This window comes from Myotis yumanensis, unplaced genomic scaffold (assembly GCF_028538775.1).
Source record: "Myotis yumanensis isolate MYYU_CA2020_CCGP unplaced genomic scaffold, mMyoYum1.0.hap1 SCAF_12, whole genome shotgun sequence".
Taxonomy (NCBI): Eukaryota; Metazoa; Chordata; class Mammalia; order Chiroptera; family Vespertilionidae; genus Myotis; species Myotis yumanensis.
Window position 1 is genome coordinate 24,010,335 of NW_027223763.1, and position 62,056 is coordinate 24,072,390.

At 43.0% G+C, this 62,056-nt stretch overlaps 5 protein-coding genes and 2 long non-coding RNA genes across 15 annotated transcripts in view; 4 read left to right on the top strand and 3 right to left on the bottom strand.

Annotated features, from left to right (window-relative positions):
• Positions 1 to 479: 479 nt before the first annotated feature.
• On the bottom strand, positions 480 to 13,225 carry ZNF189 (zinc finger protein 189). Of its 3 annotated transcripts, none has more exons than XM_070431030.1 (3): positions 13,010 to 13,225; positions 12,198 to 12,323; positions 480 to 3,224 (listed from the first exon to the last, which is right to left on the bottom strand). In XM_070431030.1, exons 2-3 carry the CDS (start codon positions 12,229 to 12,231, stop codon positions 1,504 to 1,506), a joined length of 1,755 nt encoding a protein of 584 aa, XP_070287131.1. In that variant the 5' UTR covers positions 12,232 to 12,323; positions 13,010 to 13,225; the 3' UTR covers positions 480 to 1,503. The 3 variants fall into 3 exon arrangements, with proteins under 3 accessions (XP_070287131.1, XP_070287130.1, XP_070287129.1); XM_070431029.1 differs by having other exon boundaries at positions 12,198 to 12,279; positions 13,010 to 13,123; XM_070431028.1 differs by having other exon boundaries at positions 12,198 to 12,282; positions 13,010 to 13,123.
• A 324-nt stretch (positions 13,226 to 13,549) lies between these two features.
• Positions 13,550 to 14,891, top strand: MRPL50 (mitochondrial ribosomal protein L50). Its single transcript, XM_070431031.1, has 2 exons — positions 13,550 to 13,674; positions 13,932 to 14,891. Exons 1-2 carry the CDS (start codon positions 13,583 to 13,585, stop codon positions 14,317 to 14,319), a joined length of 480 nt encoding a protein of 159 aa, XP_070287132.1. The 5' UTR covers positions 13,550 to 13,582; the 3' UTR covers positions 14,320 to 14,891.
• Positions 14,892 to 17,767: 2,876 nt separating this feature from the next.
• LOC139020948 (acyl-coenzyme A amino acid N-acyltransferase 2-like) lies at positions 17,768 to 30,453 on the top strand. Of its 4 annotated transcripts, XM_070431039.1 has the most exons (6): positions 17,871 to 17,957; positions 24,216 to 24,304; positions 24,483 to 24,567; positions 25,269 to 25,739; positions 25,968 to 26,170; positions 27,469 to 30,453. In XM_070431039.1, exons 4-6 carry the CDS (start codon positions 25,280 to 25,282, stop codon positions 28,108 to 28,110), a joined length of 1,305 nt encoding a protein of 434 aa, XP_070287140.1. In that variant the 5' UTR covers positions 17,871 to 17,957; positions 24,216 to 24,304; positions 24,483 to 24,567; positions 25,269 to 25,279; the 3' UTR covers positions 28,111 to 30,453. The 4 variants fall into 4 exon arrangements, with proteins under 4 accessions (XP_070287138.1, XP_070287139.1, XP_070287141.1 ...); XM_070431037.1 differs by lacking the exon at positions 24,216 to 24,304 and having other exon boundaries at positions 17,768 to 17,957; positions 25,180 to 25,739; XM_070431038.1 differs by lacking the exons at positions 24,216 to 24,304; positions 24,483 to 24,567 and having other exon boundaries at positions 17,768 to 17,957.
• A 5,270-nt stretch (positions 30,454 to 35,723) lies between these two features.
• On the bottom strand, positions 35,724 to 41,185 carry LOC139020947 (uncharacterized). The gene is made up of 2 exons (XR_011473385.1): positions 40,807 to 41,185; positions 35,724 to 36,758 (listed from the first exon to the last, which is right to left on the bottom strand). It is a non-coding gene; the product is annotated as an uncharacterized lncRNA (long non-coding RNA).
• On the top strand, positions 40,455 to 48,723 carry LOC139020946 (acyl-coenzyme A amino acid N-acyltransferase 2-like). Of its 3 annotated transcripts, XM_070431034.1 has the most exons (5): positions 40,455 to 40,489; positions 42,747 to 42,834; positions 43,537 to 44,007; positions 44,236 to 44,438; positions 45,740 to 48,723. In XM_070431034.1, the coding sequence occupies exons 3-5, from the start codon at positions 43,548 to 43,550 to the stop codon at positions 46,379 to 46,381; spliced, it is 1,305 nt and encodes a 434-aa protein (XP_070287135.1). In that variant the 5' UTR covers positions 40,455 to 40,489; positions 42,747 to 42,834; positions 43,537 to 43,547; the 3' UTR covers positions 46,382 to 48,723. The 3 variants fall into 3 exon arrangements, with proteins under 3 accessions (XP_070287135.1, XP_070287136.1, XP_070287137.1); XM_070431035.1 differs by lacking the exon at positions 42,747 to 42,834 and having other exon boundaries at positions 40,463 to 40,489; XM_070431036.1 differs by lacking the exons at positions 40,455 to 40,489; positions 42,747 to 42,834 and adding an exon at positions 40,891 to 40,966.
• Positions 48,724 to 53,997: 5,274 nt separating this feature from the next.
• On the bottom strand, positions 53,998 to 59,454 carry LOC139020951 (uncharacterized). Its single transcript, XR_011473386.1, has 2 exons — positions 59,076 to 59,454; positions 53,998 to 54,974 (listed from the first exon to the last, which is right to left on the bottom strand). It is a non-coding gene; the product is annotated as an uncharacterized lncRNA (long non-coding RNA).
• LOC139020949 (acyl-coenzyme A amino acid N-acyltransferase 2-like) overlaps positions 58,728 to 62,056 on the top strand; it is an 8,260-nt gene continuing 4,931 nt past the window's right edge. Inside the window, exons 1-3 of one of the 2 annotated variants that reach the window (XM_070431041.1) lie at positions 58,729 to 58,758; positions 61,017 to 61,104; positions 61,807 to 62,056. The exon at positions 61,807 to 62,056 is cut by the window's right edge and continues 221 nt beyond it. In XM_070431041.1, the coding sequence (XP_070287142.1) occupies positions 61,818 to 62,056 (239 nt within the window). In that variant the 5' untranslated portion in view covers positions 58,729 to 58,758; positions 61,017 to 61,104; positions 61,807 to 61,817. Of the gene's footprint in view, positions 58,759 to 61,016; positions 61,105 to 61,806 lie in introns of both variants that reach the window. The other variant, XM_070431042.1, reaches the window with a different exon arrangement.

Genomic DNA, 62,056 nt, shown 5'->3' on the forward strand with positions numbered 1-62,056 from the left:
CTGCTCTTATAGAACTCATTGACATTCTAATTATCTAAAGGATACTCTTCAATCCCTCACTGATATCTCCTCAGTATCCTTCTAGGCCATTTTCCTATAGCAACTATCACTACATATTGGGTTTTCCATACTTCTGGAAACTCCCTCAGTTTCTTTCACATCTTGCCCACCCAATAAACAAGAGTGAGCCTTGGGATTCCATTTTTTGATTCATTCATTCATTTTGTTTTATTTACTTTCCTCTTGTTAAATCTTAATTCATTTCTGTGTCTAAACACTTGGGAATCCTAAGTAAATTTATAGCCCAGATATCTTCCCTGTGTATCACGTCCACAACTCCAATGACCTCTGGATATCTCTATTATCTCACAGGTAGAGCAATTTCCTTTAAATCTTGATTCTAATTTTTAAACATAGTAATATATTTGACAGGATAGATGTTACACTATAGTAACAAAGAACTCTTACACAAAGCAAAAAACAAAACAAAACAGGTTTAATGATTAGAACAGATGAATTTATAGGTTTATAGTAACCTTTAACTAAGGGAAGCCCTAGAACCAGAAATAAGAATTTTAAAACTGCATGCAAAGTCTAGTTACTATAAAAACCAAAGCAATACCAAAATATCTCAGCTTCCTAACATAGACTCCAGGTCTCTTTATTTTCAATTCTTGGCAATCAAAATATGTACACTTTCACATGCTACTGGTAGTGAAGGAATACGATTATTTGTATAGGATTACAAATATCTTTCACAGATGGGAGGACACAAAAAGAATAGTGTCTTCCTCCAACTTTTTGGGCCCATTTTTTGGGGGAAAAAAAGGCACTGCCAAAGATTCCTTGGTAACACCTTTGCTAGGTTTGTTACATAATCTTAACATGTAAAATTAATGGTCCACTCATTTCACATTTCTGAGAACCATGAGGCATTGGAACTGCTTTCTTGTAACTCACATGCCAAATAACTGGCTTAATCAATGACAAAAAATTGTTTCAAAAAAAAAAAAAAACAATTTCAAAAAACAAATCAGTTTCAAAAAATCTGGGCTATTTCCTTGAAAACTTCATCATATGCTCAATTACTGGACTTTGGCATGCATAGCCAAACATATCATAGAACCGAAAGAACTACCATATAAGATGTGGGAGAGGTCTCTGAAGAATTATTCTAGTTTTCTAACATGAGTGGTTCTAGCTCCCTTGTATCAATGCAACTTTGTCATTCTCCCTTCATTATTATAACCAAATGCTCTGAGCCCAGGTTTAACCTGAAAGATTTGTTTAAAAAAGATGCATAAATTACTGAGTCATCAAAACAAAGAGTAATGAAAAATGCCTGTGGGCAGCTGGTTGTCCACTATTCACAGAATCTCTAGAAACCATTTGCCTAAGGCCAAAGATACTTTCCTACTAAATCTGACTCATATTGAGCAATGTTGAAACTGCACTTGGGTAAGCTAGTCTCAAGTCCAACTAAGCTTAAATATTTCTCTACATTTACTGCATCCATGTAGTGTGCAATTTTTGATGCTGAATAAGAGATATGCGGCAATTGAAGGCTTCGCCGCAAGCATCACATTCATGGGTTTCTTGGGTTTTCATTTCTGCATGGATCTTCTGATGGTTGACGAGGCTGCGCTGTTGACTAAAACTTTTGTCGCACTTCTCACACTTATAAGGTTTCTCTCCTGTGTGTATTCTCTGGTGCTGAATAAGGCCTGAGTTCCGGCTAAAGGCTTTTCCACATTCATCACATTTATGAGGTTTATTACCTGTGTGAACACCCTGATGTCGAATAAGATTACAAAGTTGGCTAAAGCTTTTGCCACACTGTCTACATCGATAGGGTCTCTCACCAGTGTGGATTCTCTGATGTTCGATAAGAAATGAGCTCCGACTGAAGCTTTTCCCACACACAGTACATAAGTAGGGCTTTTCACCAGTGTGGATTCTTTGATGTTGTACAAGATGAGCACTGACACTAAAAGTTTTCCCACATTCATCACATTTATAAGATTTTTCCTTAGGGAAGACTTCCTGCTGTAAAACAAGACTGCAATTTGGATCAAAACTTTCCTTAGTTTCATTGTATGAATATGTCTTCTCTCTGGTGTGAATTCTCTGATGCTGAATGAGACCTGAGCTTCTACTAAAGGCTTTTCCACATTCCTTACACTTATGGGGTTTATCTCCTGTGTGGATTCTCTGATGACGAGTAAGGTTGCAAAGTTGACTGAAGCTTTTCCCGCACTCTTTGCACTGATAAGGTCTTTCACCTGTATGGATCCTCTGATGTTCAATAAGGAATGAGCTCCGACTGAAGCTTTTTCCACATTCAATACAAAGAAAAGGCTTCTCACCAGTGTGGATTTTTTGGTGTTGTATAAGGTATGTACTTAATCTAAAGGCTTTCCCACATTCACCACATTTATGGGGTCTTTCTCCAGTGTGAATTCTCTGATGTTCAACTAGTAATGAATTTCGGCTAAAGCTTTTTTTACATTTGGTACAGTGATAAGGTTTTTCACCAGTGTGAGTTCTTTGATGCTCAATAAGGTGTGACTTCCAACTAAAGGCTTTCCCACAGTCACTACACTTATGGGGTTTTTCACCTGTGTGAATCCTCTGATGTTTAACAAGGCTCCTTCTCTGGCTGAAGCTCTGTTTACACTGATTACACTGATAGGGTCTCTCTCCAGTGTGGATTCTCTGATGTCTAATAAGGGTTGAGCTCACACTAAAGGTTTTTCCACAGTAGTTACACTCATAGGGCCTTTCTCCAGTGTGAATTCTCTGATGTTCAATAACAAATGAACTGCGACTAAAACTTTTCCCACATTCATTGCATTGAAAAGGTTTCTCACCAGTATGGACCCGTTGATGTTGAATGAAATGGGCCTTGCGGACAAAACCCTTTCCACATTCTTCACATTTATGGCATTTCTCTTCTGAGTTAGGTCTCTTACGAATAATGTTAGTGTTTCCTCTGAACATTCTTTGTTCCTGGGTCAAAGACTCCCTTGGTATTTCCCATAAGAAGATTCCTCTCTGTTTATCTAACCTACCAACAAGTTCAAAGGTTTCTCTACACATGGGATCCTGGTCAGTTTCACTTTTGATTCTTGTAACTATTATACCCTTTGATTCCATTTCTTCCTCAATTTCCTCAATTTCTTGTTTCACAGTTGGTTCCTCATCCTTATCTCTGTTTAAAACATCTAGAATAATAAATAGAAAACAGAAACATCAGCCAAGTTCTTTTCTATTAAGAAGAAACTGTCAGAAAAATTAGATAATTCAGATAAATCAAATTAAGATAAATTAATCTACTATATCAAATGTAGTTTACTACCTCACAATATTGTATGAGGATTACATTAGTTCATATACACAAAGCTTTTAGAACAGTACCCATTACTTGATAAAGAGTATAAACTACATAATTACTATTATTGAGTATTAGCTATCTGATGCAATGAAATGTTTTTCTTTTTTTTTTTTAATATAGTTTATTGATTTTTTACAGAGAGGAAGGGAGAGGGATAGAGAGTTAGAAACATCGATGAGAGAGAAACATCGATCAGCTGCCTCCTGCACACTCCCCACTGGGGATGTGCCCGCAACCAAGGTACGTGCCCTTGACTGGAATCGAACCTGGGACCCTTGAGTTCGCAGGCCGACGCTCTATCCACTGAGCCAAACCGGTTAGGGCATGAAATGTTTTTCTTGGAGAACAGGTATGAAAAGAGTGTTTATGAGACCAAGAATGAGTCTGCAGGAGCAAGAAGAGTTAAGAGAAAGGGCTGGTAAATCAATAGTAAATTATGCAAAGTAAGGTGAATAAACAAAGAATTAAAACAAGTAGTGGTGGGATGAGCTGGTCTACCAAGGAAGAAAGAATAAAATGGGAAAAAACAGTAGGTTCAGGAAAATTTAGAATGAGATAGCATTATTATAAAGTGAGTAGACCAAATAACTGACAGAAAGGAACCATAAAATGATACTGAAAAAGATAAAAGACAAAAACAAGGGAAAGCAAAAATTCATTCATTAATAAGAATTTATTTATTACAATAAAGAGTATTCCAGGTATTGTGTAATGAGCCAGGATTCAGAGATAAGATATGAAGCCTCCTACTAAATGGAATGGACAATAAATATAAATGGAGAAAGAAAATAATATGATAAAAGAAAATATTAAATAAAAAGCAGTTCCTGTATCAAGACAGAAAATGGCTTTTAACAAAAATAATGATAGATTGAAGTGACATGAAGTCCATAATATAGAAAGACAGAATAAAATAAATATAAAGGGACATGGTCAGAACTAATAGAACAAAGAAAAAGAGTAGTCTGTGATAGCTTATGACTTCACCAACAACAAATCACACCACATTCTTCAAGTATATATGATTCTCACTCTAAAGATATTAAGACGCAAGTTGGAACCCTTTAGTTTCAAATGATAAGCTGCATGACAACTGAGAGATGAAAATCTCACATGTGTTAGAGCAGTGGTCGGCAAACTGCGGCTCGCGAGCCACACGCGGCTCTTTGGCCCCTTGAGTGTGGCTCTTCCACAAAATACCGACTTCTGCGCATGGGCCACGAAGTTTCAATCACACTGTACATGTGCACCCGCATGTGGTATTTTGTGGAAGAGCCACACTCAAGGGGCCAAAGAGCCGCACGTGGCTCGTGAGCCACAGTTTGCCGACCACTGTGTTAGAGGAAAGATAACATAATGGTCTATGATATAACTGAGTATCATATTGACTTCTTTCCTGATTTCTATCTCTTGCTGCCTATTGTATAACTTTACTAGAAGTTTCAGTCACTACTAAGTATAAATTTGGCTTAAACAATTTCCTTTTTAGAGTTCCCCTTTTCTCTCAACTTTTTAGTCTTCTAACTGTGAATTCATCTTTGAATTTTTTCACTTAATCCAAATAAGTCATTAAGTTATTTTATTCTAAAAAAAAACCCACACAACACTTTATTCCCTATACAAATTCCTAGAAACTTTACTTTTACTTAGGCTACTTACAGTGTTCTCTCTCAAATTCAATGGACTGTTTTTCCTTCACACAATTAAAAAGGATAGGAGAACTCCTTCAACTTTCTGCCCCCTATCTATAAAATTATCTGCAATTGTACATTAATATATACCCCATTCCTATCCAAGGCTAATCCATCTACCCTCTCTTGATTCCACTTGCCTCTGGGAACTTGTTTAATTAGTAGCATTTTTTCCTCTTTCTTCAATTTGTATTCTCCTTTGACACCTTCTTACCAACATACAAATATGACCATTTAGCTTGAATCTGAAATCCTTCTCTGATGAAAGCCAATCTTTGGGGAAAAAAATCTTAGGTGTAGCTCTTCATTTCCTAACTGTGTTTTCCATGCCCAACCTGTTCCCATTCAATCTATTCTACAACCTACTGTTAGATCTGGTTTCAGCTTCCAGCATCTAGAGAAACTTATTCAGTCATCAATAACTTTTGAGTAAAAATACAATGGATGTTTTTCAGTCCTTATTTCCTATAGCAGCATTTGACACTGGTGACCACTCCCATTTCTTGACACTATCTGTTTTAGGTTTCTGTATCATTATGTTCTTTTAGTTGTCTCCCTACTTCTTCTTAGACCTTTTATAATACAATTCCTTCATGGATTTCTCTTCCTTTGTCAACTGTTTAAGGTTATTGTTACCCATGTTTCCACCATCTCACTCTATACGCACTACATTTACTTCACTGAATCCAGAGAAATCATCACAAAATGGAATTCTATTCATGTTACCATCTGTAGATTCACCAGCACTCTACTTCTAAGATCAAATCAAAGCTCTATGCACTATGATACTCACCACTTCTACACTGTAATTCATCCTGCTAATTACTCTACTATAATTTAAGTGGACAAACTGCTTGTGTTATGATCTTTCATGCCATTTCACTGCATATCTTGTTTACTAAATGTCCCCCAACATTATTTACCTGGAAAACTCTTGATTACTATTTTTATTTATTCATTTATGTTAAAATATGTTTTTATTGATTTTTAGAGAGAGGAAGGGAGAGGGACAGATAGAAACATCGATGAGTAAGAGAAACATGATCAATTGGCTGCCTCCTGCACACCGCCTACTGGGGATCCAGCCGCATGTGCCCTGACTGGGAATGGAACCCACAACCTCTTGGTTCCTGGGTCAGGGCTCAACTGCTGAGCCACACCAGCTGGGCTACTCTTGATTACTCTTTAAGATTCAATTCAAAGCAATAGTTCTTCAACAAAGCCTTCACTCTTTCTACTAGACATATTTGGGTGTTCTGTTTTTTATCACTAGCCCTTGTCCATAACTCCATTAAAGCTATTATTACACTGAACTTTTAACAATTTATTTTTGTCTGTTTCACTAGATTATAAATTTCTTGTAAGAAGGGAAAGTCTCTTCATGTTTACCCAATAGATATTATTCCAGAGGATGTTTTAAAAGGAATAAGAAAAAATTATTATTTATTTGCAAATGATATATCTACCTAAAATAATTAATTAGGATATAATAGCGATAACAAGACTAACATATAAAATAGATACTGTTTCTTACTACCAAGAAAAGCCATTTTATAGAAATGTAGAAAATTAAAATATGCTCTTCACGGTAATAACAAAAATCACAAATAAACTAGAAATAAATCTAATAAGAAAAATGTAAGATCCATGAAAATCATCCACAAAATTTTTCTGAGGGACATAAAAGACAGTTAAAGAGAGAGATTGAGAGATTCAATATTATAAAGATCTTCATTTTTCCCAAACCAATCTCTGCACCTAACTGCATTCCAATCAAAATCCTATAAAACAACAAAAAAAACCCCCAACGAATCTAGATTCCAACCAGAAGAATGCAGAAAATTAGTTATCCTGAAAAGGAATGTAAAAGAAGGAATTATCTTAACAGACATAAAATGTAAAATATTGTTCAAGTAAATAAAATAGAGGCACTGGCATAAAAATATATAGGTCAAGCAGATAGAGAAATTAGTGAGTCTAGGCTTCTACATGGAGCAGCCTAGAAATGACTACCCAAATGATCTGCATTTGGTAGCTATAATCACCTTCTGGGTTATCTGCCATACTTGCAATAGAGGTTCCCGTCTTGTGAGCATAGCTAATTCTAGAGTAAGATAGCTCACTCAAAGTGCATCTTTCCCAGGAATTTGGAATTGAAACTGAAATAGCCTAAATGTGACTAGAATTGTAACCTATCAAGACAGAAACTAAAAACTAAAGGAACAAAAGCATGTGAACATAGGAGGAAAGACTATTCTGCCAAGGAGAAAGAAACAGTACACAAAGACAGAGTTAATTCTCAACTTCTGACAATGATCCAATTTCTGGTTTTAGTTCTTTTCTGATGTCCAGTTGCAATCCTGCTCATATATGCCACTAGAGCAGCAGTTCTCAACCTGTGGGTCACGACCCCTTTGGGGGTCGAATGACCCTTTCACAGGGGTCGCCTAAGACCATCGGAAAACACATATATAATTACATATTGTTTTTGTGATTAATCACTATGCTTTAATTATGTTCAATTTGTAACAATGAAATTGGGCGTCACCACAACATGAGGAACTGTATTAAAGGGTCGCGGCATTAGGAAGGTTGAGAACCACTGCACTAGAGGCTTGATGCACGGATTTGTGCACTGGTAGGGTCCCTCGGTTTGGCCTGTAGGGATCGGGCTGAAACCAGCTCTCCAACATCCCCTGAGGGTTCCTGGATTGTGAGAGGGCACAGGCCAGGCCAAGAGACCCCACCGGTGCACAATTGGGGCCAGGGATGGACTGTGGGAGGGCTCCAGGGCGTGTCCAGCCCATCTCACCCAGTCCATATCGGTTGGACCCCAGGAGTAAGCTAACCTACTGTCAGAGCATCTGCCCCCTAGTGGTCAGTGAGCGTCATAGCGACTGGTCAAATAGTCGGAGGGACAATTAGCATATTAGGCTAGCCATCTATGTCCCTATGATAACATCTCTTATTGGCTTAAGCTAGTTTAAGTAGTTGATTTCTATAATCTTTAACCAGTTTTATAATATAGTAGCTGAGGTGAGAGAGGAAAAGCAAGGAAATGGCAAAGTGGAAGTGGCTGAACTTTAGGACAGAACAGGAGTTGATACTCTTTCTGTAAAAGGCCAGATGTAAACATTTTTGGCTTTGTGAGTCATGTGGTCTTTGTTGCAACTACTCAACTCTGCTACTATAGCATGAAAGATAATACATAAAAGATTGGGCAGTCCATGTTCCAATAAAACTGTGTACAAAAACAGGTAGTGGGCCACATTTGTCTTGTGGACAACAGCTGCCAACCCTACTATCCAATGGAGTATAAAGACAACAATTTTCTGGTAAAAGAATGGGAGGATGGGGAAGAACTTGTATTCTTAGAACTAGCATAGTGCTTGAAAACTATTTATTAAATGAATGAGTAGTGGAACAAATAAGCACAAAGAGATTATAATCAAAGAAGGAAACAATGAGTTTACAGTCTTGTAAGTACAGCAATTCCCATTTCTGTCAAAGGCTAATATGGTCAAGTAGACTGGAGAAAAATCATTAAAACTGAAGAAGTCGATTTCATAGAAAGGACTAAAAGACCAAGAACTGAGAAATCAAGCTGTCAGCTGTATTATCAATGTAGCTATTAAAGTTTTTAAAGAAATATCAGCAAGGAAAGAAAGGTATAAATAATGAACCAAAATTACAAATCTATTAGTGTTGTGTTAAGTAAAGCAACAAGATGAAGTGCAGGAAAGCACTACATTGGAACAATCGACTAATAGTGATATCTCATCAAGGGAGCTCTCAAGGGGATGGAGATAGAGTCTATAGAGGAGAATAAAGAGACTGTGGAATAAATGATGAAAAGCTGTATTTCACCAAAGAAGAGAGCCTGAGAGTAGGATACCACAAATGGGCTCACTGCCATGCCTTTATCCATATGGTACTCACATTTTGCAGCACTAGGGACAGGAAAGACTGGTCATTTGCCTGGTTCTATCAACCAGGATACCATGTATGTGGATAAAGCTGGCAGTAACTCAGAGACACCACGGAATGTTAAAAAAAAAAAAAAAATCAGCCCTAGCCGGTTTGGCTCAGTGGATAGAGTGTCGGCCTGGTGACTGACGGGTCCCAGGTACAATTCCGGTCAAGGGCACATGCCCAGGTTGCGGGCTGAAAGACTCTCTTTGTGTAGTTAATATACCCTTATATTATATCAATTTCATTGTTACAAATATATCCCGGGGGGGCATGCAGGAGGTAGCTAATTAATGATTCTTTCTCATCATTGATGTTTCTATCTCTCTCTCTCCCTTCCTCTCTGAAATCAATAAACATGTATTTTAAAAAAAAATCAGCAGCTGATATTGCTGTAGATTGAACTGGTGGTCAGAAATAGATGAAGCTAGAAAGCTAGGCAGAAACTATATTAAGGAGGTCCTAGTATATATGATAAGAAATCAAGATTTTTATCCTTTAAGCTATCAGGAATCACCAGAAGTTGTAAGCAATTAATTAACAAAAAATCATTTTGGTGGCAAAAAGAGAACATATTAAAACAAAAGGAGACCAGAATAAGAGGGCAAATGTAATAATCTAGCCAAGTTATGACTTTTAAGTATACTCACTCAGGCACATGAATATTTAAGAAGTATATAATATATGCCTGGTTCTGTCCTAAGTGCTGGAGAAATTAAATGAAAAAAATAGTTACTGGCCTCATGGAGATCAATCTAGTTAAAAAAATAGCATAAAGAATAATTATAGTAAAGTGTGATAAATTAAACAATATATGTGTATACAAGGTAGCAGAGGAAGGAGTGCTCAATTCTGAAGAGGTCCTTGAGATCTTAATGGATTATTTGAGATTTGTCAGGTGTCTTGTGTGGTCTTCAAAAACAGATGACTAGGAATTCAGAGCTCAACAAACAAGATGACAATGATAGTAATGATAGCAACCAAGATTTATATTGTACTTATTACATGCTAGTCAGTGTCCTAAGTGCTTTATATATATTAACTCAGGTAATGCTCACAATAACTCTAAGAAGTAAGTGGTGTTATCATTCCCATTTTATAAAAAAAGAAACTGAGGCACAGGTAAGTGAATTACTTCACCCATGGTTACAAGAATAGTAAGTGGTGGAACTAGGATTTTTATTTAGACAGTTAGGCTCCATATCATCTCTCTTAGGTGGAGAGAAAGATATGAGACTTACCATCACATGATGGTAGCCGATGAAATGAATGTAGGTAAGGTCCACCAAGGAAAGTATATATACTGAGAGGAAGTCTGAGAGTGCAAGGCAACTGAACAAAGTAATAATGAATTTCAAATATCCATAGAGAAGTAGAATAAAATAAGGTCCAAAGAGAGTCTTTTGCATTTGACAACTGGGCTACAGACCAATGTTAAACAACTAAAAGGGAGTGGTAGATGCAAAAAAAAAAGGGGGGGACTTAGAGAAAAAAAGTGCAAAACATATTACATACATAGAAAAACTATACATAGAAAACTATACATAGAAAAACTTGGCTGTGAAGAGAACAAGTAGCAGGTTACAGGGAGCAGCAAGAGGCAGACTGTGGCTCAAAAGATAGTTTTTTTTTTCTTTTCCTTCTTTCTCCAATTGAAAGAGCCAAGAACATACCTATTAACAGAATAAAGACATCCGAGGAGAAGGAATAGAGACAGAAACTAAGGAGGGGAAAAAGCAAAGGATGGCTGATGTCTAAGTACTGGAGAAGTAGGAAGATAAGGGCAGCCTTAAGTGTGCAGATGAGGGGCTAAAAAGTTGAGTTCATGTTTAGTGGCCTCTGTCTTCTTGGTGAAACAGAAGGTGAGGTCTGCTACTGAGTGATGGACCAAATGAAAACGCTCGTTTTTGGAATAGTCACTAAAGAAAGAAAGGAATGAGCAAATCAAGAATAAAAACTTGTTGAGATGTAAAAACCCAGTGGAGACTAGAAGAAAAACCATGCATGTATACAAAGCATCAATCCTTTTCATTAAAGAATTTCTCCTGCTGTGTTTAATAACTCAGGTAGGAGAGAAAAGGCAGATTTAATAATGAATACAGGATTTTAAGCTTGCAGAATGGATAGAGCATAATGACAAGGTGGATGAAAGAGAGCATGCTGGTGATAACTTCATATACAGATTCTTGGATTAAATGAGGAGGTGAAGGCAAGAGGAGAAAAAACCAGAGAAGTCAAGGAACAGGAAACATCATTAAGAATGAATAGGTTTATTAGGAAACGAGTAGGAGAGGAAGAAAGGTAAGGAAGAAGTTATAGTAAGCTCCAATTGAGATTATGTTTGTTTTGATCATCCCTATTGAGTTACAGTCAATAAATACCTGAGTACTTGGTCAGAGACTAAGATATTTAAGTTTTTGCCTCTTATGATAAAATGAAGGGTCTGATCCTTGATGTGAGCTGCCAAATAAAAAGGGAAAGCAGGGTCCCTGAAGACAATGTGGTCAAGGTGCACTGAGGCTTAAGGAATGACTGTATCATCAACGGTGTGGGTTAGCACAGAGGACTCTGAAACATGTGACCAAGTCTATGTGTGAGAAAAAAAAAGTTGACACATGGCAGTGAAAAGGAATTGAGTGGATAGAGCAAGACTGCTGAGGCCTCGAAGGGGAGATACTGTGCTTGAAGTTGGAAAACGAATGCTTTGGGAAGAGCATGGAAAAGCTGGGAGAAGAGTAATTTCTCCCTTCCAGCCTTGAGACAGAGGATGGGGAAGGAAGAGGATGTGGGAGAATAAGCAGTCCCTCCCAGAGATGTGGTGTCCTTGGGGCAGTGCCAGGTTTCAGTGAAGGCCAGGAGGGGTACGGAACATTATGTGAAGAGGAACAGCGGCTCCAGAAGGCAGAGTGACAAGGGGTGGGAGGAAAGTAGTGGGAGGATGAGCCAGGAGGGAAAGTACAGAGCAATATGGGAATGAGATTGTGAAGACAGGAAGCCAGAAAGGCTCATATTGTGGTCACTGCAAGGATGAGAGGGGTTTAGAGTCATGTAAACAATGAGTGGCGGGAAGGTTAGTGTTCTCAGAGTCTGATGTCTGACAGTCTCTTAGGTATTTCAATCAGAGAGGAACAGCGGATTCTTACCCAGCGAGACCAGGTTTCCATAATTCTCCATCATGACATCTTTATACAAGCTTCTCTGAGCCGGATCCAGATAATCCCACTCCTCCTGGGTAAAAAACACAGCCACATCCTCAAATGTCAGCAACCCTGAAACAGTATGATTTCTGTGGTCAGTCCTTGTTGTCTCAAGGACAGTTCCACCACCGACAGTGGCACTTGTGGGGGCCGGGTAGGCTAGAAGGAACATGGGAACTGAGAGTTCCACACGGGGCCCCTTTCTGGGAACCGACTCCAACAGACAGGGCACCCCACAATAGACGGTAACTGAGCGGGGGCCCTTGTCCTTGGGAGGCGGGGGCCTACGGATAAGGCTTTTTGTGGTTGAATAATCATACCCTAAGATTGTAATTTTAGCGAGCTTCCCCAAGGAGCCCCTCAAGCTTCCTTCACCTCATCACCCCGCTCCTATTCTCCATTCGCACTGGCTTGGGATCCTGTTCAGGTCCATTCTACTCAGTTCGCTAAGCGTCTGTCCTGGAGCCAAGCATAGCGACAGGCGTGGAAGGCGCAGAGGAGGGTCCAAAACGTTGTCTCACCTGGAACCCTGACCAAGGGAGCCCTGGAAGGGAGCATGTGCTCATTTATCAGGTCGCTCCCGAAGAAACGGAGCCAGGGGGCAGCTTCATCGCGAACCGCGCCCCCGAACAGCAGGGAATGAGACTTCCCCGCACTGGGCGGGCCCTGAAGGCCGGGTCGGGGGACCAGGGGGCGGGGGAGCGCGGCCTAGCTGGAGTGGCGCTGAGACAACGGGGAAACCCGGAGGGGCGACTTACCTTTGGGTCCAGCGGGGAGCTCGGGGCAGCCATCTCCTGGCCAGAAATTCAGGCAGGAACCTGGAGCGCGCAGGGAAAGGAGTCTCCGAGGAGGCCTATCCGACCGCAGGAGATTAGGCCCAACCAGGGAGAGGCCTCCAGGCTGGATCTGGCCAGGTCCCGGCTCGGTCCCCGAGCGGTCACGACCCCAGCAGCATTTCAGAAGCGCTCCTTGGCCGCCCCCAGACCCCGAACTCCCTCCCCTGCCCGGTTGCACAGCCTTCCAGGCCTCGCTAGAGCCTCCTCCCCGTTGTCAGTTTCTCCTCCTCTCGGCCCAGGAGCGCTTCGACCGCCCGCCCCCGGACCAGAAGGCGTCACCCGGAACCTTCCCGGGACTCCGCCGAACTACAACTCCCGTCATGCTCCGAGAGAGCGTCGCGGTCCAGCCTCCTCAGGACTACACTTCCCAGCAGGCCGCAGGAGACTCTTACTAGGAACGGAGACCATCTGTCACTAAACTTACACCCGATTGGCTAGTCTTGGAGCTTCACTGCCGGCCGGGGGCGGAGCTCCGTCGCGTAGCTCTCTGCAGAGATGGCAGCGGTCTCAGTGCCCGGAGTTTGGAGAAAAGGCCTCACGTGGATCATCGCAGGCGTCCCACGTCGAGAATTTTGGTCTCGATTCAGGTAAAGCGAAAGTTTAGGTGGTGGGTCAGAGTCATGGAGAGTAAGGGAAGACACGGAGGAAGATGAAGGGACGAATGCCAAAGGGAGTGCCGTGCTGTTGAGACGGGACCCTGGTCCCGCGCCTGGCTAGTGTGAGGGTTCCGAGTTGGGCTTCAGCTCCGGTCTTCGCGAGCGGGGGGCCCATCCACGTGCGGTGTTTGTCAGCTTCGCTCACGCACTGAGCCAGAGATTCACGTACTAGGTTTTGATCATTGCAGAGAACAGAAAAAGCCAGTGGTGGCTGAGGCGGTAGAGGAGGTGAAGACAGAACCCGTCCTGGCGTGCCCGCCCTTACGCAGCCGAACGTACGTACCTCCTGAAGATCTCCAGAGCCGTTTGCAATCGAGCGTCCGAGACATTTTTGGCTCATCTGCTCCTAGCAGTTGGCAGGACATCTCCCTGGAAGACGGGCGCCTGAAGTTCAGTTTCTTGGCACGTTTAGCTGACGACTTGGGCCACGCAGTGCCTAACTCCAGGCTCCATGAGATGTGCAGGGTCAGGGATGTTCTCGAGTTCTATAACGTGCCTGTTCAGGATGGATCTAAATTTGATGACCTTGTGGCCAGCAATCTGCCTCCCAATATAAAAATCACGTGGGGCTACTGAGCAATTCAGAAGAGGAATTGAAATTATTGTAATCATCTCCCCGCCCCCCGCCCCCCAACAAGGAGGGCCACCTATCAGACCTTTTGATACTTTGAAATACTATCAGAACTGTTCTCCAAAACCACTTGTTCTGTGGAAGAACGCATTTTTTTTCTCATAACCTCATGAATTGACAATTAACAAGATGTCAAGATGTTCTTTTTTTTTTTTCACATTTGCTGAAACTTTAAAAAATAGAATCAGGTCATGAATAATTTATGAAAATTTTCTTCTCCAGACACTAACTTGAGTTTAAACTATAAGGCTATGGCGTGTTCAGAAGTGACTGTATTCTTCATCGGCAAGAAAATGTTTTCATATTGTCACTGCTCTTAAATCTAGGGTAGTATTATATGCAGTATATACACAGTTGAGGAAAGAGATTAGACATGTATGATAGAAATATAAAAGTCTGTGGAGGATGTTATGGAAAGATGTTTCACTGTTTGGTTTCCTGCACAACTGCAAATAGTACAGAATGATTCTGTTCATTCTGAAGTAATCTCTATTGAAATTAAAGTAGATTTCTTGAATTGTGTTGTGTTTTTAATTTTTTTAAAGGTGAAATTTGTTTTTCTGCCTTGTCATTTCCTTAGTGTAAGTATTATAAATGAAAAAAAAAAAAAAGAATATGTGCCAATTATTAAGTGCTGGGACTTTTTCTGTAACAAATATACCAGATTCTATAAATGGGTGTTCTCTTTAAAACAGATAGTGTTTATTTCAAACCTTTTTTTTTTCTATAACTTTTCAAAAGTGCCCTTGAGTACCTATGAATATCCAGTAGGGTAGTGAGTATTTGTACACTTAGGGTACTTAATTTGTAGAAACTTCTCAAATGGTTCTGAATGACAAAATGGTTAAATGAGGATGTGATTAATCAGGAATTATTTTCTGTTCAGACTTTAGATATGGCTAGAGAATAACATATCTAAGTGGGATATGTCCCAAGTCCCCCAGAGGATGCTTGAAACTATGGACAATACCATAACATATACTGTTTTTTTCCTATACTGATATACATAGCCCTTTATTATTTATTCTTTTATTCCTCTTTTCCTATTGTGGCAGATTATATTTCCCAAAGACAGCTGAACAAATAGACGTGCATATACAAATATATTTCATCCCATAAGCTTTTTTAAAACATTTTTTAAATTTTTTAATCTACCCAAGGATATTTTTCCCTTGATTTTTATAGAGAGTGGAAGGCAGAGGGAGAGATTGAGAGAAACACTAATGTGAGAGAGACATACCAATTCGTTGTCTTCCACACACCCCCTATCAGAACTGGGAGCCTGCAAACGAGATAGATGCCCTTCACTGGAATCAAACCAGGATCCTTCACTTCAAAGGCCAATGCTCTATCCACTGAGCCAAACTGGCTAGGGTCCACATGCTTTTTTGAAAACAATGTAACTAATATTTCTCCCAGTATGAGGAAGGGTCTATGGATGTTTGTGTCCGCTTGTGACCATCATCCGCAATCACGTGGCACCACCAGCCTGTCCACTTGACCATCTCCAGCTGTTGACCTGGCCAGAGCCCTGCCTTACCTGACCACTTCCAGGATTCCCTGAGCCCAGCCCACCCCTGCTGTCACTTCCAGCTGTAGACCTGGCCCCGCCCCTCGATGACGTCACCACTTCCAGCTGGAACCTGGGCCCCACCCCTTTGCTCACCTGACCACTTCCAGGCCTTCACCTGGGCTCAGCCCACCCCTGCTGTCACCTCATCACTTCTGGCAGTGGACCTGCCCCGCCACCTCGACAACGTCACCACTTCCAGCTGGTCCCTGACCCCCTCCAGGCCTTCACCTGGGCCCAGCTCACCCCTTCGGTCACATCATCACTTCCGGCTGTCCCCCTGGCCCCTCCCCCTGGATGACGTCACCACTTCCAGCCAGCTGGTCATCAGGCCCCAATCCCTTGCCTACTTGACCACTTCCGGGTGATCCCAAGGCCATGGTTCACCTCCTAACCACTTCAGGCTGGTCCCACAGGCACTCCCCTACCTTTCCATACACCATGCCTACTGGGTCACCTGACCAGTGAGCCACACTGGCCGGGCTACCTGGCTCCTCACGAACCAGGGTGGGACTTCCCCATCGCTGGAAGTTGGGTTAAAGGCCTAACACCCACAGCCCACGAACACCTGCTGCTCACAGGATGCCCTCCACCCCGTGGGGAGGGTGGCAAGCCGAGGGCGGCCAGCCCTTCTTTAAGGCAGCCATGGGGGTCCATGGACCTCAGGCCTCCCCATCCTCCCGACCAGAGGGGCATCTCACACTGGAGTGGCCTGTGACCCGGACAGCCCTGTCTGTGGGCTATGTTCTCTCTATTTGAACTTTGATGGAGACTTGTAACTGCTACAAGCAATATAATGTGCCAGAGATTTATGCAATATGACCTCCAAATCAATGATAAAAAAGGATATAGTCTCCACTTGGTTTTTTCTCAGGAGGTTTGCCCTTGGAACACAGATCAAGCTGTGAGGAAGCCCAAACTAGTCCATGCCATAAGTCCACTTTGAGACCCCAATATAGGAGAAATGACACGCCCAGGTGTGAGCCAGCATCAACTCCCAGACATGAAAAAATAAGCCTTCTGCTGATTTTATCCCCCTGCCTTTGATCTTCCAGTTCAGATACCAGACATCATGGTATAGGGACAAGCAGATCCCACTGAGTCCAGTCCTAATTCCTGACCCACAGAATATATGAGCAAAATAAATTACTGTTGCACATCTCTACGTTTGGGGTGGTTTGTTACACAGCTAAAATACTCAGATCACCTGTCTCCTTTTGGGTTAATTAAATATTTGTGTGTGTTTGTGTGTTTATTCTAGGAATTAAAATATGTATCTGAGGAATCTACACTTTTTCAGGTCTGGCCAGAGATAGACAGGGACACTCCGATGTGAGAGCGCAACATTGAACTGGCAACCTTTTGGTGCACAGGATGTCACCAACCAGCTAAGACACCCCGTCCCCCCAGGGCTATATACATATATTTTAAAGAACTTTAAATTTTATTTTTAAATTACACTTTGCAGTTAATATTTTGTACTAGTTTCAGGTGTACTGCATAGTGGTTATCATATACTTTAATCACGTACTTTACAAAGTGTTCCCCCACCCCCACCCCACCCCAATATTTCCAGGGAGTCTAAAACCCACACTGCTCTGAAGACGGGTATTTGGGATTCATCTTTTTAAAAGCCACCAAAAAGGCAGCTGCCTAAGAGGCCACAGACTTAGAGGAGAAGATCCAGAAGGAACTGAAGCGAAGGAGACTAGAGCTGGGAGTTGAGAGGTGGAGCCAAGGCCTGAAAACCAGAGCTGTATGATGAAATAGGAAACTTCTACACAGCCTCTGCCCAGACCCGCCGCCTACTGGGGCCTTAAAGCGAAAGTGCTGATTGCTGTTTCTGTGGAGACAATTTGAACTTTGAACAGAAGGCTGGTGTGTTTTGAACGATATAAATTAGCGTGTTTTGAATGAATAAGACAAGTCAGAGGGCAACAGGCAAGTGTCCCGTGCTTGCAGTCGGCTCAACACGCATTCTGCTCCCGACTGCTTCCAGCAGGGGAATTCAGGGTGAGTGTTTGGGGAAGCAGGGCTGTCAGAGCAGGACAGAAATGATCCCTGGGAAGGCGGCTTTCATTGTGCTGTGTGTGTTTCTCTTGTCTCAGCAGGTAGCACAGTTCTCAGAGGGCCCATTGATTCACATCCTCGGGGGTTATTGATCAGAAATACTTGGCTGCAAAATTCAGGGTCCAGTTCATGTGAATCTATGGAGAGATTGTTTCTTAACTCAAGACATTGTTTTTAAGATTTTTTGCTTGGAAGGAGGGGGAGGACGTGCTCCTGATGAAGAAAGAAAGGCATTAGGCTCCTAAAGGAAATGAAATTGTTGTTTCTTGATTAGGCATGTTAACTCCTATAGGTGACCTTTGGCTCTCTTTTATTTTTTTGTGTCCTGCCCGCCCCCCCCCCCCCCCCGCCCCAGCTCACCCCATGTGTTGGTGTTTGGCCAGTTTTTAACTGCGCTTCCTCTGAGTTCTCCTGGCGGGCATAGACTTGATCCATTTTCCCCTGTGAATGTGGGGGTCTGGAACCAGCTCAACAATGTGGCCTTAAGCTCTCAGCCCCTATCAGGTTGCATCCATATTGCTGAGGGCTCCCTCTCCAACAACAAGGCTAATCCCGTGGGAGGCGGCTCAGTTGTGGTTTCTTGGCCTCTGTGTTGTTGCTTCCTATCATTCATACTTTGCAGTGTGCAGGGTTCTGCTTTCTGCTGCAAAGAAGTGGGGAAGCCTGGCAATTTTATATTGGACTTTGAGGAGTCCCCCAACTTCAGTAGTAGTGTATCAAAATTCAACTGGGTTTCTATTCTTCTTCATCCTCTCTGAGAAGTTTCACTCAATTTTATTTTATTTTTTTGCTCTCTTATCTATCATTTAAAAAAATTGAATTCCTCAAACATTTACTGAGCCATTAATATATGCCAGGCACTATTTTGGGAATCAAGGAATAGAGTGTTGAACAAGGTATAATTCCTGCCCTTGAGGAATAATTTATCATCTAGAGTAGTGCTATCCAATAGACTATTCTATAATGATGAAAATGGTCTATATCTACACTGTCCAAGGCAGTAGCCACTAGTTAACTGTGCCTACTGAGCAGTAAAAATGCGGTGAGTGAGGCATTACATTTAAAATTTTATTTTTTTTATTTTTTTTTTTTTTATTATGATACTTTATATTTAATATATTATAAAAACTTCTGCATATTATTATGATCTTCTTTAAAATTGTAATTTTAAAGCTCCATAATGGTCCACCATATTAATATACAATAATTTCTTTAAGCAGAATTCAATTGCTTGACATATATTTCCAGTTTGGGGCTATTTTAAATAATGTTCATTGTACATAAATCTTTTCCACATTCCTGATTGCTTTAGGACAAATTTCTAAAAGTGGAATTGTTGGGTAAAAGGATAAACTCCATTCAGCCTTTTCGATGCATATTGCCAAGTTGCTTCCCAAAAAGATTGTATTGATTTAGTACCCTGTCCACAGACCAGCAACACGTGTCTCACCACTTGGAAGGACTTCTCACCTCACTTTACTCGAGTAAATGCAGGATAGTTTGGTGGACTTACTAACCAAATGTTAGATAACTTTCATTTTTGCACCGATCCCAAAACAAAAGACTCTGATGCTCACAAACTATCAGAAGAGCATTGTGTCACATCCAACTAAAGTAAACAAAGTTTATTTTCAGCTATTTTCCAGCTTAGCCTCCCTGTTTTCCAAAATGACTGTGCTTCATTTGCTTGAACAAAACACGTTAAAATGCACTGTCATCAATTCTGTGCCTCCAGGAGCTGGGCAATGTGTTTTCTAATACACGGTACTCTGAGCTCAGACCATGTAACCACGAAAGGGCATTGAGCACACGCGCCGGCCTCTAATTGCCGCCCTAATCTGGCTTTCACATTGCTCTCCTGTGTGCCCTACTTGCCCTGCTTACTGCAGCACTCTTATTGTGCTGGTTCAAAGGGCCAGGGATTGAGCAGAAACAAGTCAGGTCTGAGAATTTTTTTATGCCATGTGCCCAGTCCAGCTCAACAGCCAAATGAATAGACACTATCTGGAATCCAGCCAAAGCCACTGGATGGAAAACTCGGACTTCCAAAAAGTATTCCTGATGCTTTTTAAAAGCATCAGACTTTGCCCAGGTTGAAAAAGGTCCATAGGTGGCCAGCCCTAAAACCCAAGTTTTCGCAAGCTTTCTGTAAAGAACTGGACAATAATTTAGATTTTGCAAGCCATATGGTGTCTAACGCAGCTACTCAATTCTGTCATCATCTCTGGAAAGCAGCCATAGGTAACATGTGAGCCAGAAAAAGCTTTAACCCAAAAAAGGCCAGGGCAGGTCTTGACTGCCAGTCCCTGTTTATAATCGAACAGTGAACTCTGAGGTCCCTTTCAACTCTGAAATTCTTTAAATGAGTCACTGGGCTTGGGACTTTGGGGCATTTTGGATTAGGTTGCCCAACATTGGCTGATGTTCGGAAAGAATGAGGAGGAAAGGGAATTCTGCTAACTCCACAGGCAAACAGATTTAGTGCGTTGGCCAGTAAGACCCACCATTCTGAGAAGGCTAAATATGACAGGATTTTCTCCCTTTCTCTTTTGGCTTAGGTGTTAACAATGAGTTTTGTTTTGTTTTTAACTCAATTCCTGTTAAATTTCCTCTATCAGGGGTAAACCTTCCAGTTCTGCAGATGTATTGAATCTGTTCCTAGACTGTATTGTGACAAGAGGCAACCAATGTTGCCTCCTCAGGATAGAGAAGAACCAGTGGGTGCCATCTGGCCCACTGCTCCATGGACTCCAAGGAGTAGGAATCAGAACGCATTGCCCTCTGACAAAGGAAGTGCTTACTTCCAGGCTAGCCTTGAAAAGGAAATGGACTTCTTATCTCTTCCCCCTTCCATCAGCAAATTCTCAAAAGGAGGCAATGTTACTTTATCAAAAGTAAAAAGTTTTTAACTCAAAACCTTCATTTGCCCCCATGCATCTAACACCCTAGACCTGTCCCTTTTTTTCAGCCCCTACTCCTGCCCCTCAGGAATATATTTGCTGACCATCTGGCTTCTGGTTGTGCCCTATTTTTCTCATCTTTCTCTTTTGAAATGTGGTCATTGCCAAAATTTCCGCACTTTATTATTTTCCCTTTAAAGTTCTCCTTCTGAGATCTCATCCATTTCTAAGTCTGTATTTCTTTGTGATCAAACTCCAGTCTCTCCCCACCTTACCCTTTAGCTTCATTATTACACCTGAATCCCAAACTCACCGTGTCCAAAGGTGTATTGAGGATCTGCCTAGAACTGGTTATTTCCCCTACTAGTCCTCTTTCAGTGTGTGACATCTCATCCTCCCAAACTCAAATCCTCAGAATAACCATTCATATCTTCCTCTCCTTCAGTTCTAAAGTGAACCCATCCTGTCCTGGCTGGTTTGGCTCAATGGATAGAGCGTTGGCCTGCAGACTGAAGGGTCCTGGGTTCGATTCCGGTCAAGGGCACATGCCTGGGTTGTGGGCTCGGTCCCCAGTAGGGGGTGTGTAGGAGGCAGCCAATCAATGATTCTCTCTCATCATTGATGTTTCTCTCTATCCCTCTCCATTCCTCTCTGAAATCAATAAAAATCTTAAAAAAAAAAAAAAAAAGCAAAGTGTACCCATCTTTTTCCCCCAGTTCTTCTGCCTAGCAACCCTCACTTCCTATTTCTGCCACCCCTCCCTGGCCATTGAACTGTGTTCTCTGCCTGCACACTGGCTCAGGTTCAAATCTTGAACAAAACCACTCAGATTAATATTTTAAAGCTGTGTTTTGAAGTCACTCATCTATTTAAAAATTATCTATGGCTTTCCATTTAAATAAAGCTTTGGGGCCTTCCATAATCCATGCTGTTGGCTGTTCCAAGGCCATTTCCCCATGTGAACTCTGTGATTCAAAGAATGTGGACCACCCATTGCTCTAACATGCTTGATGGGTCCCTTTTGCAGTGGCTTTGCTTTTGTCGATCTCTGATATATAGAATGTCTTCGGTCTTTCCCTATCCATTTCTCAACCCCAATTTAAAATCCACTCCCTCCATTAATATCTCCCCAAGTCACTGTGGCCCAAAACAGTTCCTTTATCCTGCAGATCCATGATACTTAGTTTGTGTCCTTCCCATCCCACATGACACCCAAGGTTGGGAGCGGGAACTGACTGTTCTAGATTATTTCTCACACAATGCCTTGACCACTGCTGCTGGGGTCCAATCTCAGCGGGTCCAGGGGTCCCCAAAGGTGTGGACGGAGTCGGCGAAGAAGGAATGACACGGAGGCAGCCTTCAGTTGATCAGCAGCCTAGTCAGGACCTCTAGCCAGGATCTCCAGCCAAAGTTCTGGTCGGAGCTCTGGTTAGGAACTGATGAGGTTCTCTAAAATTTTATTTTTAATGAACTGAAATTTGATTAGCTGCATGTGGCTAAAATGGAGAGATGCAGCTGATAAAGAAATAATAAGCCCTGTTTAGATTCAGACAACCTGTTACTTACAAGCATAGCTAAAGGTGCCAGCTCTGGTGGGAGGGGGAGGGGGGGGTCCTTGTCTCACACCCCAAAGGGCAGCTCTGAAACAAAAGGAGCCAGATGACTTCCACACAGCTGGGGCATAGCCTGTGGTGGTGAGAAGCAGCTCTGGCTCGCAGCAAAATGGTCCTAGAGCCTGCAGCTCTGCCCTGAAGGGCTGGGGGAGTGAGGTGCAAAGTGCTGTGCTGTGCTGTTCTGGAACAGGGGTTTCTCGAGATAAAAACAATCTCATTCTGTCTCTGTCCCTCTCTCCTCAGCTCCCACACTCCACCCCAAGACAGGCTTTCTGTGATTACCTGGGTATAGCTTCGGAATGCTGGGAAGTTAGCCACATACAGAGTCCAAGACTAGGATGAGGCAAGAGAGGCTCCTGGGATCCAAACTTTCGGAATTTGAGGGGCTTGGCGATGCCAATACATTTTGCTACCTAGGTGCCCCTTTGCCTCACCTTTTGTCCTGACCCTGATAGAGTGACCAGTGATCTCTGAGTTTCAATTCTAAATTGGTGGGAGGAGAACATCCCTGGCACGTCTTGAATCATGTATCTGTACCTGATCCAATCACAATGACCCCAGCGTTGAGGTCACGTGGTATAAACATAGATACTGAGAGTTATTTTCTGGGCTTTTCAGGAGCAATTCTCAGATAAAGAGGAATCAGGTCTTGGGGAAGAAATCTCAACATCTTATATTATTACAAAAGCACTATTTAAGTAGAGTACTTTTATTACATTTCTGGTGTTATTATTTTCGTGCACATTATGAATCTCATACCTCCCAAGCATGTACATGGTATGACACATGTGTATCAATAGGATCCTTAAAGTTTTAGCCTATTGTTCCTGTCCTTGAGGAGTTTGTAGTCCACTTGGGGGGATCAGAACAGAGGCGGGATGCCTGCTGGAGAGTGGATACGAAAACAATTCAAATTAATTCAACTTGAAAATAAAATCTGTTAGAGTGAATACTTTGTATAAAAGTTTTGAGAACGAAAAGAACAAGAAGACCTAGGAATGGATTTGTAAAATAGGGGAAATCACTGGTCCCTTCTTTACGATCTCTTTTGGGGGAGACAAAGGAAACAGTAGATACAGAAGCTTGCAGGAAGGATCAGATCAGAAAATACCCACAGCATCAAAATGCTACATGGGACATGGGATTTTTAAAATGATTGTCCCATCTCACTAACATGAAGGAAAGACCCATGAAGTCTGAACTGATGCCACCTTCTTCTGTTAAGAACTTCCCGGGTGTTGAGGAAAAACATTCACAATTATTCAATTAACTCAAATGGTCCAAGACTTTAGGTTTACACAACATGACCAGTAATGCCGGTTATCGATAGGAGATCAGGTTGGGAGGGAATGAGGTCTTTGCAGAAAATCACTTTAAAAAAAGTGCAAAAAGGCACTTTCCTCTTGACCATCGCCTTCCTCCAATGACTCTCTTTCCACCGTGAAGGACTGGATACCAAGAGCACCTTTTCTGTCCCTGCCAGTTTATTTTCTCAAGGCTTTTCTACTCACAAATCTAGCCCTGAAAGTCTTGAATTCATATTCCCCCATAAAAAATTAAGGATCCCTTGGAGAATCAAACTTTTTGAGGGGACACCTACTGCTACAATGTGTGAGAAGATATTATTGGAAAACCCCCCACACTGCATACCTATGTCAGAGTCTCATAGAATAAATTTTTTTTTTCAGAGCTAAATTTTGGGAAGACCTCACTCTTTTCTCTCCCCTGAGGAAGTGGTAACTGTTTCTACGGGAATAATTAGAACAACGCTGACCAGGTTGGGTTGCCTTTTTTCCTTCGGTTTTCACGACTTCAGTGCCAAACTCACAGCCCACAAAATGCTCTACTTTTCATGCTCCAGGTTTTCTTTTATCAATGCCTCTGATTCTAGTTCATATTTTCCCAGGTCCCTATTTTATTTTTATTTTACTCTGTGTTTGTTTGTCTGTAAACAGGTTCAAATCCTTTGAGAAATGAAAATTTGAAAAAAGGAAGGAAGGAGAGAAAGGGAGAAAGAAAGGAGGAAAGAAGAAAAGGAAGGTAGGAAGATAAGAAAGGAACACCCCAAATTTTCCTCATAATTGAGCAGAGTAAGAAATGGCTGATCAAATATACATTATAGTTTCTTTACTCAAACATAGAGACAAGATCATAAAGTTTTGTTTTCCCTTAAAAGGAACGAATAATAGGAACTGTGAAAGAGCAGGAGGTCAGATTTACAAGGGCAGGGAGAGCTTAGAGACAGAAAGAAAACACACCACAGTATATTTTGTGTTTATGTGCCTGTAGCCCAGGTAGGCAGGGGGGAAGAAAATCAGCACTGGTTGTCCTGTAAGCCCTTCCTCATGCACCTTTGGGTTCCAACAAACACCCTGTGAAATTGGCCCCACGGGTATTATCTCCACTGAGGAATTAAAGCTCAACTGTCTTAAAACCACACAACTAAGATTTAACACACTGTTATATAATGGATAAGACAGGAGACTGTGGTGCTGGACCCAGCTTGAATTTCCAGTTCTACTATTAATTATTTATGAGACTTTGACGTGTCACTTAACCTGTTTCCTCCTATTTAAAGGAGAAAAATAGGCGCTCTCTGCGCAGTCTCCTCGCCCTCCTCAAAATGTTCAGCAGACCTTGTACCGTCTCCAGAAATCTAACTTGGCTGGACCTCACACAAGCCTGGTCTGGATTTTTCCCTTGGAATTTTCTCCAATGCAAAGCCTCCTCTTCTGCTGCAGGGCAGTCGCCAATGTTCCAGCTGACAGCCACCCCAGCCAGTGCCCTTTCTGACGAGCCCGTGCACATCCGAGTGACAGACCTGCCTCCGTTGCAGCTGGTGACCCTCGCGGCATCTCTGAAGGATGAGAAGGGACACCTGTACCGGTCCAAAGCCTTCTACAGGGCTGACGAGGCCGGTGAGCTGGACCTGAAGCAGGCTCCTGCAGTTGGAGGCGACTATGTGGGGGTCCAGCCCATGGGCCTCTTCTGGTCTATGAAGCCTGACAGGCCTTTTGGGAGGCTGCTGAAGAGGGATGTGAACAGCCCCTTTTTGGTCACTCTGGACTTATATGACTCAGTTTGCTCCCACGATTCAGCCACGGCTCAGCCCCGGGCCAGCCAGGTGGTGCAGCGCTGGTTCCGCAGCCCCGGGACGCAGCGGGTGCCCATCCGAGAAGGCCGCGTGCGGGGAGCCCTTTTTCTCCCTCCAGGTGAGACTGGTCTTCGGTGGTGGAGAAAACAGTGTTGATGGAAATAAAGACAAAATCAAAGGGCATCAAAGTATCGGAGAACTAGTATGTCCCGCGGTCTATTAAAACGAACTTGCCCTTGTGTGTTTGTGTGTGAAGGTGGAATTCATTTTGCACTGCCTGTGCTCTCCACTTGACCCTCTTCTGCCTCTTTCTAATCGCATTCTCTCCTCTCTTTGCTGTTCTCAGGGGAAGGCCCTTTCCCAGGAATCGTGGATTTGTTTGGGGGCATAGGGGGTCTAGTTGAATTCCGAGCCAGTCTGCTGGCTGCCCATGGCTTTGCAGTCCTGGCATTAGCATACTTTGCCTATGAAGACCTGCCCAAGCTACTGAGGGAGGTGGACCTGGAATATTTTGAGGAAGCTGCCAACTTGCTACTAGCTCATCCCAAGGTATTTAAAATTTTTTCATTTTACCTTGTAACCTTATAGCAAAAGACAAAAAAAAAAAAAAAATCACAGATGTCTGTTCTGATCATTTTACCAGTCTGTTTAAACCTGGGCATAGTACAACAGTTTACAGTTAAAATGGGAATGCTATTATCTACCTTGTAGGATTGATGCTCATATCTGCCTTAGGGGACTGTGGGATTGATTGGAGATCAGCTTAGTGCTTACTGGCACGAAGAAGACAAGAAAAAAAAGGGTGGATATATTATGATTATTTTCAATGAGCAGAAAGCCAAGACTTATTGCCTTTTAAGTGCTTGCTTTGCCCTAACCGGTTTGGCTCAGTGGATAGAGGGTTGGCCTGCGGACTGAAAGGTCCCTGGTTCCATTCCAGTCAAGGGCATGTACCTTGGTTGTGGGCATATCCCCTGTAGGAGGTGTGCAGGAGGCAGCTTATCGCTGTTTCTCTCTACCCTCTCTCTTCTTCTCCGTAAAAAAAATCAATAAAATATGTATTTTTTAAAAAGTGCTTGCTTTTTATTTACAATGGGCTCTTCAATGTTTTATCAGGTGATTGTGATGACAGAAGGGTGTTGGGAATACAATTGTGAGCAAAATAACTTACCAGGTGGATATGTCTTTGCTGTAGTCTACCCAGAATGCTGGTCCTTTCCTCCCTTGTCTCTCAGACTCTTTCATCCCCTCTGCTCCCTCAGCCTACAACAGAAGGAAGGACCCACTCCTCTGACCTACTGCTTTTCCTGTTGGACAGGGTCCTGAAATTCACCTGTCGGTAGAATTCAAGTCTTTTCTCATTAGGATTAGCCTTTGGGTTAATGGACGTCAAAACCTCTGTAGCTGTAAAATGCTACTTAAATAGGAACCACACTGACATATTATTTGAAAGAACCCAGGAAACCTCTTTTCCTACCTGGAGAGAAGACCTTGATTCTTCAGAAAGCTCACCTGCCCCTGCTTTTAGGATGTAGATTGTTGATGGTACATTAGATCCTTCAGGCTTTTATAGAACTCTGCCTTTGATAAAGAGTGTTTATTTCTATTGTTTCCCTTGAGCCTCAATAACAATCCTGCAGGTAGGTAATACTATCACCACCCCCCATTCCCTAGACAATAGGCTTAGAGACAGGAGGTGGGTAGTGTTCACAGTTGTAAAAGCTGGTGACCCCGAGCGCCAGGACTCCCTCCTCACTTGTGCTAATGCCCGTCATACTAGCTAGTGGCCTGTGGCCCGGCTTCTCAGTGGATGGCCTGCCATGGGTTCCCTTCATTTTGTGTTTCAGATCCGAGGGCCAGGCATCGGAGTGCTTTCCGTGAGCAAAGGTGCAGAGATCGGGCTGGCCATGGCCTGCTTCCTGAAGCAGGTGGTTGCCACTGTCTGCATCAATGGGCCTACTGCCCTCTACGACTTTCCTTTCAGGTACAGGGGTCTGGTTATGTCACCCATTCCCTCGTTTCTGGAGCGTATGCAGGTGCACGTCTCAGGGGCTGTGAGCCTCCTCCACTACAGGGGGGACCCCCAGGAGAAGCTGAATCAGCGGAGCGTGTTTCCTATTGAAAAGGCCCAGGGTCAGATCCTCTTCATTATAGGAGAGGACGACCAATCGGTCAATAGCAAAGAATATGCTAAGCAGGCCCTGGAGCAGCTGAAGAGCCATGGGAGAAGCAATGGAAGGATGCTGCTCTACCCAGGGGCAGGCCACCTTCTAGAGCCGCCCTATGCACCCCTGTGCTACGCATCCCGTATTCACCCTGTTTCTGCTCCCCTTAATAACCCCCTTGCCGTTTCCAATAATTATTCCATTTCTCAACCCCTGCTCTGGGGAGGGGACCCTGCTGCGCATGCTGCAGCCCAGGAGCACTCCTGGGGAGAGATCCAGAAATTCTTCAGGCAACACCTCACTCCAACCAGAAGCCAGCTCTGAGCAAGCGCTGAGGCTGAGATGGAGGAGGATAAGGCAGGGATGTGGTGAGGAGAGGGGCCCTTCTGATTTCTCTATATTCACAAACATCTTGAATGAACTGCAAGAAAACTGGACGAAATCAAAGGACCAGGGCATGGGTGCCTCTGAAGTATTTATGACAAATTTGTATGTACTTTGAATTTTTATAAATTGAATATTAGTGTATATGCACCAGGAAATGTTGCCATTTCAATGCAAACAGAATCTTTTGTACCCCTGTTAGGGATGTCTTGGGTCTAGGTATTGCCACCACCTGAACTCTCCTATCAAAGTTAGCACCTCTGAAAATGGTCAATTTGATGTTATGTGTTTCATGATGAGATGTAAGGTAGAGTGCCCAGAACTACCTCTAACAACACTGTTGAATTTGAACTTAATCAAGCCTTTAGATCAAATGTCTTATTAATGTGGTGGCTAGAGAACAAATTAAATGGCACTTACAAAAAGACAGTCAAACAAATCCAGATTGTGGGTCATCCATGACATAGTGTCTTTACAAGTTGATTACCAACTGACCTGGTTTCTTCACAACTTCGTTGCATGAAAAATTTGCAATGGAGCGATCAGAGTGTCATCTGAACTCTTCATATAGAATTTGATGTTAACAATTATTTTCCCTCAGTGCTCTGGTCTTTTTATTTTGGCAAGTGTAATGCTTGCTATAGATTTCCAGTTGATACTTTAATTTTTTTTTTAGAATAGGATGCTTCTTTTTATTCCTAAAATATATTTCTTATTACAATTTCAATCAGGAATGGGATTGAATTTAATCAAGTGCCTTTGTTGTATATTTACATGCTATCTCCTTTTCCTCTTGGTTTGAATCACCAAATACTTGTCTATTTTAGTGATCTTTTCTACGAATAGCTTTTGGTTTGGTTATCAGTCAAATCTGATTCATCAATTTCTGTTTCTTTAAAATAAATGTATCCCCAATGAGAAGTCTGATTGTTAGTCCTTTGGGGTTTTTTTTTTTCCCTTCTTTCTTTGAAAGCTTTTTACAATTTTCTGTTTGTTCTTAGTGTTCTGAGAGTCCATCAAAATGTGACCAGGAGTGGGTCTATTATTTCTGTTTTATTTTGCTTGATAGTCTACGGGCCAAAAATTATCACATGTTCATGCCTAAAGCAATCACAGGCATGGGAAATGAGACCACCATAACATCTTAGACAATCAAGATTTACTACCCATGGGTATGGAGGTGAGCCAAGCCTCCATTGAAGAACATGTCCATTTGGTGGACAGTGAACAAAAATGAGATCCATTACTAACAAGGGCGATTGCATCGCCCAACAGCTTGGTTTGCCCGCCTGCTTTTCCTTAGTAATCTTCTTATCAAATGAAAGCTGGGGGCAGTGTTCTTCTGGTGAAACCACATTTCAAGTGTTTTCTATAACCTATGGACAAAGATGACTCCTGAACTGTCTTGTCCAGACATTTTGATTCTCCAAGCTACTCCCTCCTTCCATGTATCCTTTGCCTGACTGCAGGTTTAAATTAATATGTGGAAGACTTGTTATTTTCCTATTTAAGTGCATAAGTGAGTCCCAGTGATTTTCACCCTATCAGATTCCCTTTCCATGGTGGTTAGACAAAAGACAACAGTTTATTTAATACACAAATAATTCTCGACCTGTCAGCCCTAAACAGTCTCTGGATTTTCTTTATCGCTAAGGCTTGCCACTCTATTGTTTCATTGTCATGTTTTAACCATGTCTGGGTATTTTTCCCTAATTTTCGTATGTGCTCTTCACAGATTTCTGTTGCTTCTGGTAGAAAGTGTTATTGGTTTTGAAATCTGTGCTGCATATATTCTTGGTAGCCTAACCTTCCTCCTTTCTAGTAGTCTCCAATTGGGTCCCTGTGCTTGGAGAATTCTAGACTTAACCCCAGCCCCCACAGGTGAGTGCTAATTGGTGTGGACCAATCATATTGGTCTTTTCTCTTTATCCAGTGATTAGTGTAGGCTTGGACATGTGACATCATTCTGGCCAATGAGATGTCAGAGACATCTGAAGATAATGGAGATTGAAAGAGACATTTGGGAATTTGGGGTGAAGTTTTCCTTGTCTTAGAAAACAAAGATATGGGAGATTTTCCCTTTGGATGTTGTTTTGTCTTAAGACTGAGGATATACTGGGGCCATGAGAGCAGCCAGACTGAGGACAAAACCAATACACAAGGTCTGAGCCAAAGGAGTTGCAGAGAGTGGAACGAGGGCTCTAATTATGTTGTTTTCATAGCTGTTTAACCTTTGGATTTTTTGTTATTGGATTCAATAAATTTCCCTATTTGTTTAAGCTACTGACTGTGGGCTTGTCTGTTATTTGTACTGAAGACTATCAGGATCGTGGACACTCTCCCTTGATCTGGACTGAGGCGGTATAGTAGGATAAATTGCACAGCCAAAATTTAAAAAGAAAATTGAGTGAGAGGAATTAAAAATCAATAACCATTTTAAATTTATTTATTAGACTTTTAAAATTTTGTAAGTCACATAATACGCATAACCTGAGGATTATGTATTGTAGTGAGAGGTGACTGTGTTACATTTTCTTTGTGATGATGGGACAGTGAGAAGTGAAATCTATGGTGAGTAGAGTCACCTTCTGAGTGGAGATGAGCTGACAATAAGCCACCTATTTTACAGAAACGCAGACACAAAAATGCTTATTGAGTGTTTACTATATACTAAAAACTTTTCACAGTTAGTTACCTGATTTAATTCTCACATTAACTTCTTGTGTACCTTCCCCATTCAATGCTCTCACTTCAACAGTGAGCACCTGGTGAGGCTGGGCGTTCAACTTGCACTGTAATTCAGCCAGTCACAAGATAAGATTCTGGGTTTGATTTTTAGCAATCTTGGCCCTGTGGCTAGAGGAGATAATATTCTTCAGAGCACACATAGAGGCTTTCAGATCATTTATGGGCACATAAGCTTGGAATTAAAATCCCCGAGTTCATCCATTTCTTCTTCACTTTGTCCAGTGACATTAAGATCAACTAGGTGATCTTACATTCGTTAGTTTACCAACCAGTCAGTACCCAAATCTGTATTCGTTGAGGTTCTCCAAAGAAACAACAGCAACAGAATGTATACAGAGAATTACATTTACTGTAGAAGCTGAAGAGCTGCAATTGGCAAGCTGGAACCGAGGAAAGCTGATGTAAGTCTAGTCTGAAGGCCTATGAACCACGAGAGCCACTATGTAACACCCTTTCCATTCTGGGAGCCGTGGTCGGGCCCTGAGGGCCAGCTATCTGCCTCATTCATGGGGAATGCCCTTCCTTGAGGACGGGGACCTCCTTGGTGCCATCCAGAGTCTGGGACCACAGGACAGTGGGGATTTTGTGTCCTCTTGTGACTCTCCTCCGCACTCACCTGGCCCCACCAGCCTGTCCACCTGACCACCTCCAGCTGTTGAGCGGGCCCCAAGCCCTGGCTCACCTGACCACTTCCAGGTGTCCACCTGGGCCCAGCCCACCCAGGGGTCAGGTCACCACTTCTGGCTATCCACCTGGCTCCTTCCCCTCGATGACGTCCCCAAGCTTGCCGGTCCCCGGGCCCCGCCTTCTTGCTGACCTGACCACTCCGGGCCTTCACCTGGGCCCAGGCCCAGCCCACCCCCGGGGTCACGTCATCACTTCTGGCGGTTGACTTGGCCCCTCCCCGTCAACGACGTCACCACTCCAGCTGGTCCCTGGGCCCCACCCCCTTGCTGACCTGACCACCTCCGGGTGTTCACCTTGGCCCAGCCCACCCAGGGGTCACATCACCACTTCCGTCTGTCCACCTGGCCCCTCCCTTTGGATGACGTAACCACTTCCAGCTGGTCATCCGGACCCAACAAACCCTGGCTGACCTGACCACTTCCGGGTGATCCCGAGGCCCTGGTTCACCTCCTAACCACTTCAGGCTGGTCCCCTAGGCACTCCCCCTACCTTTCCAGACACTGCGCCACCCGGGTCACCTGACCAGTGAGCCACACTGGCTGGGCTACCTGGCTCCTCACGCAGAGTGGTGGGGCTTCCTCATCACAGGAAGTTGGGTTAAAGGCCTAACACCCACAGCCCACAAACACCTGCTGCTCACAGAATGCCCTCCACCCCATGGGGAGGGTGGCAAGCCGGGGGCGGCCAGCCCTTCTTTAAGGCAGCCATGGGGGTCCATGGACCTCGGGCCTCCCTATCCTCCTGACCAGATGGGCATCTCACACTGTAGTGGCCTTCGACCCAGACAGCCTTGTCTGTGGGCTATGTTCTCTCTATTTGAACGTTGATGGGGACTTGTAACTGCTACAAGCAATACAATGTGCCAGAGATTTGTGCAATATGACCTCCAAATCTAATCTAATAAAAGAGAAACATGCAAATTGACTGCACCTCCCCTACACCCCAAGCCACACCCACCAGCCAATCAGAGTGACCATATGCAAATTAACCCAACCAAGATGGCGGCCGGCAGCCACGGAGCTGGAGCAAGCAGGAGGCTTGGTTGCCCTGGCGATGGAGGAAGCCAAGCTTCCCACCTGCCCTGACTGGCTGTGGCCTCTGCTCAAGGCAACAAAGTTTCAATTATAGAAGACAAATAAATCCCAGATACCTGCTTCCAGCCAGCCTCCACTGGGAGCTTGGGTGGTTGGGGGCCTTGGCCAGCCTGCAAAAGCCATCAGCCCCTCACCCAGGATGGCTACACCCTCATGGGGTGAGGGTCCCCACTGGGGGGCTTGGCCAGCCTGCAAACAGCCATCAGTCCCTCACCCAGACTGGCCAGGCACCCCAGCAGGACCCCCCACCCTGAAGGGGCTGTGGCCAGCCTGCAAACAGCCATCAGCCCCTCACCCAAGCTGGCCACACCCTCATGGGGTGAGGGTCCCCACTGGGGGGGGGGGGGGGGGTTGGCCAGCCTGCAAACAGCCATCAGCTTTATCCATTTTGAGTTTATTTTTGTGTATGGTGTAAGTTGGTGGTCTAGTTTCATTTTCTTGCATGTATCCGTCTAATTTTCCCAACACCATTTATTGAAGAGACTGTCTTGACTCCATTGTATGTTCTTGCCTCCTTTGTCAAATATTAATTGAGCATATTGGTTAGGGCCAATTTCTGGGCTCTCTATTCTATTCTATTCTATTCTATTCTATTCTATTCTATTGATCTATATGTCTGTTCTTGTGCCAATACCAGGCAGTTTTGAGAGCAGTGGCTTTGTAATACAGCTTGATATCTGGTATTGAGATCCCACCTACTTTGTTCTTTCTCAGGATTGCTGCAGCTATTCGGGGTCGTTTTTTATTCCAGATGAATTTTTGGAGAGTTCATTCTAGGCCTGTGAAATATGCCATTGGTATTTTAATGGGAAGTGCGTTGAATTTATAGATTGCTTTGGGTAGTATGGACATTTTAATTATGTTGATTCTACCAATCCAAGAACATGGTATGTTCTTCCATCTGTTTATGTCTTCCTCTATCTCTTTTTTCAGCGTCCTATAGTTTTCTGAGTAGAGGTCTTTTACCTCCTTAGTTAAGTTTATTCTTAGGTAGCTTAATTTTTTTGGTGCGATGGTAAATGGGATTGTTTTTTTAGTCTCTCTTTCTGGAAGTTCACTATTGGTGTATAAAAATGCCATAGATTTCTTGGCATTAATTTTGTATCCTGCTACATTGCCGAATTCATTTATTAAGTCTAATAGTTTTTTGATGGAGTCTTTAGGGTTTTTTATGTATAATATCCTGTCATCTGCAAATAAGGACAGTTTTACTTCTTCTTTTCCAATTTGGATGCCTTTTATTTCTTCTTCTTGTCTAATTGCAATGGCTAATACTTCCAGGATTATATCGAACAGGAGTGGTGAGAGTGGGCATCCCTGTCTTGCTCCTGTTCTTAGGGGAAATGGTGTTAGCTTTTGTCCATTGAGTATGATGTTGGCTGTGGGTTTGTCATATATGGCTTTTATTATGTTGAGGTATGATCCTTCTATTCCTACCTTGCTGAGAGTTTTTATCAAAAATGGGTGTTGGATTTTGTCAAATGCTTTTTCTGCATCAATTGATAGACTATGTGGTTTTTTTTCTTTCAACTTGTTTATGTGATGTATCACATTTATTGATTTGAGGATATTGTACCATCCTTGCATCTCTGGGATAAATCCTACTTGGTCATGGTGTATGATCTTTCTGATGTACTGCTGGATTGGATTTGCTAAGATTTTGTTGAGGATTTTGGCATCTATGTTCATGAGGGATATTGGCCTGTAATTCTCTTTCATTGTGTTGTCTTTACCTGGTTTTGGTATTAGGGTGATGCTGGCTTCATAGAATGAGCTTGGAAGTGTTCCTTCCTCTTGGATTTTTTGTAGTAGTCTGAGGAGGGTAGGTTTTAGTTCTTTCTTGAATGTTTGGTAAAACTCCCCTGTGAAGCCATATGGTCCTGGTCTTTTGTTTGCTGGAAGCTTTTTGATGACTGCTTCAATTTCTTCCATAGTTATTGGCCTGTTGAGATTTTTAGATTCTTCCTGATTGAGTTTTGGAATGTTGTAGTTTTCTAGGAATATGTCCATTTCCTCCAGATTGTCTAATTTGGTGGAGTAGAGTTGTCCATAGTATTGTTTAACCATCATTTGTATTTCTGTGGGGTCTGTTGTTATTTCACCTGTATCATTTCTGATTTTGTTTATTTGGGCCCTCTCTCTTTGCTTCTTGGTGAGCCTGGCTAGAGGTTCATCAATCTTGTTTATCCTTTCAAAGAACCAGCTCTTGGTTTCACTGATTTTATGTATTGTTTTTTTTTTGGTCTCTATGTCATTTATTTCTGCAATAATCTTTATTATCTTCTTCCTTCTGTGCACTCTGGGCTTTTCTTGTTGCTCTCTTTCTAATTCTTTGAGTTGTAGAGTTAGATGATTTATTATCATTTTTTCTTGTTTTTTGAGATAGGCCTGTAGAGCTATAAACTTCCCTCTCAGGATTGCTTTCATTGTGTCCCATAGGTTTTGGATTGTTGTGTTTTCATTGTCATTAGTTTCCAGGATGTTTTTAATTTCTTCTTTGATCTCATTGGTAACCCAATCAATATTTAATAACATGCTATTCAGCTTCCAAGTGTTTGAGTATTTTGGGTTGTTTTTATTGTAGTTTATTTCTAATATTATGCCATCGTGGTCTGAGAAGATGCTTGGTATGATTTCAATCTTCTTGAATTTGGGGAGACTTTGTTTATGACCCAATATGTGATCTATTTTTGAATCTGTCCCATGAGCCCTTGAGAAGAATGTACATTCCGCGGCTTTGGGGTGAAGTGTTCTGAAGATGTCAATTAAGTCCATCTGATCTAGTGAGTCATTTAGGATTGCTGTTTCTTTGCTGATTGTTTGTCTAGCGGATTTATCCAGTGATGTTAGTGGTGTATTAAAGTCCGCTACTATGATTGTATTGTTCTCGATCTCTCCTTTGATATCTTCCAGGAGTTTTTTTTATGTATTTGTGTGCTCCTGCATTGGGTGCATTGATACAGGGGGTCCGCGGGGGTGAGGCCGAGCGGAGTCCTAACGAAGCATGCCCGACTCCGGGGACGGTTCAGTGACGCAGATCCAACTTTATTGTGTGAGTGCAGCAGTATATATAACATTCCAGACCAATCAGAAGTTTACAACATCCATAGGGCAACCAATAGTAGGAAAGATCAGGGTACTATGTAGGGGCTCTAGGGGGTCTTCTCAGGCGGGCGATGCCACTTCCTGGTGTGCCGAGGAAGCTTGTATAGGCGGAGTGTGCTCACGCCATTGCATCTGCTGCAGCACTGAGATAAATCTCCTGAGCTCTTCCCACATCTCCCCCTTCTTTTCTTATTAGTGCCTGCTGGACGTGTATAATCATGGCTTGCTGAGCACTTAGCTTATTGAACATGTTGTATAAACAGCAAAATAATACTATTCCTACGACGAATCCTACTATCATGACTCCCCAAATGAAGAGGTTGGCTGAGTTTAACCAGGAGGTTAGACAGCTGAGGGCATCACTTAAGAAACTAAACTCAACGGGTTTCACTCGGGTATTACTGCATGAGGTGCTAGGTATATCCACCCTTGTCCCGGGGCAGTCCCATTATCTAGAGTCCACTTAAGGAGGTTAGGGCTACTGCTATCAGCCCATACCGTCCCGTTCTATGGCAATGAGACCAGTTCCGCTCCATCACAGGGTAAGTCCACAGAGCAGTCAGACACTTGGACAGCGGGGAATTGTAGGCTGTTGGCGCTGACAGGCATGAGCACCCCTGGATGAGGTACGGCTGCCCATACATGTTGTGCTCGCGTGTGAGAGTTCACTGTTATGATGGCACACATTAATAGGAATAATGTCCCTTCTGACGGATTGCCTTCTGGTGCCATGCGCGCAGCTTGATCCTGTAGGTTCTTGATGTCTCCCCAGGTAATGTTGTGGGCTCATCGGTGTCTTGGTCGTCTCCGCCGCTGGGGCTGGTTGTCCTCTATGGTCAGGTCCTCCATTTCCTCTACCGGGGGTAATGGTGGTGGTGGTGGTCTACAGCTCATCGCTGTTGGTGCAGGGTTTGATGTTACGGGCAGGAATCCATGCGGGGTTTTTCTCACCTTCTGGAAATACACAAGCAAACCCTCTCCCTTGGGTTAAGAGTGGATCGGGGCCCTTCCAAGTCCTGGTTAGTGGATCTCTCCACCGGACCAAGGGGAGAGGTGTTGGTACGTCCCTGAGACCTCCCCAATGTTTGAAAATGGGAGGAAGACCGTCGGGGGCAAAATGAAAATAATTGAGAATTAATAAGGCCTGTTGTAATAGTTGTTGGGGCGTGCCTGTATTTCCCCCTTCTTTTTCTTTTTGAATCTGGGTTTTTAGTTCTTTGTTCTGTCCATAAGGCATTGGGTTGGAGCCCCCAGGGGTTGACCTCTTGTGGCTAGAGGGGGCCTAAAGGCAATAGGGGGCCGCATGTTTTGCATGCCCGTATGAGATGCTTGCAGCCAGAGAGGGTTAAATGAGGAAATAGCTTGTGCAAGCTAACTGCCTCTATCTCTGGATTGTTTTTCCTCTTGTCTTCATGGCTGGAGCATTCCTGATAATTCCTCTCTGTTGCAGGAATCCATATGGCCTTGGAGTTGTTTTCTGAAAATATATAAACGTATTCTCGACCAAAGGTTAATAAAGGAAATCTTACTTGGGGTCCTTTTTATATTTGCCCAAATGATTTTCCTTTGGCTTATTTTGACACCATGTGTGTTTTCCTGGGTGTCTCCCTGTTAGCATTATAAATGAAAAAATTTTTCTAGATGTAATTTAGTTACAGGATATTTTTCCTTACATGGTATTTTTCCATTATCCCCCCTTTTTTGATTTAATTATGAGGAGGCTTTTGGAAAATTTTTGTAATGCAGTCTAGATAACTTTAAATTTTAATTTTTTGCACAAAAATATGACTGTTTTAGGTTCATTGTATGTTAAGCAATTTTTCCATGAAATGAAAATTTTGGTTAATACTTCTTGAGCCAATTTTAATTTGAAAACCTGACTGCTATTTTACTGTCAAATTTAATACTTTAAAAACAATCTTAGTTTACACTGTAAATGTTAATGGAAAGGATTATTTTGCATCCTTGAGAAAGCCCTGAGCATTCCTGGTGTTAGGCTGGTTGTAGATATAGGGTAGTTGTTGTCAGCCAAGTCTCTGTTGTCTGGGTACTGATCTCAGCTGGGCCAAGTCTCTTTCTGTTACCTGGGTACCGATCTGAGCTGGACGTGGGAAGCGCAGCAGCCATGGGGGCAGGAGACCTCCCTCAGAAGGGGCGAGTGTTCAAGCCCCTGCATAGTTGGGGGGGGGGGGTGAGGATCTGTGCTCCACCTCTGTTGACCCCCAAGTTCTCTTCTGCTGGCCCCTCTGCAACTGTGCCTGTCTTAGGTTGTTCCTCCTCGAGGAATCTTACCCGTCTTTGACTAACCAGCCATCCTTCGGGGCCAAGCAGGGTGATGTGAGGTACAGTTCTGTCTCCTTGGTAGCCTATGCCCCTGTGGCCTCCATGCCCAGCAACTGCCTTTGGATCCCCTCGCCTGCTGGCGGGGCCCTGGCATTGATCATAGGGAACCCAGGTTCCTTAGGGCCCAGCTTATGCCATTGGGCAAGAGACAGATCCATGGTACCAGCTTTTCATGATCCCAGTTTGAACGAAGAGCTCAGATAACAGCTGTGGGCAATTGGAAGAGGGACCCCCTTGGCAAAAAGGGCAAGAGAGGTCAATATAGAATGCTTAAGTGCCTTCCCAGGGGGCCTTCCACACAGTGGAAGGGATTAAATCCTTTCATGTCCTTAATTAAATTACTGCCAAACATTCAAAGAATTAGTTTGTAAGCTTGTTTGGGATAAATGTACAATAATGACATTGTAGAACAATATCATGTAAGGATACTATACAGAGAACCATAAGGGCTCCAGTCTATAAAGAAAAAAATTATTAAGTTTGCTGGTGGTAGGATAATTACTATAACAGTCTTGCCAATTAACTTCTTCCTCAGTGGTATTCCATACTTAAGACCATTTACGTAAAGGCTTAGTGGGGGGGGGGGGGGGGGGGAAGTTGCCTTAGCACACTTATATTTTCTGCACCTTTCCCTAGAACAAGTAGAGATAATACATGTACTTGAGCCGTTTCTTCCCCGTTCTTTGGGGTCCAGGCTGGCCAAAAACCTCTCTTTAATTTTACACACAAGGGAGCAGTGGCTTGATTTAGAGTCATACAAAAGGGAAGCTGGGTGGCAACAGCTGTGCAATAATACCTTGTCCATATGCTTCCTTGCCCCACCTGTGGTCCTCCTGGAAGAATCAGCCCATGTAAGGGTTCTTACCCATGAAGGGTCAGGTGCATAAGTCTGAAATACTTCCACATTTGCCCTAGGTAATATTATACCATACAGATGATTACTGCTAGCATGGCAAGAAAGACGTTCTCTGTACAGTCTTCTTTACCATGCCCCATGTGATCTCCAGGCTGTTTGTTGTCTGGCTCATCCTCCTTCTGCTGGGTTAAACTTGGAGAACTTTAATTTAAAAAAAAATCTTTTTTCTTTTACACTAAGTAACCTACAGGGTTACTTTCTGGATGTTGACTGATAGTACCACAAGGCCATGTATTTCAAGTCAAAGTCATTAAACATTTATGGTGACTGTACTTTCAGATTTGGTATTTTAACAGCAAATTATTAGATTATCCTATAAATATTAGTGGAAGATATTTCAAAATTTTTAAATTTCTCTTTTTTATTAAATTTAAAATAATATTTTTAAACAGCATTCCCTTTCGGCTTATTTGCATATACAGAGGGATCATGGGAAGCCTTCAGTAACTTTTTTAGAAGAATTTTACTTTACTAGGATTCAATTGCTTACAAAGATACTGGCTTCTTATAGTAGATATGTTTATTAATAAAGTTAGTAAATTTAGTAAAGTTTTATGTCTGATTCACGAGGTGCAAGCGCTGCCTCACCTCCAGCCTAATTTAAAATGCAGTGGCGAGGAGCTTTTGTTATTTTAAATTACATCTTAAAATTCTACTGCTGTATTTTAAGAAATATCAAACAAAATAACTTGTTTTTTCCTTTCTTAGAGGCAAAAACTTAAAATATATTTATTAATTTATATTTGATAAAGCTTTCCATGTGATTTCAAGTATATTAAATTGGCTTTATTAAAAATCCTTTAAGAAGAGAGAATAAACTTTTGAAAACATTTCAGGGCCCGTGAAATGTCCCAAAGTCATTCCTTGGTTATAGTTTTGAAATCCAACTTGGAAGACCATCAAATATATATGTATATATATGATTTAAAGATTATATACCTTTTATAATTATTAAGAGATATCAATTAAATTAAAACTGACAAGATTTTCTTTCTATATTTTAGACATTTAGTTACCACAATTATAATTTTTCCCAATTTAATTTAACTAGAACATTAAACTTTTAGTTGGCAAGTTAAACATTCAGCATTTCTTTAGATTAATAAAAGTAGGTGCTTCCTTTCTCGGTAATCCTAAGTATATTGTATTAGTCTAATTTAGTATTGGAAGGGTTAAAGAGAAGAAAACTGGACAGAGATAAGTTTGTCTGCCAGCAGCTAGGGTCCTCGCATACCTTAGATAAGCAAAAATCAACAAAGAACTCTCTCTCCCTGCTCTCCATGGCAACCTCCATGGCAATGGCCCCCCCCCCCTTTTTTTTTTTTTTTTTTTTTTTTTTTTTTTTACTTGGGGGCCGATGGGCAGTTAAACTTTTTGTTCGCTCTGCTAGGGGAGCGAGGGAGTGACTCCGGCAGGAAGCCTCCTGGTGAGACTTCCCTGCTTTCACCTCGCTAGAGGTTTTTTCTCTCTCAGTTTCAGCCTTCCTTGAGCTTTGAGAAACTTCTTTTGTCTTATAGAAAACAACCCAGGAATCTGTGGGGGCAGAGGGCTCTGGAGGGGAATAGGGAGGTAAAGGGTCTTCTGTTCCCCAGCCCGCACTGCCGGTGGCAGAGAGCCAGGGGTTAAATGCTATTAGGATAGCCCAGAGCTTTTGTAGCTCCCTTTCTGTTACCTTTACTCGCCTGCTCTGTAAGGACGCATGGAGCGTCCGAAAGTTTCCCATAGTTACAGAGGGGCACTCACCCGACCTTAGGCTTGCCTGCCGACTTTCTTTTTGATCCGGGAATCCCTGTTCATGGCGCCAGCTGATACAGGGGGTCCGCGGGGGTGAGGCCGAACGGAGTCCTAACGAAGCATGCCCGACTCCGGGGACGGTTCAGTGACGCAGATCCAACTTTATTGTGTGAGTGCAGCAGTATATATAACATTCCAGACCAATCAGAAGTTTACAACATCCATAGGGCAACCAATAGTAGGAAAGATCAGGGTACTATGTAGGGGCTCTAGGGGGTCTTCTCAGGCGGGCGATGCCACTTCCTGGTGTGCCGAGGAAGCTTGTATAGGCGGAGTGTGCTCACGCCATTGCATCTGCTGCAGCACTGAGATAAATCTCCTGAGCTCTTCCCACAGTGCATATATGTTTATCAGGGTTATATCTTCTTGTTGTATTGATCCCTTTAGTATTATGAAGTGGCTTTCCTTATCTCTTGTCGTGGCCTTCACTTTGAGGTCTATTTTGTCCAATATAAGTATTGCTTGCTACCCCAGCTTTTTTTCATTTCCATTTGCCTGAAAGATATTTTTCCATCCCTTCACTTTCAGTCTGTGTGAGTCCCTTCTTCTGAGGTGGGTCTCTTGTAGACAGAAAATATATGGGTCATGTTTTTTTATCCATTCAGCCATTCGATGTCTTTTGGTTGGAGCATTTAGTCCATTTACGTTTAAAGTTATTATTGAAAGGTACTTGTTTGTAGCCATTTCTTTTTGTGTGTGGCTGTTTTCTTTCTGAGCTTTTTATTTATTCTTTTTACACCAGTCCCTTTAGCATTTCTTGCATTGCTGGCTTGGTGGTGATAAACTCCCTTAGACTTTTTTTGTCTGTGAAGCTTCTTATTTCCCCTTCAATTTTGAATGATAGCCTTGCTGGATAGAGTATTCTTGGATTCAGTCCTTTGCTTTGCATCACTTTGTAAATTTCTGTCCATTCTTTTCGGGCCTGATGTGTTTCTGTTGAGAAATAATTTGATAATCTAATGGGAGATCCCTTGTATGTAACTTTCCGTCTCTCTCTTGCAGCCTTTAAGATTCTATCTTTGTCCTGAACATTTGCCATGGTAATAATGATGTGTCTTGGTGTGGGTCTTTTTGGGTTCACCTTGTTTGGGACTCTCTGTGCTTGTGTGATTTTTTTCTTCCCCACCTCTGGGAAGTTTTCTGATATTATTTCTTCAAATAGGTTTTCTAACCCTTGTTCCTCTTTCTGTTGTTCTGGCACCCTTATTATTTGTATGTTGTTTCGTTTCATGTTGTCCCGTAGCTCCCTTAGGCTCTCCTCCTGTCTTTTAGTTTTTTTCTCCAATTGCTGTTCAGTTTGGGTGTGTTTTGCTTCTCTGTCTTCTAATTTGCTAATTCGGTCCTCTGCTTCTCCTAGTCTACTATTGAAACTTTCAATGGTGTTTTTTATTGCAGCTATATCACTCTTCATTTCTTCTTGGTTCTTACATAATTTATTGATTTTTTTCATCTGTTTCTTCTTGCTTCTTGCATAAGTTGCTGATTTTTTCCTCCATCCGGTTTATGCACTCTAGGATCCTTAATCTGAATTCTTTTTCTGTCATGTTGCATGCCTCTGTATCACTTAGTTGCTTTTATGGTGAGTCCTATTTTTCTTTCCTTTGGGGGTTTCTTTGTCTACCATGTTTGATCAGACAGCCATATCTAGATGTTGAGTCGCTCAGTGGCTGCTCCATGGGTGGCAGTGGCTCCTCGGGCTGTGGTTGCTTCTCGGGCGGTTGTGGTAGCAGCTGCTCCTCAGTTGGTAACAGCTCCTCGGGTGGGTGCTGTTCACAGTTGTGGTGGCTCCTCTTCCAGGTTTTCTTTTATCAATGCCTCTGATTCTAGCTCATATTTTCCCAGGTCCCTATTTTATTTTTATTTTACTCTAATTGTTTGTCTGTAAACAGGTTCAAATCCTTTGAGAAATGAAAATTTGAAAAAAGGAAGAAAGGAGAGAAAGGGAGAAAGAAAGCAAAAAAGAAAAAGAAAAGGAAGGTAGGAAGATAAGAAAGGAACACCCCAAATTTTCCTCATAATTGAGCAGAGTAAGAAATGGCTGATCAAATAAACATTATAGTTTCTTTACTACAAACATAGAGACAAAATCATAAAGTTTTGTTTTCCCTTAAAAGGAACCAATAATAGGAACTGTGAAAGAGCAGGAGGTCAGATTTACAAGGGCAGGGAGAGCTTAGAGACAGAAAGTAAACACACCACAGTATATTTTGTGTTTATGTGCCTGTAGCCCAGGTAGGCAGGGGGGAAGAAAATCAGCACTGGTTGTCCTCTAAGCCCTTCCTCATGCACCTTTGGGTTCCAATAAACACCCTGTGAAATTGGTCCTATGGCTATTATCTCCACTGAGGAATTAAAGCTCAACTGTCTTAAAACCACACAACTAAGATTTAACACACTGTTATATAATGGATAAGACAGAAGACTGTGGTGCTGGACCCAGCTTGAATTTCCAGTTCTACTATTTATTATTTATGAGACTTTGACGTGTCACTTAACCTGTTTCCTCCTATTTAAACGAGAAAAATAGGCGCTCTCTGCGCAGTTTCCTCGCCCTCCTCAAAATGTTCAGCAGACCTTGTACCGTCTCCAGAAATCTAACTTGGCTGGACCTCACACAAGCCTGGTCTGGATTTTTCCCTTGGAATTTTCTCCAATGCAAAGCCTCCTCTTTCACTGCAGGGCAGTCGCCAATGTTCCAGCTGACAGCCACCCCAGCCAGTGCCCTTTCTGACGAGCCCGTGCACATCCGAGCGACAGGCCTGCCTCCGTTGCAGCTGGTGACCCTCGCGGCATCTCTGAAGGATGAGAAGGGACACCTGTACCGGTCCAAAGCCTTCTACAGGGCTGACGAGGCCGGTGAGCTGGACCTGAAGCAGGCTCCTGCAGTTGGAGGCGACTATGTGGGGGTCCAGCCCATGGGCCTCTTCTGGTCTATGAAGCCTGACAGGCCTTTTGGGAGGCTGCTGAAGAGGGATGTGAACAGCCCCTTTTTGGTCACTCTGGACTTATATGACTCAGTTTGCTCCCACGATTCAGCCACGGCTCAGCCCCGGGCCAGCCAGGTGGTGCAGCGCTGGTTCCGCAGCCCCGGGACGCAGCGGGTGCCCATCCGAGAAGGCCGCGTGCGGGGAGCCCTTTTTCTCCCTCCAGGTGAGACTGGTCTTCGGTGGTGGAGAAAACAGTGTTGATGGAAATAAAGACAAAATCAAAGGGCATCAAAGTATCGGAGAACTAGTATGTCCCGCGGTCTATTAAAACGAACTTGCCCTTGTGTGTTTGTGTGTGAAGGTGGAATTCATTTTGCACTGCCTGTGCTCTCCACTTGACCCTCTTCTGCCTCTTTCTAATCGCATTCTCTCCTCTCTTTGCTGTTCTCAGGGGAAGGCCCTTTCCCAGGAATCGTGGATTTGTTTGGGGGCATAGGGGGTCTAGTTGAATTCCGAGCCAGTCTGCTGGCTGCCCATGGCTTTGCAGTCCTGGCATTAGCATACTTTGCCTATGAAGACCTGCCCAAGCTACTGAGGGAGGTGGACCTGGAATATTTTGAGGAAGCTGCCAACTTGCTACTAGCTCATCCCAAGGTATTTAAAATTTTTTCATTTTACCTTGTAACCTTATAGCAAAAGACAAAAAAAAAAAAAAAAAAATCACAGATGTCTGTTCTGATCATTTTACCAGTCTGTTTAAACCTGGGCATAGTACAACAGTTTACAGTTAAAATGGGAATGCTATTATCTACCTTGTAGGATTGATGCTCATATCTGCCCTAGGGGACTGTGGGATTGATTGGAGATCAGCTTAGTGCTTACTGGCACGAAGAAGACAAGAAAAAAAAGGGTGGATATATTATGATTATTTTCAATGAGCAGAAAGCCAAGACTTATTGCCTTTTAAGTGCTTGCTTTGCCCTAACCGGTTTGGCTCAGTGGATAGAGGGTTGGCCTGCGGACTGAAAGGTCCCTGGTTCCATTCCAGTCAAGGGCATGTACCTTGGTTGTGGGCATATCCCCTGTAGGAGGTGTGCAGGAGGCAGCTTATCGCTGTTTCTCTCTATCCCTCTCTCTTCTTCTCCGTAAAAAAATCAATAAAATATGTATTTTTTAAAAAGTGCTTGCTTTTTATTTACAATGGGCTCTTCAATGTTTTATCAGGTGATTGTGATGACAGAAGGGTGTTGGGAATACAATTGTGAGCAAAATAACTTACCAGGTGGATATGTCTTTGCTGTAGTCTACCCAGAATGCTGGTCCTTTCCTCCCTTGTCTCTCAGACTCTTTCATCCCCTCTGCTCCCTCAGCCTACAACAGAAGGAAGGACCCACTCCTCTGACCTACTGCTTTTCCTGTTGGACAGGGTCCTGAAATTCACCTGTCGGTAGAATTCAAGTCTTTTCTCATTAGGATTAGCCTTTGGGTTAATGGACGTCAAAACCTCTGTAGCTGTAAAATGCTACTTAAATAGGAACCACACTGACATATTATTTGAAAGAACCCAGGAAACCTCTTTTCCTACCTGGAGAGAAGACCTTGATTCTTCAGAAAGCTCACCTGCCCCTGCTTTTAGGATGTAGATTGTTGATGGTACATTAGATCCTTCAGGCTTTTATAGAACTCTGCCTTTGATAAAGAGTGTTTATTTCTATTGTTTCCCTTGAGCCTCAATAACAATCCTGCAGGTAGGTAATACTATCACCACCCCCCATTCCCTAGACAATAGGCTTAGAGACAGGAGGTGGGTAGTGTTCACAGTTGTAAAAGCTGGTGACCCCGAGCGCCAGGACTCCCTCCTCACTTGTGCTAATGCCCGTCATACTAGCTAGTGGCCTGTGGCCCGGCTTCTCAGTGGATGGCCTGCCATGGGTTCCCTTCATTTTGTGTTTCAGATCCGAGGGCCAGGCATCGGAGTGCTTTCCGTGAGCAAAGGTGCAGAGATCGGGCTGGCCATGGCCTGCTTCCTGAAGCAGGTGGTTGCCACTGTCTGCATCAATGGGCCTACTGCCCTCTACGACTTTCCTTTCAGGTACAGGGGTCTGGTTATGTCACCCATTCCCTCGTTTCTGGAGCGTATGCAGGTGCACGTCTCAGGGGCTGTGAGCCTCCTCCACTACAGGGGGGACCCCCAGGAGAAGCTGAATCAGCGGAGCGTGTTTCCTATTGAAAAGGCCCAGGGTCAGATCCTCTTCATTATAGGAGAGGACGACCAATCGGTCAATAGCAAAGAATATGCTAAGCAGGCCCTGGAGCAGCTGAAGAGCCATGGGAGAAGCAATGGAAGGATGCTGCTCTACCCAGGGGCAGGCCACCTTCTAGAGCCGCCCTATGCACCCCTGTGCTACGCATCCCGTATTCACCCTGTTTCTGCTCCCCTTAATAACCCCCTTGCCGTTTCCAATAATTATTCCATTTCTCAACCCCTGCTCTGGGGAGGGGACCCTGCTGCGCATGCTGCAGCCCAGGAGCACTCCTGGGGAGAGATCCAGAAATTCTTCAGGCAACACCTCACTCCAACCAGAAGCCAGCTCTGAGCAAGCGCTGAGGCTGAGATGGAGGAGGATAAGGCAGGGATGTGGTGAGGAGAGGGGCCCTTCTGATTTCTCTATATTCACAAACATCTTGAATGAACTGCAAGAAAACTGGACGAAATCAAAGGACCAGGGCATGGGTGCCTCTGAAGTATTTATGACAAATTTGTATGTACTTTGAATTTTTATAAATTGAATATTAGTGTATATGCACCAGGAAATGTTGCCATTTCAATGCAAACAGAATCTTTTGTACCCCTGTTAGGGATGTCTTGGGTCTAGGTATTGCCACCACCTGAACTCTCCTATCAAAGTTAGCACCTCTGAAAATGGTCAATTTGATGTTATGTGTTTCATGATGAGATGTAAGGTAGAGTGCCCAGAACTACCTCTAACAACACTGTTGAATTTGAACTTAATCAAGCCTTTAGATCAAATGTCTTATTAATGTGGTGGCTAGAGAACAAATTAAATGGCACTTACAAAAAGACAGTCAAACAAATCCAGATTGTGGGTCATCCATGACATAGTGTCTTTACAAGTTGATTACCAACTGACCTGGTTTCTTCACAACTTCGTTGCATGAAAAATTTGCAATGGAGCGATCAGAGTGTCATCTGAACTCTTCATATAGAATTTGATGTTAACAATTATTTTCCCTCAGTGCTCTGGTCTTTTTATTTTGGCAAGTGTAATGCTTGCTATAGATTTCCAGTTGATACTTTAATTTTTTTTTTAGAATAGGATGCTTCTTTTTATTCCTAAAATATATTTCTTATTACAATTTCAATCAGGAATGGGATTGAATTTAATCAAGTGCCTTTGTTGTATATTTACATGCTATCTCCTTTTCCTCTTGGTTTGAATCACCAAATACTTGTCTATTTTAGTGATCTTTTCTACGAATAGCTTTTGGTTTGGTTATCAGTCAAATCTGATTCATCAATTTCTGTTTCTTTAAAATAAATGTATCCCCAATGAGAAGTCTGATTGTTAGTCCTTTGGGGTTTTTTTTTTCCCTTCTTCCTTTGAAAGCTTTTTACAATTTTCTGTTTGTTCTTAGTGTTCTGAGAGTCCATCAAAATGTGACCAGGAGTGGGTCTATTATTTCTGTTTTATTTTGCTTGATAGTCTACGGGCCAAAAATTATCACATGTTCATGCCTAAAGCAATCACAGGCATGGGAAATGAGACCACCATAACATCTTAGACAATCAAGATTTACTACCCATGGGTATGGAGGTGAGCCAAGCCTCCATTGAAGAACATGTCCATTTGGTGGACAGTGAACAAAAATGAGATCCATTACTAACAAGGGCGATTGCATCGCCCAACAGCTTGGTTTGCCCGCCTGCTTTTCCTTAGTAATCTTCTTATCAAATGAAAGCTGGGGGCAGTGTTCTTCTGGTGAAACCACATTTCAAGTGTTTTCTATAACCTATGGACAAAGATGACTCCTGAACTGTCTTGTCCAGACATTTTGATTCTCCAAGCTACTCCCTCCTTCCATGTATCCTTTGCCTGACTGCAGGTTTAAATTAATATGTGGAAGACTTGTTATTTTCCTATTTAAGTGCATAAGTGAGTCCCAGTGATTTTCACCCTATCAGATTCCCTTTCCATGGTGGTTAGACAAAAGACAACAGTTTATTTAATACACAAATAATTCTCGACCTGTCAGCCCTAAACAGTCTCTGGATTTTCTTTATCGCTAAGGCTTGCCACTCTATTGTTTCATTGTCATGTTTTAACCATGTCTGGGTATTTTTCCCTAATTTTCGTATGTGCTCTTCACAGATTTCTGTTGCTTCTGGTAGAAAGTGTTATTGGTTTTGAAATCTGTGCTGCATATATTCTTGGTAGCCTAACCTTCCTCCTTTCTAGTAGTCTCCAATTGGGTCCCTGTGCTTGGAGAATTCTAGACTTAACCCCAGCCCCCACAGGTGAGTGCTAATTGGTGTGGACCAATCATATTGGTCTTTTCTCTTTATCCAGTGATTAGTGTAGGCTTGGACATGTGACATCATTCTGGCCAATGAGATGTCAGAGACATCTGAAGATAATGGAGATTGAAAGAGACATTTGGGAATTTGGGGTGAAGTTTTCCTTGTCTTAGAAAACAAAGATATGGGAGATTTTCCCTTTGGATGTTGTTTTGTCTTAAGACTGAGGATATACTGGGGCCATGAGAGCAGCCAGACTGAGGACAAAACCAATACACAAGGTCTGAGCCAAAGGAGTTGCAGAGAGTGGAACGAGGGCTCTAATTATGTTGTTTTCATAGCTGTTTAACCTTTGGATTTTTTGTTATTGGATTCAATAAATTTCCCTATTTGTTTAAGCTACTGACTGTGGGCTTGTCTGTTATTTGTACTGAAGACTATCAGGATCGTGGACACTCTCCCTTGATCTGGACTGAGGCGGTATAGTAGGATAAATTGCACAGCCAAAATTTAAAAAGAAAATTGAGTGAGAGGAATTAAAAATCAATAACCATTTTAAATTTATTTATTAGACTTTTAAAATTTTGTAAGTCACATAATACGCATAACCTGAGGATTATGTATTGTAGTGAGAGGTGACTGTGTTACATTTTCTTTGTGATGATGGGACAGTGAGAAGTGAAATCTATGGTGAGTAGAGTCACCTTCTGAGTGGAGATGAGCTGACAATAAGCCACCTATTTTACAGAAACGCAGACACAAAAATGCTTATTGAGTGTTTACTATATACTAAAAACTTTTCACAGTTAGTTACCTGATTTAATTCTCACATTAACTTCTTGTGTACCTTCCCCATTCAATGCTCTCACTTCAACAGTGAGCACCTGGTGAGGCTGGGCGTTCAACTTGCACTGTAATTCAGCCAGTCACAAGATAAGATTCTGGGTTTGATTTTTAGCAATCTTGGCCCTGTGGCTAGAGGAGATAATATTCTTCAGAGCACACATAGAGGCTTTCAGATCATTTATGGGCACATAAGCTTGGAATTAAAATCCCCGAGTTCATCCATTTCTTCTTCACTTTGTCCAGTGACATTAAGATCAACTAGGTGATCTTACATTCGTTAGTTTACCAACCAGTCAGTACCCAAATCTGTATTCGTTGAGGTTCTCCAAAGAAACAACAGCAACAGAATGTATACAGAGAATTACATTTACTGTAGAAGCTGAAGAGCTGCAATTGGCAAGCTGGAACCGAGGAAAGCTGATGTAAGTCTAGTCTGAAGGCCTATGAACCACGAGAGCCACTATGTAACACCCTTTCCATTCTGGGAGCCGTGGTCGGGCCCTGAGGGCCAGCTATCTGCCTCATTCATGGGGAATGCCCTTCCTTGAGGACGGGGACCTCCTTGGTGCCATCCAGAGTCTGGGACCACAGGACAGTGGGGATTTTGTGTCCTCTTGTGACTCTCCTCCGCACTCACCTGGCCCCACCAGCCTGTCCACCTGACCACCTCCAGCTGTTGAGCGGGCCCCAAGCCCTGGCTCACCTGACCACTTCCAGGTGTCCACCTGGGCCCAGCCCACCCAGGGGTCAGGTCACCACTTCTGGCTATCCACCTGGCCTCTTCCCCTCGATGACGTCCCCAAGCTTGCCGGTCCCCGGGCCCCGCCTTCTTCCTGACCTGACCACTCCGGGCCTTCACCTGGGCCCAGGCCCAGCCCACCCCCGGGGTCACGTCATCACTTCTGGCGGTTGACTTGGCCCCTCCCCGTCAACGACGTCACCACTCCAGCTGGTCCCTGGGCCCCACCCCCTTGCTGACCTGACCACCTCCGGGTGTTCACCTTGGCCCAGCCCACCCAGGGGTCACATCACCACTTCCGTCTGTCCACCTGGCCCCTCCCTTTGGATGACGTAACCACTTCCAGCTGGTCATCCGGACCCAACAAACCCTGGCTGACCTGACCACTTCCGGGTGATCCCGAGGCCCTGGTTCACCTCCTAACCACTTCAGGCTGGTCCCCTAGGCACTCCCCCTACCTTTCCAGACACTGCGCCACCCGGGTCACCTGACCAGTGAGCCACACTGGCTGGGCTACCTGGCTCCTCACGCAGAGTGGTGGGGCTTCCTCATCACAGGAAGTTGGGTTAAAGGCCTAACACCCACAGCCCACAAACACCTGCTGCTCACAGAATGCCCTCCACCCCATGGGGAGGGTGGCAAGCCGGGGGCGGCCAGCCCTTCTTTAAGGCAGCCATGGGGGTCCATGGACCTCGGGCCTCCCTATCCTCCTGACCAGATGGGCATCTCACACTGTAGTGGCCTTCGACCCAGACAGCCTTGTCTGTGGGCTATGTTCTCTCTATTTGAACGTTGATGGGGACTTGTAACTGCTACAAGCAATACAATGTGCCAGAGATTTGTGCAATATGACCTCCAAATCTAATCTAATAAAAGAGAAACATGCAAATTGACTGCACCTCCCCTACACCCCAAGCCACACCCACCAGCCAATCAGAGTGACCATATGCAAATTAACCCAACCAAGATGGCGGCCGGCAGCCACGGAGCTGGAGCAAGCAGGAGGCTTGGTTGCCCTGGCGATGGAGGAAGCCAAGCTTCCCACCTGCCCTGACTGGCTGTGGCCTCTGCTCAAGGCAACAAAGTTTCAATTATAGAAGACAAATAAATCCCAGATACCTGCTTCCAGCCAGCCTCCACTGGGAGCTTGGGTGGTTGGGGGCCTTGGCCAGCCTGCAAAAGCCATCAGCCCCTCACCCAGGATGGCTACACCCTCATGGGGTGAGGGTCCCCACTGGGGGGCTTGGCCAGCCTGCAAACAGCCATCAGTCCCTCACCCAGACTGGCCAGGCACCCCAGCAGGACCCCCCACCCTGAAGGGGCTGTGGCCAGCCTGCAAACAGCCATCAGCCCCTCACCCAAGCTGGCCACACCCTCATGGGGTGAGGGTCCCCACTGGGGGGGGCGGGGGGGGGGGTTGGCCAGCCTGCAAACAGCCATCAGCTTTATCCATTTTGAGTTTATTTTTGTGTATGGTGTAAGTTGGTGGTCTAGTTTCATTTTCTTGCATGTATCCGTCTAATTTTCCCAACACCATTTATTGAAGAGACTGTCTTGACTCCATTGGATGTTCTTGCCTCCTTTGTCAAATATTAATTGAGCATATTGGTTAGGGCCAATTTCTGGGCTCTCTATTCTATTCTATTCTATTCTATTCTATTCTATTCTATTGATCTATATGTCTGTTCTTGTGCCAATACCAGGCAGTTTTGAGAGCAGTGGCTTTGTAATACAGCTTGATATCTGGTATTGAGATCCCACCTACTTTGTTCTTTCTCAGGATTGCTGCAGCTATTCGGGGTCGTTTTTTATTCCAGATGAATTTTTGGAGAGTTCATTCTAGGCCTGTGAAATATGCCATTGGTATTTTAATGGGAAGTGCGTTGAATTTATAGATTGCTTTGGGTAGTATGGACATTTTAATTATGTTGATTCTACCAATCCAAGAACATGGTATGTTCTTCCATCTGTTTATGTCTTCCTCTATCTCTTTTTTCAGCGTCCTATAGTTTTCTGAGTAGAGGTCTTTTACCTCCTTAGTTAAGTTTATTCTTAGGTAGCTTAATTTTTTTGGTGCGATGGTAAATGGGATTGTTTTTTTAGTCTCTCTTTCTGGAAGTTCACTATTGGTGTATAAAAATGCCATAGATTTCTTGGCATTAATTTTGTATCCTGCTACATTGCCGAATTCATTTATTAAGTCTAATAGTTTTTTGATGGAGTCTTTAGGGTTTTTTATGTATAATATCCTGTCATCTGCAAATAAGGACAGTTTTACTTCTTCTTTTCCAATTTGGATGCCTTTTATTTCTTCTTCTTGTCTAATTGCAATGGCTAATACTTCCAGGATTATATCGAACAGGAGTGGTGAGAGTGGGCATCCCTGTCTTGCTCCTGTTCTTAGGGGAAATGGTGTTAGCTTTTGTCCATTGAGTATGATGTTGGCTGTGGGTTTGTCATATATGGCTTTTATTATGTTGAGGTATGATCCTTCTATTCCTACCTTGCTGAGAGTTTTTATCAAAAATGGGTGTTGGATTTTGTCAAATGCTTTTTCTGCATCAATTGATAGACTATGTGGTTTTTTTTCTTTCAATTTGTTTATGTGATGTATCACATTTATTGATTTGAGGATATTGTACCATCCTTGCATCTCTGGGATAAATCCTACTTGGTCATGGTGTATGATCTTTCTGATGTACTGCTGGATTGGATTTGCTAAGATTTTGTTGAGGATTTTGGCATCTATGTTCATGAGGGATATTGGCCTGTAATTCTCTTTCATTGTGTTGTCTTTACCTGGTTTTGGTATTAGGGTGATGCTGGCTTCATAGAATGAGCTTGGAAGTGTTCCTTCCTCTTGGATTTTTTGTAGTAGTCTGAGGAGGGTAGGTTTTAGTTCTTTCTTGAATGTTTGGTAAAACTCCCCTGTGAAGCCATATGGTCCTGGTCTTTTGTTTGCTGGAAGCTTTTTGATGACTGCTTCAATTTCTTCCATAGTTATTGGCCTGTTGAGATTTTTAGATTCTTCCTGATTGAGTTTTGGAATGTTGTAGTTTTCTAGGAATATGTCCATTTCCTCCAGATTGTCTAATTTTGTGGAGTAGAGTTGTCCATAGTATTGTTTAACCATCATTTGTATTTCTGTGGGGTCTGTTGTTATTTCACCTCTATCATTTCTGATTTTGTTTATTTGGGCCCTCTCTCTTTGCTTCTTGGTGAGCCTGGCTAGAGGTTCATCAATCTTGTTTATCCTTTCAAAGAACCAGCTCTTGGTTTCACTGATTTTATGTATTGTTTTTTTTTTTGGTCTCTATGTCATTTATTTCTGCAATAATCTTTATTATCTTCTTCCTTCTGTGCACTCTGGGCTTTTCTTGTTGCTCTCTTTCTAATTCTTTGAGTTGTAGAGTTAGATGATTTATTATCATTTTTTCTTGTTTTTTGAGATAGGCCTGTAGAGCTATAAACTTCCCTCTCAGGATTGCTTTCATTGTGTCCCATAGGTTTTGGATTGTTGTGTTTTCATTGTCATTAGTTTCCAGGATGTTTTTAATTTCTTCTTTGATCTCATTGGTAACCCAATCAATATTTAATAACATGCTATTCAGCTTCCAAGTGTTTGAGTATTTTGGGTTGTTTTTATTGTAGTTTATTTCTAATATTATGCCATCGTGGTCTGAGAAGATGCTTGGTATGATTTCAATCTTCTTGAATTTGGGGAGACTTTGTTTATGACCCAATATGTGATCTATTTTTGAATCTGTCCCATGAGCCCTTGAGAAGAATGTACATTCCGCGGCTTTGGGGTGAAGTGTTCTGAAGATGTCAATTAAGTCCATCTGATCTAGTGAGTCATTTAGGATTGCTGTTTCTTTGCTGATTGTTTGTCTAGCGGATTTATCCAGTGATGTTAGTGGTGTATTAAAGTCCGCTACGATGATTGTATTGTTCTCGATCTCTCCTTTGATATCTTCCAGGAGTTTTTTTTATGTATTTGTGTGCTCCTGCATTGGGTGCATTGATACAGGGGGTCCGCGGGGGTGAGGCCGAACGGAGTCCTAACGAAGCATGCCCGACTCCGGGGACGGTTCAGTGACGCAGATCCAACTTTATTGTGTGAGTGCAGCAGTATATATAACATTCCAGACCAATCAGAAGTTTACAACATCCATAGGGCAACCAATAGTAGGAAAGATCAGGGTACTATGTAGGGGCTCTAGGGGGTCTTCTCAGGCGGGCGATGCCACTTCCTGGTGTGCCGAGGAAGCTTGTATAGGCGGAGTGTGCTCACGCCATTGCATCTGCTGCAGCACTGAGATAAATCTCCTGAGCTCTTCCCACATCTCCCCCTTCTTTTCTTATTAGTGCCTGCTGGACGTGTATAATCATGGCTTGCTGAGCACTTAGCTTATTGAACATGTTGTATAAACAGCAAAATAATACTATTCCTACGACGAATCCTACTATCATGACTCCCCAAATGAAGAGGTTGGCTGAGTTTAACCAGGAGGTTAGACAGCTGAGGGCATCACTTAAGAAACTAAACTCAACGGGTTTCACTCGGGTATTACTGCATGAGGTGCTAGGTATATCCACCCTTGTCCCGGGGCAGTCCCATTATCTAGAGTCCACTTAAGGAGGTTAGGGCTACTGCTATCAGCCCATACCGTCCCGTTCTATGGCAATGAGACCAGTTCCGCTCCATCACAGGGTAAGTCCACAGAGCAGTCAGACACTTGGACAGCGGGGAATTGTAGGCTGTTGGCGCTGACAGGCATGAGCACCCCTGGATGAGGTACGGCTGCCCATACATGTTGTGCTCGCGTGTGAGAGTTCACTGTTATGATGGCACACATTAATAGGAATAATGTCCCTTCTGACGGATTGCCTTCTGGTGCCATGCGCGCAGCTTGATCCTGTAGGTTCTTGATGTCTCCCCAGGTAATGTTGTGGGCTCATCGGTGTCTTGGTCGTCTCCGCCGCTGGGGCTGGTTGTCCTCTATGGTCAGGTCCTCCATTTCCTCTACCGGGGGTAATGGTGGTGGTGGTGGTCTACAGCTCATCACTGTTGGTGCAGGGTTTGATGTTACGGGCAGGAATCCATGCGGGGTTTTTCTCACCTTCTGGAAATACACAAGCAAACCCTCTCCCTTGGGTTAAGAGTGGATCGGGGCCCTTCCAAGTCCTGGTTAGTGGATCTCTCCACCGGACCAAGGGGAGAGGTGTTGGTACGTCCCTGAGACCTCCCCAATGTTTGAAAATGGGAGGAAGACCGTCGGGGGCAAAATGAAAATAATTGAGAATTAATAAGGCCTGTTGTAATAGTTGTTGGGGCGTGCCTGTATTTCCCCCTTCTTTTTCTTTTTGAATCTGGGTTTTTAGTTCTTTGTTCTGTCCATAAGGCATTGGGTTGGAGCCCCCAGGGGTTGACCTCTTGTGGCTAGAGGGGGCCTAAAGGCAATAGGGGGCCGCATGTTTTGCATGCCCGTATGAGATGCTTGCAGCCAGAGAGGGTTAAATGAGGAAATAGCTTGTGCAAGCTAACTGCCTCTATCTCTGGATTGTTTTTCCTCTTGTCTTCATGGCTGGAGCATTCCTGATAATTCCTCTCTGTTGCAGGAATCCATATGGCCTTGGAGTTGTTTTCTGAAAATATATAAACGTATTCTCGACCAAAGGTTAATAAAGGAAATCTTACTTGGGGTCCTTTTTATATTTGCCCAAATGATTTTCCTTTGGCTTATTTTGACACCATGTGTGTTTTCCTGGGTGTCTCCCTGTTAGCATTATAAATGAAAAAATTTTTCTAGATGTAATTTAGTTACAGGATATTTTTCCTTACATGGTATTTTTCCATTATCCCCCCCCCCTTTTTTGATTTAATTATGAGGAGGCTTTTGGAAAATTTTTGTAATGCAGTCTAGATAACTTTAAATTTTAATTTTTTGCACAAAAATATGACTGTTTTAGGTTCATTGTATGTTAAGCAATTTTTCCATGAAATGAAAATTTTGGTTAATACTTCTTGAGCCAATTTTAATTTGAAAACCTGACTGCTATTTTACTGTCAAATTTAATACTTTAAAAACAATCTTAGTTTACACTGTAAATGTTAATGGAAAGGATTATTTTGCATCCTTGAGAAAGCCCTGAGCATTCCTGGTGTTAGGCTGGTTGTAGATATAGGGTAGTTGTTGTCAGCCAAGTCTCTGTTGTCTGGGTACTGATCTCAGCTGGGCCAAGTCTCTTTCTGTTACCTGGGTACCGATCTGAGCTGGACGTGGGAAGCGCAGCAGCCATGGGGGCAGGAGACCTCCCTCAGAAGGGGCGAGTGTTCAAGCCCCTGCATAGTTGGGGGGGGGGGGTGAGGATCTGTGCTCCACCTCTGTTGACCCCCAAGTTCTCTTCTGCTGGCCCCTCTGCAACTGTGCCTGTCTTAGGTTGTTCCTCCTCGAGGAATCTTACCCGTCTTTGACTAACCAGCCATCCTTCGGGGCCAAGCAGGGTGATGTGAGGTACAGTTCTGTCTCCTTGGTAGCCTATGCCCCTGTGGCCTCCATGCCCAGCAACTGCCTTTGGATCCCCTCGCCTGCTGGCGGGGCCCTGGCATTGATCATAGGGAACCCAGGTTCCTTAGGGCCCAGCTTATGCCATTGGGCAAGAGACAGATCCATGGTACCAGCTTTTCATGATCCCAGTTTGAACGAAGAGCTCAGATAACAGCTGTGGGCAATTGGAAGAGGGACCCCCTTGGCAAAAAGGGCAAGAGAGGTCAATATAGAATGCTTAAGTGCCTTCCCAGGGGGCCTTCCACACAGTGGAAGGGATTAAATCCTTTCATGTCCTTAATTAAATTACTGCCAAACATTCAAAGAATTAGTTTGTAAGCTTGTTTGGGATAAATGTACAATAATGACATTGTAGAACAATATCATGTAAGGATACTATACAGAGAACCATAAGGGCTCCAGTCTATAAAGAAAAAAATTATTAAGTTTGCTGGTGGTAGGATAATTACTATAACAGTCTTGCCAATTAACTTCTTCCTCAGTGGTATTCCATACTTAAGACCATTTACGTAAAGGCTTAGTGGGGGGGGGGGGGGGGGGAGTTGCCTTAGCACACTTATATTTTCTGCACCTTTCCCTAGAACAAGTAGAGATAATACATGTACTTGAGCCATTTCTTCCCCGTTCTTTGGGGTCCAGGCTGGCCAAAAAACTCTCTTTAATTTTACACACAAGGGAGCAGTGGCTTGATTTAGAGTCATACAAAAGGGAAGCTGGGTGGCAACAGCTGTGCAATAATACCTTGTCCATATGCTTCCTTGCCCCACCTGTGGTCCTCCTGGAAGAATCAGCCCATGTAAGGGTTCTTACCCATGAAGGGTCAGGTGCATAAGTCTGAAATACTTCCACATTTGCCCTAGGTAATATTATACCATACAGATGATTACTGCTAGCATGGCAAGAAAGACGTTCTCTGTACAGTCTTCTTTACCATGCCCCATGTGATCTCCAGGCTGTTTGTTGTCTGGCTCATCCTCCTTCTGCTGGGTTAAACTTGGAGAACTTTAATTTAAAAAAAAATCTTTTTTCTTTTACACTAAGTAACCTACAGGGTTACTTTCTGGATGTTGACTGATAGTACCACAAGGCCATGTATTTCAAGTCAAAGTCATTAAACATTTATGGTGACTGTACTTTCAGATTTGGTATTTTAACAGCAAATTATTAGATTATCCTATAAATATTAGTGGAAGATATTTCAAAATTTTTAAATTTCTCTTTTTTATTAAATTTAAAATAATATTTTTAAACAGCATTCCCTTTCGGCTTATTTGCATATACAGAGGGATCATGGGAAGCCTTCAGTAACTTTTTTAGAAGAATTTTACTTTACTAGGATTCAATTGCTTACAAAGATACTGGCTTCTTATAGTAGATATGTTTATTAATAAAGTTAGTAAATTTAGTAAAGTTTTATGTCTGATTCACGAGGTGCAAGCGCTGCCTCACCTCCAGCCTAATTTAAAATGCAGTGGCGAGGAGCTTTTGTTATTTTAAATTACATCTTAAAATTCTACTGCTGTATTTTAAGAAATATCAAACAAAATAACTTGTTTTTTCCTTTCTTAGAGGCAAAAACTTAAAATATATTTATTAATTTATATTTGATAAAGCTTTCCATGTGATTTCAAGTATATTAAATTGGCTTTATTAAAAATCCTTTAAGAAGAGAGAATAAACTTTTGAAAACATTTCAGGGCCCGTGAAATGTCCCAAAGTCATTCCTTGGTTATAGTTTTGAAATCCAACTTGGAAGACCATCAAATATATATGTATATATATGATTTAAAGATTATATACCTTTTATAATTATTAAGAGATATCAATTAAATTAAAACTGACAAGATTTTCTTTCTATATTTTAGACATTTAGTTACCACAATTATAATTTTTCCCAATTTAATTTAACTAGAACATTAAACTTTTAGTTGGCAAGTTAAACATTCAGCATTTCTTTAGATTAATAAAAGTAGGTGCTTCCTTTCTCGGTAATCCTAAGTATATTGTATTAGTCTAATTTAGTATTGGAAGGGTTAAAGAGAAGAAAACTGGACAGAGATAAGTTTGTCTGCCAGCAGCTAGGGTCCTCGCATACCTTAGATAAGCAAAAATCAACAAAGAACTCTCTCTCCCTGCTCTCCATGGCAACCTCCATGGCAATGGCCCCCCCCCCCCCTTTTTTTTTTTTTTTTTTTTTTTACTTGGGGGCCGATGGGCAGTTAAACTTTTTGTTCGCTCTGCTAGGGGAGCGAGGGAGTGACTCCGGCAGGAAGCCTCCTGGTGAGACTTCCCTGCTTTCACCTCGCTAGAGGTTTTTTCTCTCTCAGTTTCAGCCTTCCTTGAGCTTTGAGAAACTTCTTTTGTCTTATAGAAAACAACCCAGGAATCTGTGGGGGCAGAGGGCTCTGGAGGGGAATAGGGAGGTAAAGGGTCTTCTGTTCCCCAGCCCGCACTGCCGGTGGCAGAGAGCCAGGGGTTAAATGCTATTAGGATAGCCCAGAGCTTTTGTAGCTCCCTTTCTGTTACCTTTACTCGCCTGCTCTGTAAGGACGCATGGAGCCTCCGAAAGTTTCCCATAGTTACAGAGGGGCACTCACCCGACCTTAGGCTTGCCTGCCGACTTTCTTTTTGATCCGGGAATCCCTATTCGTGGCGCCAGCTGATACAGGGGGTCCGCGGGGGTGAGGCCGAACGGAGTCCTAACGAAGCATGCCCGACTCCGGGGACGGTTCAGTGACGCAGATCCAACTTTATTGTGTGAGTGCAGCAGTATATATAACATTCCAGACCAATCAGAAGTTTACAACATCCATAGGGCAACCAATAGTAGGAAAGATCAGGGTACTATGTAGGGGCTCTAGGGGGTCTTCTCAGGCGGGCGATGCCACTTCCTGGTGTGCCGAGGAAGCTTGTATAGGCGGAGTGTGCTCACGCCATTGCATCTGCTGCAGCACTGAGATAAATCTCCTGAGCTCTTCCCACAGTGCATATATGTTTATCAGGGTTATATCTTCTTGTTGTATTGATCCCTTTAGTATTATGAAGTGGCTTTCCTTATCTCTTGTCGTGGCCTTCACTTTGAGGTCTATTTTGTCCAATATAAGTATTGCTTGCTACCCCAGCTTTTTTTCATTTCCATTTGCCTGAAAGATATTTTTCCATCCCTTCACTTTCAGTCTGTGTGAGTCCCTTCTTCTGAGGTGGGTCTCTTGTAGACAGAAAATATATGGGTCATGTTTTTTTATCCATTCAGCCATTCGATGTCTTTTGGTTGGAGCATTTAGTCCATTTACGTTTAAAGTTATTATTGAAAGGTACTTGTTTGTAGCCATTTCTTTTTGTGTGTGGCTGTTTTCTTTCTGAGCTTTTTATTTATTCTTTTTACACCAGTCCCTTTAGCATTTCTTGCATTGCTGGCTTGGTGGTGATAAACTCCCTTAGACTTTTTTTGTCTGTGAAGCTTCTTATTTCCCCTTCAATTTTGAATGATAGCCTTGCTGGATAGAGTATTCTTGGATTCAGTCCTTTGCTTTGCATCACTTTGTAAATTTCTGTCCATTCTTTTCGGGCCTGATGTGTTTCTGTTGAGAAATAATTTGATAATCTAATGGGAGATCCCTTGTATGTAACTTTCCGTCTCTCTCTTGCAGCCTTTAAGATTCTATCTTTGTCCTGAACATTTGCCATGGTAATAATGATGTGTCTTGGTGTGGGTCTTTTTGGGTTCACCTTGTTTGGGACTCTCTGTGCTTGTGTGATTTTTTTCTTCCCCACCTCTGGGAAGTTTTCTGATATTATTTCTTCAAATAGGTTTTCTAACCCTTGTTCCTCTTTCTGTTGTTCTGGCACCCTTATTATTTGTATGTTGTTTCGTTTCATGTTGTCCCGTAGCTCCCTTAGGCTCTCCTCCTGTCTTTTAGTTTTTTTTCTCCAATTGCTGTTCAGTTTGGGTGTGTTTTGCTTCTCTGTCTTCTAATTTGCTAATTCGGTCCTCTGCTTCTCCTAGTCTACTATTGAAACTTTCAATGGTGTTTTTTATTGCAGCTATATCACTCTTCATTTCTTCTTGGTTCTTACATAATTTATTGATTTTTTTCATCTGTTTCTTCTTGCTTCTTGCATAAGTTGCTGATTTTTTCCTCCATCCGGTTTATGCACTCTAGGATCCTTAATCTGAATTCTTTTTCTGTCATGTTGCATGCCTCTGTATCACTTAGTTGCTTTTATGGTGAGTCCTATTTTTCTTTCCTTTGGGGGTTTCTTTGTCTACCATGTTTGATCAGACAGCCATATCTAGATGTTGAGTCGCTCAGTGGCTGCTCCATGGGTGGCAGTGGCTCCTCGGGCTGTGGTTGCTTCTCGGGCGGTTGTGGTAGCAGCTGCTCCTCAGTTGGTAACAGCTCCTCGGGTGGGTGCTGTTCACAGTTGTGGTGGCTCCTCTTCCAGGTTTTCTTTTATCAATGCCTCTGATTCTAGCTCATATTTTCCCAGGTCCCTATTTTATTTTTATTTTACTCTAATTGTTTGTCTGTAAACAGGTTCAAATCCTTTGAGAAATGAAAATTTGAAAAAAGGAAGAAAGGAGAGAAAGGGAGAAAGAAAGCAAAAAAGAAAAAGAAAAGGAAGGTAGGAAGATAAGAAAGGAACACCCCAAATTTTCCTCATAATTGAGCAGAGTAAGAAATGGCTGATCAAATAAACATTATAGTTTCTTTACTACAAACATAGAGACAAAATCATAAAGTTTTGTTTTCCCTTAAAAGGAACGAATAATAGGAACTGTGAAAGAGCAGGAGGTCAGATTTACAAGGGCAGGGAGAGCTTAGAGACAGAAAGTAAACACACCACAGTATATTTTGTGTTTATGTGCCTGTAGCCCAGGTAGGCAGGGGGGAAGAAAATCAGCACTGGTTGTCCTGTAAGCCCTTCCTCATGCACCTTTGGGTTCCAATAAACACCCTGTGAAATTGGTCCTATGGCTATTATCTCCACTGAGGAATTAAAGCTCAACTGTCTTAAAACCACACAACTAAGATTTAACACACTGTTATATAATGGATAAGACAGGAGACTGTGGTGCTGGACCCAGCTTGAATTTCCAGTTCTACTATTTATTATTTATGAGACTTTGACGTGTCACTTAACCTGTTTCCTCCTATTTAAACGAGAAAAATAGGCGCTCTCTGCGCAGTCTCCTCGCCCTCCTCAAAATGTTCAGCAGACCTTGTACCGTCTCCAGAAATCTAACTTGGCTGGACCTCACACAAGCCTGGTCTGGACTTTTCCCTTGGAATTTTCTCCAATGCAAAGCCTCCTCTTCTGCTGCAGGGCAGTCGCCAATGTTCCAGCTGACAGCCACCCCAGCCAGTGCGCTTTCTGACGAGCCCGTGCACATCCGAGCGACAGGCCTGCCTCCGTTGCAGCTGGTGACCCTCGCGGCATCTCTGAAGGATGAGAAGGGACACCTGTACCGGTCCAAAGCCTTCTACAGGGCTGACGAGGCCGGTGAGCTGGACCTGAAGCAGGCTCCTGCAGTTGGAGGCGACTATGTGGGGGTCCAGCCCATGGGCCTCTTCTG

Coding starts and splice junctions, on each gene's coding strand:
- ZNF189 (XM_070431028.1), bottom strand. CDS start 13,042: ATGGCTGCCCCGAGCTCCCCGCTGGACCCAAAG. Junction 12,283..13,009: donor GCTCCCCGCTGGACCCAAAG/GTAAGTCGCCCC, acceptor TTTTTTACCCAG/GAGGAGTGGGATTATCTGGA. Junction 3,225..12,197: donor TGGAAACCTGGTCTCGCTGG/GTAAGAATCCGC, acceptor TTATTATTCTAG/ATGTTTTAAACAGAGATAAG.
- MRPL50 (XM_070431031.1), top strand. CDS start 13,583: ATGGCAGCGGTCTCAGTGCCCGGAGTTTGGAGAAAAGGCCTCACGTGG. Junction 13,675..13,931: donor GAATTTTGGTCTCGATTCAG/GTAAAGCGAAAG, acceptor TGATCATTGCAG/AGAACAGAAAAAGCCAGTGG.
- LOC139020948 (XM_070431037.1), top strand. CDS start 17,858: ATGAATAAGACAAGTCAGAGGGCAACAGGCAAGTGTCCCGTGCTTGCA. Junction 25,740..25,967: donor AGCCCTTTTTCTCCCTCCAG/GTGAGACTGGTC, acceptor TGCTGTTCTCAG/GGGAAGGCCCTTTCCCAGGA. Junction 26,171..27,468: donor TGCTACTAGCTCATCCCAAG/GTATTTAAAATT, acceptor TTTGTGTTTCAG/ATCCGAGGGCCAGGCATCGG.
- LOC139020946 (XM_070431034.1), top strand. CDS start 43,548: ATGTTCCAGCTGACAGCCACCCCAGCCAGTGCCCTTTCTGACGAGCCC. Junction 44,008..44,235: donor AGCCCTTTTTCTCCCTCCAG/GTGAGACTGGTC, acceptor TGCTGTTCTCAG/GGGAAGGCCCTTTCCCAGGA. Junction 44,439..45,739: donor TGCTACTAGCTCATCCCAAG/GTATTTAAAATT, acceptor TTTGTGTTTCAG/ATCCGAGGGCCAGGCATCGG.